Source organism: Pipistrellus hanaki (assembly GCF_964339955.1).
Source record: "Pipistrellus hanaki genome assembly, chromosome: 7".
NCBI classification, from domain to species: Eukaryota; Metazoa; Chordata; class Mammalia; order Chiroptera; family Vespertilionidae; genus Pipistrellus; species Pipistrellus hanaki.
Window position 1 is genome coordinate 35,920,435 of NC_140509.1, and position 60,948 is coordinate 35,981,382.

General features: G+C 37.1%; 1 protein-coding gene across 1 annotated transcript; it reads left to right on the plus strand.

Moving 5' to 3' along the window:
• The first annotated feature begins 19,417 nt into the window (after positions 1-19,417).
• TTK (TTK protein kinase) lies at positions 19,418-60,122 on the plus strand. The gene is made up of 22 exons (XM_084890415.1): positions 19,418-19,566; positions 20,693-20,839; positions 23,416-23,638; positions 24,488-24,594; positions 26,956-27,099; positions 28,028-28,142; positions 28,308-28,380; positions 28,475-28,569; positions 30,597-30,684; positions 32,981-33,101; positions 34,989-35,137; positions 38,814-38,947; positions 40,266-40,392; positions 42,219-42,308; positions 47,055-47,212; positions 47,349-47,500; positions 48,527-48,651; positions 50,015-50,095; positions 53,414-53,590; positions 54,242-54,326; positions 54,827-54,918; positions 58,902-60,122. The coding sequence occupies exons 2-22, from the start codon at positions 20,695-20,697 to the stop codon at positions 58,986-58,988; spliced, it is 2,568 nt and encodes an 855-aa protein (XP_084746541.1). The 5' UTR covers positions 19,418-19,566; positions 20,693-20,694; the 3' UTR covers positions 58,989-60,122.
• The last annotated feature ends 826 nt before the right edge of the window (positions 60,123-60,948 follow it).

Here is a 60,948-nt window from a genome sequence, read left to right on the forward strand (position 1 = left end):
GTATATAAATAATTGAAATATCATGTTCATTGATTCCATGTTCATTGATTAGAATATTAAATATTGTTAAGATGTTGATTATTCACAACCTGATCTACACATTCAATGCAATACCAATCAAAATCCCAGCAAGCTGTTTTGTAAATATTAACAAACCAAATTTAAAGTTTTTATGGAATTTAAAAGATAGTGTAGTATTGAGTAATGAATAGACACATAGAACAATGGGAAACATAGAGCTCTCTCTCTCTCTCTCTCTCTCTCTCTCTCTCTCTCTATATATATATATATATATATATATATATAATTTCTCTCCAATTATTTATATACCTTTGATATATATATATATATATATATATATATATATATATATATATAGAGAGAGAGAGAGAGAGAGAGAGAGAGAGAGAGAAAACAATGGGAAACATAGAGCTCATATGTAATGAATAGACACATAGAACAATGGGAAACATATATATATATATATATATATATATATATATATATAGAGAGAGAGAGAGAGAGAGAGAGAGAGAGAGAGAGAGTCAACTGATCTTTGAAGAGAAACAAAGGAAACTAGAAAAAGAAGAGCAGTGTGAGTCTAAAGCAAGCAGAAAAAAATAAAAATTAGAGCAGAAATCAGTGAAATTGAAAATAAGAAAACAACATCAAATCAAAACCAAAAGCTACAGCTTTGAAAACATTACTAAAATTGATAAATTTCTAACCTAGCCAACTAAGGAAAAAAAGAAAGAAGACAGAAAGTATTAGCATCAAAACTGAAAGAAATGATCATCATATTGGTTCCATGCATAATAAAAAGATAATATGAAAACTCTGAACAAGCCTATTTCTATAAATTTGATCACTTAGATGAAATGGACCAATTTCTTGCAAGACACAAACCTCCAAAATTCCTACAAGGAGAAATAGAAATCTGAATAGAACTGTATCTATTAAAGAAATTAAATCACTAATTTATAACCTTCCAAAAGAGAAAGCAACCAGTCTCAGATGGTTTCATTGGTAAATTCCATGAAACATTTAAGGAGGAAATTATATCAATTCTCTACAATCTCTTCCAGAAAATAGAATCAAAAGAAAACTTTCTAACTGATTTTATAAGACCACCATTACCACAGTACCCAAACCAGATAAAGACATTACAACAAAGGAAAACTACAGATCAAAATCTCTCATAAACATAGATATAAAAATTTTCAACAAAATATTACCAAATTGAATCTGACAGTGTATAAAAATAATCAGGAACCAAGATCAAGTGAGATTTATTATACAAGGCTGGTTCACTGTTCAAAAATCAGCCCAGCTGGTGTGGCTCAGTAGCTGAACATAGACCTATGAACCAGGAGGTCATGGTGTGATTCCAGTCAGGGCGCATGCCCAGGTTGTGGCCTCAATCCCCAGAAGCAGATGTGCAGAAGGCAGCCAATCAATGATTCTTTCTCATCATTGATGTTTCTATCTCTCTCTTTCTCTCCCTCCTTCCTGAAATAAAAACATATTTAAAAAAAAAAATCATTGTACTCCATCACATCAACAAGCTAAAGGAAAAAATCATATTGATTATATCAACTAATATAATTTGACAAACCCAACATCTGTACAATGAAAACTCTCAGAAGACAAGGAATAGAGGGAATTTCCTTAACTTGATAAAGAATTCCTACAAACAAACTATAGCTAACATCATAAAATTTGGTGATTGGTAATAAATGACTTTCCTACTATGTAACGTTGGAAAATGAATTAGGGTTAGGGTTGGGATTAGAGTCAGCATCTGGTTCCCAATAAATATAGTAGTGACGATAATATAAACCTTAACAAAAATATTGCTACAAATTAAAACAGAAGTATAATAGAGTGCAATGGAAATAAGAGGATCTCCTAATTTGGGCTGGGAATGTCAGTGGAAAAGATAATAGAGATAAGATATATGTCATGAATAAATATCAAATACTTTGTGTTCATTCAATAAACATTCATTGGGTTTCTACTAGTAGAAACCCAATGAATGTTTATTGAATGAACACAAAGTATTTGATATTTATTGAATGTTCAGCTACTGAGCCACACCAGCTGGGCTGATTTTTGAACAGTAGACATTACCCCCATTATTGTTTGAAAATCAAATCAAGAATGATTTTCCCATCACATAGCTACCATCTATAACTTCTATTTTTTTCTTTAAAATAATTGACATCAGTCAATTTTATATCTGGGGCCAACAGGCATTCTTTGGAGAAAATTTTTTTTTTTTTGTAAATTGGAAAGGATTGTCCTGGCCAGAGTGTATACAGAAGTAAATTTCAGGGGGTTGGCAGCAAATTGGATTTTTGTGATCATAAATTCTCCCTGGTTTTAAAGTCAAAGTAGAAAGTGAAAGAAAAATTATGTCCTTCTGACCTGCTGAGATAGTTTTACTGAGAAAGTAAATCAAGTCTGTAAGTAATAAGGTCTATCTGATAGGGCTAACTTAACTGATCAGCAATGTTTAATTGCCAGAGATGAATTTGATTTAGCAACATTTCTTATATTACTAGTAAGATTTAGACCCAGAATAATACAAAAGATTTCCAAATAAAAGATGACATGAATTAGTGTTGGGCACAAAATTGTGAGATAATTTGACTGTAAATTTCTGTTGGTATGTATGTGTGAATATTCTAGGATAAATAAGGATAAGATTGAAGAAAAGCGACATATTTTTATTAGATATTAACTAGCAGAATACTTATTTTACTGATCGGATTTTCCTTTGGCATTTTTTCTGCAACAGATCATAGATTTTAAGAACAACTAGGAAGACAGTATGTTATAATGAAAAGCATTCCAGACCAGGAATCAGGAAGCCTCAGTTCTGTTTTTATCTCTGGCCCTAAACTGTGTGGGCATGGGTAAGTCATTAGTGTCTTTATGGCTCTCTTTATCTGATAAATGAAGATAATTCATTCTCTATCTACTAAACATAATTGTTGTGTGGATCAAATGAGTCAATAGATATTAAAGTATATTTAAAGAATGGCATTTTTACCACTGAAATTGTTCAATACCAATACATTTATTCAAAGAGAGTAAGTTTTTCATTGGAAATTAAAATAATTTTTAAAGTTATTCTGATATATCTCTCATCATTAATAATTGAATTAAGTAACCATATGTAATATTCTAAATTTTACTTAGTATGTACAAAAAGGAAATAACCATTGCTAACTAATTCTTTCCATGGGGAAAAATTATAGCACTTTAGGTAGTCTATTGTTTATTCTCATGTTGAAAAAAGCCTCCTCTAACACCAAAATAAGTTAAAAGGATTGTACAGATTTAGCCACTACAAATGTAATTTAGATAACTTAGAATTTTTAATTGTTTTTATTATTCTTAAAAAGAATAATGAGCTATATTCTCTGGTCTTTTAGATATTGCCTTAACATTATACTAGGAAAAGAGAATATACATTTTTAAAAATATATTTTTATTTGTGCTTCAGATTTTAAGCCCAAGACTCTGACTTAAGAATTCCACTCTAAGAAATGTTTTTCTAGGCTGAGCACCTGTTTCCCACAAAAGAGCATAAGCAGTACATGTTAATTACTTTCCATTTACCATCACTACAGTCCCACCAGTACACACGTGATACCAGATACCTAAGCTGTGGTATTCTGAATGCTCTTAGTCATGCTCTAATTTCACTAAGTGCCTAAGATTTTCTAGGATAAACTCATTTTCACTCGAATTATTTGGCTATTTTGGAAGATGAAGTCTATAAACTCTGAAATGGTTTTCCTTTTGGGGGAATACTTGATCGGCATTATCAATTAGCCACAGAGACTGTGCTGACCCGGGCTGGCTCCAATGGGAGATCACAACAGGAGAGGAATTGCTTCACTTGCTTCGGGCACAACAGTTCAGTTCTGTGTCTCACACTGCAGACATTGCTGCTTAGCGTCTTCTTCTGGAGGGTCATGTCAACCTCAGAAGCCAAGGCTGTGACTGTCCCATTTACAGAAATTTCATCTCTAAGATCCCAACATCTGAAGATGATGTTTTTTGTTGTTGTTGTTTGTTTTAAATGTACATTTTATTGGTTTTTTACAGAGAGGAAGAGAGAGGGACAGAGAGTTAGAAACATCGATGAGAGAGAAGCATCGATCAGCTGCCTCCTGCACACCCCCTACTGGGGATGTGCCTGCAACTAAGGTACATACCCTTGACCGGAATCGAACCCAGGACCTTTCAGTCAACAGGCCGATGCTCTATCCACTGAGCCAAACTGGTTTTGGCTGAAGATGATGGTTTTCATGTGACTTTTTTCGAAGTCCACAGCTAAGACCTTTAATTCATTTCAGGGCTCTGTTAATTACTTTTAAGCTTCAACCTGCAGATCTTCTTTTATTTCTGCAGATGCTAAGGACAGGCAATTGCCAAAGGCCTGAGGCTGCTAGCCAAACTGGGCCTGGACAGAAGGCGCCGTGTCTTCCAGCCATGTGGCTGGCCTCAGAAAGCTATAAATTTTCTTTAAAATTTTTATCTGTCCCCTCATGACAAATACTTCTCCCTGTATCATATTTTCCAGTTAGTCGTTTTATAGCAGTAAGAGAAATATACAGTTCATGTAACAAGTGGGCAAAAGTTTCCATGGGGCTCTATGGCCAATTCAAACATCTCTGTTCTCATGAAGGCAGAGAGTCAGTGCCCTGCTTCAAGTGCTCATCCTTCACATCTACCATTAAGAGCTCGCTGATGATGTCCTTGCCAGTGCCTTTGAAAAAGACACTTTTCAACCAAGAAGTATATCCTAGGCCAGAACTTCTTCTTCATATATAATATATATATATATAATATATAATATATAATATATAATATATAATATATAATATATAATATATAATATATAATATATAATATATATGTATATTATTGATTTTTTTACAAAGAGGAAGAGAAAGGGATAGAGAGTTAGAAACTTTGATGAGAGAGAATCATCGATCAGCTGCCTCCTGCACATCCCCCATTGGGGATGTGCCCGCAACCAAGGTACATGCCCTTGACTGGAATTGAACCTGGGACCTTTCAGTCTGCAGGCCTATGCTCTATCTACAGAGCCAAACCAGTTTTGATGAGGCCAGAACTTCTTCAGCTTTAAGTGTACAGAAGTTCCTGGGGATTTTGTTAAATTGCAGATTCCAATTCCATCTGGCATGATACCTAAGATTTTGTATTTCTAACAAGCTTCTGGTAATGATGTTATTGGTGTGCAGACCACACTATGAGTAGTAGGGTCCTACACATCCCATTTCTGCCTCCACAAAGTGATTGCCAGTAATCACAACACAGGCCTGATTTACCCAACCTACCAATTGGCACTAAATTAAAATCATTCTAACTAATTTATTTTGTTCATTGGATCCCACATGTAAGTGAAATCATATAGTACTTGTCTTTCTCTGTCTGGCTTCTTTAACTTACCCTAATATTCTCCAAGTCTATATATACTGTAACAAAAGGTAAGATTTCCTTCTTTTTTACAGTTGAGTAGTATTCCATTGTGTTAATGGAAGCTTTGTTATCCAGTCATCTACTGATGGGCACTTGGGTTGCTTTCAAATCTTGACTATTGTAAATAGTGTTGCAATGAACATAGGGGTGCATATATTCTTTCAAATTAGCATTTTGGATTTCTTTGGCTATATTCCCAGAAGTCTGAGGAGAGGTAGAAGAAGATAAAGAGAAAATAAATGGTGATGGAAGGAAACTAGACTTGGGATGGTGAACACACAACATAGTATACAGATGATGTATTATAGAATTGTACACATGAAAACTGTCTAATTTTATTAACCAATGTCACCCAAATAAATTCAATAAATAAATTAATTAATTGATTTATTAAAAAATAAAAATAAATCATTCTGGCTAAAAGACTCTATTTAGGTTTTTTAAATAGTATTTTAATTGTAACATTAAATTGAACAGATTTTGTGCTTATCACTAATGAATATGTATATAATTCTATAACAGTCTGCGGTATGGCTGATCTTTTTTTCTGAATTAAATTGAGAATTTCATTTAAAAAATGGCAGATGGTGGAAAACATTAACATATTAACTCTCTTAAAAACTGTCTGGACCACTTAGCATGAAGCAAAAATTAGGCTTGTTATGCTAAAATATTAATTATGAGCCAGAGTTTGCAAGTTGATAGCTCTTGAGCACAATTAAGCCTATTGATGTATTTTGTGTGGTATATACAGTTGGAGTTTTGTTTTGTTTTAGAACATAGTATTTTAAAGTTAGGACTTCACCCATAAAACTTGTTTAAAAATATTAATCTCCCCCTCACTCTTGAGGACTCTCTGCACTTCCTAAACCTGAAAGTCTTGTGCTCTTACTCTCTTGTGCTCTTGGCTCCCCTGCATTCACCCACATGGCATATGGTCATATGGAAAACCACACAATAGACAAATGGACTGCAGCTAGCCTGATGCTGTGCCAGATGCTACTCCACCATGGAAGGGAAACTTTGGATGCTGGGTTTGTTTCTAGCTCTATTGAATCCCCAGCTATACATCTTCCAGGACAAGATAAAGGGAAATGGGACATCGGAAACAGAGATGTACATAATTATGTGCAAACACGAGTCACTCACTCTCCCATGGGAGTATCAGAAAATTCTTTATCTCGAGATATTGATATCATAAGGACCCCACCCCCAGCATTCAGTCTGGGAAAGGAATACCGCTAATTGGAAATAGAACCTACCTCCCTTCCATGCAAAGGATTATGCTCCAACCAACAGCCACACCAGCTAGGGCTAAAAATAATTTTAATAACATATTTTATTTAATCTAATAGATTAAAACATTATTCTAACTTGTAATTGAAAAACAATAATTCATAAAATCTTTTAAATTCTTTTTTTTTTTTTCATACTAAGTCTTTACAATTCAGTAGGTACCTATACTTATAGCCCTTCTCAACTGGAGTAGCTACAATTCATGTGCCCAATAACTACATGTAGCTAAGGCTACCATATTAGACAGTGAGTATTCCTTGGTTGCCATATAGACTGTTATAAATATCACATTAATTGATGAGGGCCCTCAGAAACACAAGTTGAAACACAAAGAGAAGCAAGAGAGTGGGTGCTCCACACTACTGGGGATGATACCCAGGTTGTTGGTTCCATCCCCAGTCAGGGTATATATAAAATGCAACCAATTAATGTTTTCCTCTGACATTAATGTTTCTCCTTCTCCCTCCCTCTCTCTCTAAAATCAATAAAAACATCTTTGGGTGAGGATTAAAAAATATTTTAACAATTTTTCAAGTATTTACTTTTATTTTTTTAATGTAGCAAAACTTTTCAGGCAAAAAAGTTAAAAGTTATGTATGTGGCTTGCACTATTTCTATTAGGCAGTGCTAATCTAGACATACTATATATAAAGAGTGATACTTATTCTTTATCTTAGCACAATTCAATGCTAAAATTGTGAATAGGTTTATTTTCATGAAAATGCCTAATATGATTTGGTTTTAAACATGAATTCAAAGCCAAAATGGGCATGGCTCAGTGGATGAGCATTGACCTAATAACCAGGAGGTCTCAGTAAAATTCCTGTTCAGGGCACATGCCCAGGTTGCAAGCTTGATCCCCACGAGGGCCATGCAGGAGGCAGCCAATCAATGTTTCTCTCTCTCTCCCTCTTCCTTCCTCTCTGAAATCAATAAAAATATATTTTTAATTTTATATGCATTAATTAGAATTTGTTTTATAGCTTAACTAGAGGCCCAGTGCACAAATTCCTACACCAGTGGGGTCCCTCAGGTTAGCCTGCAGGATTGGGCCCAAACCAGCTCTCTGATGTCCCCTGAGGGGTCCCAGATTGTAAGAGGGTTCAGGCTAGGCTGAGGTACTTCACTGGTACACAATCGGGGTCAAGGAGGGATACAGGAAGTTGGTCAGCCTGGGAGGGATTGTGGGAGTGCTCCAGGGCGTGTCTGGCCTGTCTCACTCAGACCCTAGCAGCAAGCTAACCTACCAGTTGGAACATCTTTCCCCTGGTGGTCAGTGCCCGTCATAGCAAGTGGTTGAGTGACCTTAGCATATCATTAACATATTATGCTTTGATTGGTTGAATGGATGACTGGATGACTAAAACTTAGCATATTGGGCTTTTATTATATAGGATTTTAATGTGTAATTTTGAATATTTTAGAAGAAAATACTTTTTGTTAAATTATATGTAAAATAATTTAAACTTTTATATTTATCTTAATTTTTATGAAAATATATTCAGATTTTGTACTCTTTGAATACAGTTATAATTAATTTTTAGTTCTTTAGCTCTTTACAGTAGAGCACAAACTGTGTAGAAATCTTAATTAAAGCAATATAATAAATGATCTTTTTCTAATAAAAGTAAGAAAAATAAATTCATGGAATGAATCAATTTATAAGAACATAAATTATATACTTTATTTTATTACTCGTCCAAACATTGTTGACATATCAACAAAAATGCCTAAAATATAGAGTAATAATTAAATTCACATGCCTTTATATTTGCCAACTCTCAGTAGCAAACACCCTTAACTTTGTTATGATGGAAAAAGAAGACATTCTATTTTACACCTTGTTAGCCTGACCTTTGAATATTTAGACCTGTGGTATGTGGGCCTCTATTTATACTCTTGCTCTGGAGCTAACAAATGTAAGAGGTGGATATTTTCTGACTATGAAGGGCACCCAGAGTAATCAAAAAGTTCCAATGAAGCAGAATTTTTTCCGTAGAACAGCGTTATTGGTGGAACTTTCATGGCTCCTGGGGATCCCTCCAAGCTGATAATATTTCTATGTCTTTCTCAAGGTCTATGTGACCCACTGGAGTCTCCAGCCTAAACCATCTGCACATTTACTCCTGAGCCTTCATGGAAAGGGATGGATCTAGGAATTGGGTAGGGAAGAGAATGAATCTGATAATGTTCTTACATACATGTCTTTCTATTTCTGCCCTCTTCAGAGTTAAATAGCCCGGCTGACAATTGCTAAGACAGGTTTAAGCAAACTCAAAGCTTTTGCAATATATGCAATGTAATAGCTGTGGTGCTAACTTGTGGTTGAAATTGGGTCAAAGGGTGGAGTAGGTGGAAGTGATGATTTCAAATGGTGCACTCAGCCATCTACCAACTAAACTCTGGTGGAGGACTAAGGATCTTGAAGAACCCAAAGGAAAGTTGTTTATTAAGATTGGTTCATATATTATTTTAACAGCACATAAAAAGGAATAGACACAAAAGCTATCAATCCAATATGGATAAATACTGCAAATTATACCTATTCATGAACAAGCTTTACTCAACCACAGAAATCAATGGCTATTTTTGGTGACAGAATCTATAAAATTATGAATGATCATCCTGTCAAAAATAAAAATCAACGGGGAAACAAAAGTCCAGAGTTCTGGTCTTAGTGTTGCTGTTTCTCAGACATATGACCCAATGCAAGTCACTAAACTAGTCTAATCTTTGCCTACAAAATGATGAGGAAAAGAAGGTTGTCACTTATTTCATAAATTGATATGAGGATCAAATGAGATCATTTAAGTGAAAGCACTTTAAAAATTGTAAAGTTACTGACAGATATAAAATGTTCTCATTTTTTTACTCTTGCTATTCTCTCAGGAAATTAGAGCTGATTGCTATTATTACTATTAATATGTTGATATTTGATGTGATTATATAATAAGATATACAGGTATGGACAAAAGTAGGGTTATAGTTGTAATAGAATAAACACAATAATAATAATTCAGCAATAATTCTGTTTTGGGCACTCACAACTATAAACCTATGTTTGCCCATCCCCATATTTCTTTTCCAATGACTATAATTCAGAATTTGAAGTCATCAACTAATAATATTAAAGTACTATATCAGAGAAACTTCACTAATTAATTTCACTCACTAATATGAATGCTATATTTACCCCTTGAATTCCCATTTCTCTTTCACTCTCCTTTCATTGAAAAAATAATCTGGTGACTTATTTCTTATAGGACACCTATTGTTGTCAAATTAATATTGCCATTTTACCAATGTCTGCTTTTCTTCCATCTGTCTCTCCTTCCTGCACTTATCTACAGAGTTTATAAGGATGGAGCGTCTTAGTTTTTTCTTGTTGACTGTTTTTAGAGGAAAGAGATCTTGCAGCTCTTGTTCATCCCTAAGGCATCTATGGGTTCCATTCTGACAGGACTAGTCTGGCTGCTGGACACTCCCTGTGCAACATGCTCTATCAGATGAAGCAGGGAGTGAATCTCTGACAAGTGTCTCAGTCACTACCCTGGATGTCCATGGTGCAAGTGGAACTCTAACCAGACCTGTGTGCACAGGTGGTTGTGCAAGAGGCTGTGGGAGAGTGACTTTATGCCCAGATGAACACCTCACCCACATCTATGTGCCCTGAGTGAGTGAAACTTTAAGAAGCTTTAACATAAAGAATGATATGAAAATGTTAGGACTTTGTTCCTATCACTAAAAGATGTGCATTTAATATTATATGAAGGAAATTTCAGAACCTAAAATGTTATACTAAAATATTGTTTTAAATTTTTTTCTTAAACTGAAGAAAGGTCTTGACGACTCTATATATTCACATAACAAGTTAATTCAGACCCCTCATGGGAGACATCATTAAAAGATAATTTCAGATAAGATAGGTAGGTGAGTAGATAGATGATAGATAGATAGAGATTTGAACCATTCCATATTTTATGTTTAATCTGCAAAAATTACTTCAGAATTTTAGAAAACTGCTTATTATGTTTATTATCACAGCTCTGTCACCAAGTTAACTGGTTTGTGTTTTAATTGTTATAAATGTTTACCACAAATAAATGTTGAAGGCTTTTAAAAAAAATTATGTACTTTAAGGAGGTGGCTAGATCCTCAGTTTAGTATTTCCTTGCCTCAGAAACAAAAAACAGCAAGACCCCTAAAGGAGCTAGCTTCTTTCTGGGGGCACTCAGAAGATTGCAGTTTCAGCACCAATGCTACCAGCCTTTCTGATGGTTCCAGGAGCCTGTCTGTGGACCAAAGCAGGAGATTCCCTGGAAATACCCTGGCAATTCGGCGGTAACTAGTGTGAGTAAATGATTGATGACTGAGCCCTCCAAAGTCTTAGTGATACACAAGACACAAGGTATAGCCTTGAGTAGGTAGAATCCCAATTATTACTGAATTTCCCACACTAAGAATGGAGCATGAGTTGGGTTTCAAGTGATTTATATTATATAATAAAAGTCTAATATGCAAGTCGACCAAATGGCAGACCGATTTGTCGCTATGATGTGCACTGACCACCAGGGAGGAGGGCAGGCCCTCAACGCACGAGCTGCCCCCAGCCTGCAGGCCCTGACCCTCAGCAGGAGCCAGCGAAAGGGCAGTGCCAGGCCAGCCAAGAGGGGTGCCCGCGGTGGCCCTCCAGTTACCTCACCAGTCTCCCGACAGATTAACCCTGATCCCTGGCCAGGCCTAGGGACCCCACCCATGTGCAAATTGCATGTACCAGGCCCCTAGTAGATTATAAGCAAATATGATGGTTCCTTTAATTTGTGAACTAAGCTTCTACTATTCCTTACAAACTAAACAAGAAATTAGATAGAATTAATGATTGATTCTTGTTTTTAGCAAGAGTTGTTGCTGTGCTGATGATCTTAGAATAGTTAGGCTCACAGATGTATATAATAGAAACCTTCGCTTTTTTCCTTGTCTTTTCATTGGGAAAATAGAGTAAGAAACTATAAAAACTAAACTTTATTTAGAAAAGGCACTACAATTCCATTATCCAAAATAGTAACTATTTTAATGCTATTTTTAAAGTTCCAGTCTGTGTAGCTATATATTAACAAGTAATGCCTTGGCCAGTGTTGCTCATTTGGCTGAGCATGATCCCATGTTGCTGGATTCCTGGTCAGGGCTCAAACCTGGGTCACAGGCTTAATTTCCTGTAGGGATTGTGCAGGAGGCAGCCAATCAATGATTCACTCTTCCTCTCCTCCCTCTCCCTCCTTCTCTCCCTAAAATCAATAAAAACCTATTTTTAAAAACATGTAACCTGTGTCCCCAGTTTGAGGAGTATTATGGAAGAATTTCAGCAGAAATATTGAAAGCCCAAATTCCTTCCTGCCCTTGGCAGAATGTCCCTCATGGTGACTGGCTCCTGTGTTCCCTGGGTGGCCTTCCCATTGTCTGTGCTTCCACCTTACATCCTCTGTTACTACTGGCTGCCTTTCTTGCTAGGGGTGTGGAGTGCCTCTGTGTGATTTAGAGGTTTGTCACAGCTGAGTTCATTTGAAGATTTTTTGTTGTACATCAGGATAGCAAAGTTTCAGCTTGAATCTGGGTTGCAATTCCTGCAGGTTCAGACCTGTCTAAGTATGACTGGGAATTTGTGAAGCCAGCCTAATTTCCTAGGGCCTGAAGAACCTTGGGAAGGTACACTAGCTTTGTTTCCTGCTTGGGTTACCGGGCAATTGAGGTAAATTATGAGATACTCTGACAGAAGTCAAGCTGAAAGAGGGCTATAAAATCCCCTGAGAGAGAATTCATTTTAAGGGTGGAAGGAGGAAGATGCAATGAGCTCCCCAGTAACAAACCCTTAGTCATTAGAGAAGGAAAGAGGTTCTGGGTATAGCATTGTTCCCAGCCCAGTCCATACATCATTATCTACGTCCCAGGCCACGTGAGGCTATGAACAAAAACCGAAAGAGCATTCACTGCACACTCCATAGAACATTAAGGCACATACTGCATTGCTTTTGACTTCTCAGATTGGAAGCTATAAAGCAGAGAGAGGTAAACCCAATTTGCCACAGACCACCAAAGTTTACAACTGTGAACTTTTAAGAACCATGCAGAGTGTGGTAAAGTTGATTGTGCTTAGCAAAGGGTTTGTGGGAGAATGAGATGCTCGCAGAAACAGTGTCTGGGAAAGCAGTGGGGATCCTTGGAGGAGAAATGTGGTATCCATTGAGGCTAGACTTGTTTTTGATCACAAGAAACCCCCAGTAATTCTCAGAAAATTCGAAAGGGGAAACTCAGGCTAAGATCAGCATTATGCAGATAGAGAAACCTTAGTAGTCTTTAGGTGACTGAATGTACCTATAGGCTGATGAGGTCTTGGGAAAGCTTGCATACAGCTAGCATTTTCCTGGGCCCCAGAACTAGGTATAAGTTTATGTACCCACAGATTGGGGGGGGGGGTGCTGCTCCCCATGGTTCATTTTCTGCAGTTTCAGTTACCTGCAGTCAACCAAGGCCCCAAAATATTAAATTTTTCCAATCATCAACCATTGACAAGCTCAACCATGGACACCATCTGGTCCTGACATTCAACCATTGACATCATCATGATTTAACAATCCAGGGTCACCCCAAGGAAATGATCCTCTTTATAATATACCATCAGGGCAATAGTAGCCTAAATCTAAGTCACAGTGCCTATGTCATCTCCTCACCTCTCATTTCATAGGCATTTTAACATCTTAAATCATCACAACAAGAAGAAAGATGAGTACATTACAATAAGAAATGTTCAGAGAGACCACATTCACATAACTTTTTATTACAATATTAGTGGTGTGATGCACGAAATTCTTGCATGGGTGGTGGGGGATGTTTCTCAGCTGGGCCTGCACTCTCACCAAACTGGGACCCCTCAGTTGGACATCCCTCTCACAATCTGGGACCACTGGCTCCTAACTGCTCAATTGCCTGCCTGCCTGATCTGCCCTGACCATTCTGCCTGCTGACCTTATCAACCCCAATTGCCCCCTGCTTCCAGCCTAATCACCGTTAACTGTTATATTTTGTTATTGTTAATCTCTTAATGTGCCTAATTTGTAAATTAAACTTTATCATAGGTGTGTATGTATAGACAAAAATGTTATGTATATATAGAATACAATATTATCCATGGATTCAGACAACCAATGGGAACTATCTAGCCTGTTTTCATAGATTTTGTGTTCTATTCATTGCTATGTTATGTGTCAAAACTTCGCTTGATCATCAGAAAGAAACAGTGCCCATTTTCACAACTCTCTCAGAACCTATGATTTAGAATCTGGGACTGGACTTTAGATCTAGATTTCCAGCAGATGCACTTAACTTCTGACAAGTTTTCAATCTGGATCCATGTCTGAGGATACATTAAAAAAATATACTAAATCAGAGATGGAAGATCACTTACCTAGATGATCAAAAACTCTTTAAGTCTGTTTTCATTGACTTCTTCCAAGTTAGGTCTTCCTTGTTCTGTATTTATTAGTGTTAGTATGGCATATCTTTTTACATTCTTTTACTTTTATCTTATTTGTCTTCAAACTGAAAGTGGGTTTATTGCAGGCAGCAGATAGTTGATACTTGGGATATTTTGTCCTAGCTAATAAAAGGGTAATATGCAAATTAACCATCACTCTGTCACAAAGATGGTGGTGCCCATTGCCACAAGATAGCAGCACCCAGTCCTCTCAGCCCCACTGGAGTTCCCCAGTCCCTGGGGGGTGGCCACTGAGAGCGGGCAGTGTGAGTGGATGACGACGACGAGGCAAGTGTTCCACACCCGGCCGTGGATGGGTCTCTGGGCCACGGAGAGCCTCTGGGCAGCTGGTGCGAAGCAGTCAGGCCCCGCAGAGAGCTACTGGTGCATGGATTCATGCACAGGACTACTAAATCTAAAAATCTCTATCCTTTTAGTAGGTGTTTTTTGATCTTGTACAATTTGTGTGATTATTTATATAGTTGGATTCAAATATAACATTTTCTATTTTTTCTGCTTTTCTCATCTGTTCTTTTTTCCTTGTTTGTGATTTTCTGCTTCATTTTGGAGTTATTGAACATTTTAATTTTTCCTATTTTCAATGAATAGCTATAACTTTTGTTTATGTTTGCTTTTTTGTTTTTGGACTTTAGTGGCTGCTTTACAGTTTCTAGCTACATCATCCAAGATATAAAATTGAGCCACATATATAATTTGTATCTTTTCATATATATACATACATATGTATATACACACACACACACACACACACACACACACACACATACACACACACATATATATATATTTATTGATTTCAGAGAGGGAGGAAGGAGACAGATAGAAAAATCAATGATGAAAGAGTATTGATTTCAGAGAGGGAGGAAGGAGACAGATAGAAAAATCAATGATGAAAGAGAATCATTGATCAGCTGCAACTCGCACATGTGCCCTTGACTGGAATTGAACTGGGACCGGTTCAGTCCATTGAGCCAAACCAGCTAGGGCATAACTTTTCTTATAGTCACATTAAAAAAAGAAGTTAAAAGGATCAGGTGAAATTAATTTTGGTATAATTTTTATTTAATCCAATATACATGAATTATTACTTTAACCTGTAACAATATTAAAATATTAAAAATTCTGTTATTTTTCACACTGTCTTTGAAATCTGATATGTATTTGACACCTACAGCACATTTCCTTTTATACTAGTAATATTTACAATGCTCAAGATCTACTTACAGCTAGGAGCTATAATAACAGACAGGGTGTGTGTGTGTGTGGGGGGCGTGTTAAAATAATGTATTTTCAACTTAACACAAGTAATATACCACTTTCCATACAGTTGAAAAACCTTAAACAATAAACGTGCAATTCTCTCCTCCAGGCTTCAGTGCCATTATTGTTATACTAGAGGCCCAATGCACAAAATTTGTTTAAGAGTGAGCCTTCGCAGCCATGGTGGCTGCTTCAACCCCTCCCTCACAGCTGCGGTGGCTGCCTCCATGCGGCTGCAGCCCTGGCTTCGTCCAGAAGGTTGTCCAGAAGGACGTCCTGACAGTCATTCTGCTGTTGGGCATTCAGTCATTTTGCATATTACACATTTATTATTATAGACTAGAGGTCCAGTGCATGAAATCGTGTGGGTGGGGTCCCTAAGGCCTAGCCTTCTGCGATCAGGGCCATCTTCTGCCCACTTGCCAGTCCCCAGGTTGAATGCCACCTCCGCCACCGGGCTGTCAGGTCATCGGGATCACCAGCTCATCCCTGGCTGCTCCGGGGCTCAGGCCTGTGGGAAAGCGGGCGCTGCCGACTTCACCTCCATGCACATGTACTGGGCTGGCCACTGATGGAACCTGCTGCCTGCTCCAGGTCACTCACGTGAGTGCTGCCACTGCTGCCGCTGGGGCTTGAGGCGCTGATGGAAGCTGTGGGGCATGCCCATGACCTAACTGCCCTGACGTGAGAGGCCCCAAGCAGGCAGTGCATTCTATCAGCAGTCAGCCTCATGCACATGCATGGAGGTGAAGTTGCCGGCACCTGCTTTTCCACAGGCCTGAGCTCGAGCAGCCAGGGATGAGCTGGTGATCCCAACAGCCTCATAGCCAGCCTGGTCCTCCTGCCACCCACCCTGATTCCCCCGTTCACCATCACTGATCCATCGGAGCCTTTGGGCCAGGGGCAGGGACCAAGAGGTCAGCTGTTCACTCACCAGTCCCCAGTCCCACCCTATCCCGCCCCACTCCTAGGCCAGGGGTGGTGGGGAGGGACCGAGAGGTGCTCAATGCACCTCATGGCGACCAATCGTTTGGTCATCACAGACACTGGCTTTTTTATATATATAGATGCTTTACTCCTGTATATGTTATAAATCTGACAATACACTGTTACTACTGTTTTTACTTTACATAGTTACTATTTTAATGACATTTTTTTAAATAAAAAAAATGTCTTGTCTATGTTCCATTTTCAGTGTCCTGTACTCTTTACGTAGGTTTAGCATTTTTCTGCCTGAAGAACTTGCCTTAATGTTTCTTGTAGTGCAAGTCTATTAGTAATTTTTTCAGTTTTTGTTTTTTTTTGTATGTCTGAAAACATTCTTATTTTTCCTTCAAAATGAAAGATATTTTCATAGGGCCTTTAAGTCTAGGTTGATAAATTTTTTTCTTTCAGTATATAAAGCTATTTCTGCAAAGTCTCTGGACTTACATTATTATTGTTATTCTTATCATGGTTCCTTTTTATGTAATTTGTCTTTTTTCTCTGAGTTTTTTTTTTTTTTTTTTAAGATTTTTCTTTTTATTACCAGTTTTGAGTAATTTAATTATGCACCTAGGTATAACTTTTATAAAGTTTCTTGTGTTTGGGATTATTTGTATTTCTTCAATCTGTTGCCTATAGTTTTCACCAAAATAGGCCTCTTTTTTTTTTCTTTTTTCTACAAATATATTTTTCAGGTCTCCTTTCTTTCCTTTAAAAACTCTAATTACATACATTAATCAACTTTAAGTTTTCCTATTGCTCATAGATGTTTTGTTTATTTAAAAAATATGGCCCTGACTGGTTTGGCTCAGTGGATAGAGTGTTGGTCAAGGGCATATATCTTGGTTGCGGGCACATCCCCAGTAGGAGGTGTGCAGGAGGGAGCTGATCGATGTTTCTCTCCCCTTGATGTTTCTTATTCTCTATCCCTCTCCCTTCCTCTCTGTAAAAAATCAATAAAATATATTTTTTTTAAAAAGGAAAAAAAATGTATATACACTTGAGTGGCCAGATTATTATGATATCTAAATGCATAATAATCTGGCAACTCAGCGTATATCCTATATAATAAAAGGCTAATATGCAAATTGTCCCCTTGACCAGGAGTTCGTCCAGCAGGCAGGCAGGCTGGACAACTACCCATGTCCCCTCTTCCTCGCCAGGCTGGAGGGACCCCATCCATGCACGAATTCATGCACAGGACCTCTAAAAGTAATAATAATAATAATAATAATAATAATAATAATAATAAAAAAATGCACACCCACACACACAAACACACTGAGTGGCGAGATTATCATGTGTTCAGAGGTCATAATAATCTGGCCATTCAGTGTATTTTTATTGATTTTAGAGAGGAAGGGAGAGGGAGAAATAGAAACATCAATAATGAAAGAGAATCATTGATTTACTGTGTCCTGCATGTTCCCCGGGGATCAAGCCAGCAAGGAAGCATGTGCCCTGTCCAGGAATCTAATCCTGACCTCCTGGTTCATAGGTCGAAACTCAACCACTGAGAAACACTGGCCAGGCTTGTTTACCTTTTGTGTGTCTTTTTACTTTGTGTTTCTTTTTGCACAGTTTTTATTGCTGTTTTCAAGTTTTTGATCTTTTATTCTCCATTGTCTAATCTGCTGTTAATCTTATCCAGTTTTTTCATCGCAGGCATTGCCCTTTTTATCTCTACTTGTTAATTTTGGATCTTCTCATATACCCCACATCTAAGAGTTACAGGAAAATTTAAAGTTGATTAATGTATGTAATTGGAATTTTCAAAGGAAAAAAAAAAAAGACCTAAAGAATATATTTGTAGAAAAAAAGAATTGGTGGAACAGTAAATGCATTCCTACTAAAGACAGTGTTTTATGCAATGGTGCAAAGGTGGTGATTAACCAACCATTTTGCTCTGCTCAGGTAAAAATACATAGCCAGCAGGTATGTAAACATTCATTAAGTAAAGAAGGGCTTTCTTGGTGGCTTAACCAGAGCTGGGGAAGGCGAGGGTTCTAAGCACAGCTTCGGAGTTATCGAGGGACAGATGCAGGTAGTTTGCAAAACAGACACACCTGTCCTACCAGAGCGCATGCCATGATGCTGGTACCACAGACTTCTGGTTGCCTTAGATCGCAAAGTCACTTAGCACAGAGCCCCGCTCAGGGATACTTTATACTCGAAAAGTGACCTTTCTCTGATGATTCCTGAGCCCTTAAGTGAGACAGGCTCGGAGGATGAGGGACTAATGAGCAATCGTGAAGGGCGAGTTCTGCGCACAGTTCTGACCAAGGACAGGCCTTGGCTTGGAGGCAAGCACGGAGCCACTTATGGGCAGTGGAAGGTCACAAGCGGGGGCTCTGGCACGAGGCACTGAGATTCCTGAGCTGCAGCAGGACTGAAGGAAGCGCGGTGAGCCATCCTTCCTAGCCGCATCCTCCCGAAGAAGCCCGCAGTGAGGGGCGTGGAGGACGAAGGAATGGGGCGGCGGCCAGGGAGGAGGACTTACTCTCCGGGCACCTTTTAGGTCCACAGGCTGGGAGCAGGGTCCCCGCCCCTGTTTTCCTTTTCCCGGGTCACTCCGCCCAGGAGTGGCTCCCGCTGGGACAAGAACGTGTGGCTGGCTAAACTGGGAGGCGCAGGAAAGCCGGTCCCACCTGGAGCCTGCGGACTAGCAGCACCGGAGGCGTCCCCGCCAGGACCCTCCCCGCCCCGGACGCAAGTAGAGGAAGGGGCGGTGCCTCCGCACACAAACCAATCACGACAGACGCTTAAACGTGGCCACGTGACCACCGCCGACCAATAGGCGGCCGTGGCCTGGGCAGCGGGGAAATTCAAAAGTGTTTTTTTCGGAGAGGGCTTCGGATTCCTTCTCTTCTCCCGTGGGCCACGGCTTTCGGGCGGCGAGTTCGGCCTCGCGAATGCATCGGGGGACGGCGGCGGCGGCCAGGGAATAGGGCGGGCCGGTAAGTGCCGGGGGCGAGGCGGAGGCGGAGGCGGCCCCGCGGGGGAGGCCTCGTAGGGCGCGGCTAGAGGAGCTGGAGAGGGACCGGAGGCCTTGCTGCCCCTGCGGGTCCGGAGGATCCCGGAAGCCGGAGGTGGGTGTGGACCACGCTGGGATGAGGGCCTGGCGGGGCGCTGGGGGAGAGTGTGGACACCCGAGATCGTCTCCCCCAAAGACACTTCCTCTCTCGTCGTGTTGTGTGTGAGAACAGGGAGAGGCGATGCGGGCTGCGTTCTAACAGTTACCTTTCGAACCTGACTTCTGGAGGTGATATCTACTAGGTGCTCAGTGAAATCGCCCCTTTTCCCTGTGAAACGCGAGGTCACGGGCGGCATTGATATCCATGACCCTGGGCTAGTGGGTGGATGTGTGAGAATGACAAAGTATGAGATCGACGGGAAGGCAGCAGGTACTTTGTTGACCAAACATCACCACCAATGCAGATGAGCAAGTGCTCAGTATTGTATGAATGCAGTAGGTGCTTGGTATTAGAGTAGTTAAATGAGCAAATCAGGGTTCTGCCAGCAGTGCACAAGAACAAGCCTGCCCATATCCCATTTGTCAATAGAGGGCTGTGATGTTAGAGCCCTTGCAGTGTACAGGGTTTGCTCACAGAAAGCAAGTGACGTACAGAATGCTTATTCACGTTTCCAAAAGGATTCTTCGCATGTCGTCTATATGTCGCTACCAGAATCCAAACAGTCCATCCATCACATTTTCTTAAATGACAGAACCTGCAAATGGCCCAGATAAAATAATTCTGGGGGGAAAAACTGAAAGGAAGGCATTTAGTATATAGAAGGAAAAAAATGTAACTTTTGTAAGGAGGGGCAGCAATTTCTGTTTGTGCAGTGGAGGTTCTGTTAGGAAGAAAACAGTAACTAGCCTATTGGTAACCTTGCTGACAAATGTCAAATATATGCGTTTTTATGCACATAGCTTCACAAATACTACCTCCCTTGGTGTTAACATTGTGTTCACATAGTAATACTTTAGTCTTTTAGGTTCTAAAAGGCTGGTTGCAGTGTTTTCTTCTCTTTGATTCTAGTTAACATAGGAATTATGACCAGTTCAATATTTTTCCTTAGAAATGGAGGCCGAGGATTTAAGTGGCAAAGAATTGACAATTGATTCAATAATCAACAAAGTGAGAGATTTTAAAAATAAATTTAAAAATGAAGACCTTACTGATGAGCTAAGCTTGAATAAAATCTCTTCCTCTTCCGATACCACAGGTGAGTACCCTTTAAGGTAAAGGAATAAAAAGTTAACTACTGTGTGTTCACAAAATGTACTTTTCTCAGTAATTGATACTTACCAAATAGAGTACTGTACACACACTGTATATTTTAATTCTTTTGTCTGGAAATAGTCCCAGAATATTAAAAAGAAAACAAAACTTATCCTTTATTACAGTGTACTTAGAGGTAGTTTTCTTAACTCTCCAATTATTGTCAGCTGTTATTTCTGCTATTAGTTGATATACTTGCTATTAATTGATGTACTATTCTTGTTTTCACTCTTTTTTTGCTGAAAACAAAACATCTCACCGATCTTATGAAAATTATGTATAATTTAAAATCAAACACCCAGTTTTTGATGTGGAGAGTCTTTCTATTACTCCCTTGACCTTTCCCCCCCCCCTTTTTCCTGGCTTCCCTGCTATCTCTCCCATGTGCTAGGTCAGCTCTTACTCCAGTACCTTTTCTCTTATCCTCTGCCATAAATGAACACAACTCCCCAGATATCTGCTTATTCTTAATTTCTTTAGATCTTTGTTCAAATGTCAACTCACCCATTAAAATAGTAACCTGCAGGGGTGGGAATCTGTCCTCTTTCTCTCATTCCTGTTGTTGTCTTGTTTCCTAGCACTAATCTCCTTATATATGACTTACTAGTGTGTTTACTGTGTATCTCCACTAGAGTGTGAGTTCCCTGAGGACATGGTTTTTATCTGTTTTGTTATATTTACACAGCTTAGAATGGTGCCTGACACATAGTAGGCACTTAAATATTTACTGAATGATGAATGAGTGAAAGTGCCCAGATTTTAGTAACCAACTTGTATGAAAAGTATTAGCTCAGAAGCCTAATTTACTACATTCAGATTGTTGAGGTCGTTTAAAAACTGACCTTTAGATAAGTTTGTGGTATCTATTCCAAATGTTATATGGATGAAGGATTGAAAATAAATGGAAGAATCTGTAATCTCTTCATGATAGCAGATCATATTTACTTGAAACAACCTCAAAACCAATTGTTTTGATGGTAAGCAAATTCTTAGTAGAATACCACCATATTTTATTATGTGTATTTAAAAAGAGCTATCAAAGCTTGTACACCAAGTTAGATGAGTCCTTATTTAAAACCCTCAGCTTACTCAAACTTGTAACTACTTAACCTATATTGGTAATTGGGATGTACAACATTAGATTAAAGATTGAGGATGACTCAAAGATGCTTAAAATCATGGTTTCTAGATGAGAAGAACTTATTAAAGCACTATGCTGTATGTAATGTTTTTTGGCAGCAAATAAATGCTAGCACAATAAATACAATGCTTCAAGAGTTGAATGGAGGTAGAATAGGATACTCAGAGGCATGAGGACTACATCTGCAAAGACACTTTTTTAGATATTTTTGCAAACTGATTTGTAGGAAAGCAATGGGAATCAAAACTGGAAAATGAAGTTAAGAGCAGACTAGATTAAATTAAAAATAAAGCAAAATTATGAATGTGCTATAGAAAGCAGAAAGTAATTTTGTTAGCAAAAGTAAAGATTTAACCCTTGTCAAAGGTAACTGAAACCGATGGAAGGAAAGATAGTTTCCTAGAATTTAATCATATTCACTGGTGATTGAAGTATCGTAAACGGGAGACTGACATTTAATCCAAATTGTCTTTTTATATTTTTATAATTTATTGTTGAAAGTATTACATATGCCCCCCTATTTTTCCCCATTGTCCCCCTCCAGCCAGCCCCCTTTTCCCCCTTCAGGCCTTCAACACCCTATTGTCTGTGTCCATGGGTTATGCATATGTGCATATAAGGCCTTTGGTTGAGACCTCCCACTTCTCACCTTTCCTCTGAGATTACGTACTCTGTTCATGCTTTTGTGTCTCTGGAGAAAATGTTGGATTAAAAAAGGTTACAATAGAAATGGGTTAATTAACAGTGGTCGGCAAACTCATTAGTCAACAGAGCCAAATATCAACAGTACAACGATTGAAATTTATTTTGAGAGCCAAATTTTTTAAACTTAAACTTCTTCTAATGCCACTACTTCAAAATAGACTCGCCCAGGCCATGGTATTTTGTGGAAGAGACACACTCAAGGGGCCAAAGAGCCGCATGTGGCTCGCAAGCCACAGTTTGCTGACCTCAGGGTTACTATGTTTCTAAGTTTTTAATGAACTTTCTAAGCAATTTGGTACAGGTGGTAGTGGGACAGCCTTAGGTTATCTTTGAGTAGTTAGGATTTTAAAGTAGGATTATGCTATTATAGCATAAAATTTTCTTAGATTACATGTGTTTTTTTTAAAGGCTACTTATAAATAATATTTATTTCCATTTTTTCCCTTCAAAATTCACAACTTTTTAGAGTACAGTATAACCTTATTAAAGATATCCATGCAGTAAATTAGTTGCTGATATTGACACAAATTGTTAAAGTTTTAAAAAGAATTTTAAGGAGTTTATGTACATTGATATTGAGAGTATAAATATAATTTGAAGGAAAAGTGCAATTTGGCATTTGTTTTTATGTCTTTCTTACTTTTGTTATGGCATATTTTGTTTCTGTTATTCAGATAATTCAGGAACTGTTAACCAAATTATGATGATGGCGAATAACCCAGAGGACTGGTTGAATTTGTTGCTCAAACTAGAGAAAAACAGTTGCCCCCTAAATGATGTCCTTTTAAACAAACTGATTGGCCGTTACAGTCAAGCGATTGAAGCACTGCCTCCAGACAAATATGGCCAAAATGAGAGTTTTGCTCGAATTCAAGTGAGATTTGCTGAATTGAAAGCGTAAGTATTAATATTTTAACTACATTTAACTAACTACGTCACACAGCTATATTACAAAAAAAGTAAAATGAAAGCATAGTCAGGATTACTTGTAAGAAAATTAATATTTTTGACTAGATTTTTTTTTTGCTTATAATTAGCAAGTGAATAATGTAAACTCTCTCTACTATGTACCTATCTCAACAAGCTTCCTATTCTTTTTTTTTTTTTTAATATATTTTATTGATTTTTTACAGAGAGGAAGGGAGAGAGATAGAGAGCTAGAAACGTCGATGAGAGAGAAACATCGACCAGCCGCCTCTTGCACACCCCCCACTGGAGATGTGCTTGCAACCAACGTACATGCCCTTGACCGGAATCGAACCTGGGACCTTTCAGTCCACAGGCCGACGCTCTACCGCTGAGCCAAACCAGTTTCGGCAACAAGCTTCCTATTCTTAACTGCCTGAAAAGATTTTTAAAAATAACCTACTCGTATTTATTTATTTATTTATTTATTTAAAATATATTTTATTGATTTTTTTTTACAGAGAGGAAGGGAGAGGTATAGAGAGCTAGAAATGATGGATGAGAGAAATATCGACCAGCTGCTTCCTGCACACCCCCCACCGGGGATGTGCCCACAACCAATGTACATGCCCTTGACTGGAATCAAACCTGGGACCCCTCAGTCCGCAGACCGACACTCTATCCACTGAGCCAAACTGGTTTCGGCTAACCTACTTGTATTTAATTTTACACACAGGAAAAATAATACTCGAGGGCTTTTGGAAAATAGAATGAAGAATCATCAAACTTAGGTAGCTGTGTCCTTTTTCTTAGAATCTCACTCTGAAATCTCTATTGCAGTATTCAAGAGCCAGATGACGCACGTGACTACTTTCAGATGGCCAGAGCAAACTGCAAGAGATTTGCGTTTGTGCACGTATCTTTTGCACAGTATGAACTCTCACAAGGTAATTTGAAATATCCAGTCCAAATTTTAAGTAAAAGATAACTTCCTTTGTAACTCATCCTAATATTACATCATATATATGAAGAAGGAATTTGAAAGGTATGAAAGTTGATCAGATGAGATTATGGGGGAAGAATCTCACCAAAATGGAAATGCGGAGAATATTTGTTATACTAGCTCTTCTGCTTGTAAGGAGCATCATCTTTGTGTTTATTTAGATTCAGGAAACGTCTGAAGGAAAGTGGCTTCTTCACTGAGTACTTGTGGGAAGAAGGATAGAAGATACTGAAGCTAGAGCTTGGATAAGCTTTTCTTATGTTATGGTTTCATAGCGCTGACATATACCTCAACTATAAATGTGGCGTTAACTGGTAGTTCCCCTTTAGGAAAAAGAAATTGTAAACAGCTGTAGAAGCTTTTATTTTTTTTTGCTCACCTGCTTCTTGAAATAAATAGGACCAGGCCAGTCTCTTCCTCAGACATTTTTAGCCTAGCCATTCACTCTTCTCTCTTTCTCATTTTCTGGGGCCTCGGGATCTACCCTCAGTCTATCCTTTTGGCCACATGTTCCTATTTTCCCTCAGCTTTGTTTCTGCTCCATCCCTGATTCCATTTATCGCCAGATACACACATTATCACTATTGGTTTGGTTCAGCCAGAATCCCCATAATAGTGCCCAAAGCAGAGCTCAGTAACTGGAGAGTATTCTCTAGGGTTGAGGTTGGAGAAAAGCATTGTGCAAACTCCATGCTTTTTAAAGAAAGTTTGGTCAGGCCTTTAAAACCTGTATCTTTCCTTCATGCTACCTAAACAATTTTTGAGATATTATGGCCTGTCAATAGCAAGTATAAATTTTACATCTTCAGAACACATCCTATATAATAAAAGGCTAATATGCACATTGACCGAACGGTAGCACGACTGGTGGCTATGACATGCACTGACCACCAGGAAGCAGACACTCGATGCAGGAGCTGCCCCATGGAGGTCAGTGTGCTCCCGCATGGGGAGCACCACTCAGCGAGAAGCTGGGCTCAGCCAGAAGTTGGGCTCAAGGCTGGTGAGCATAATGGCGGTGGTGGGAGCCTCTCCCGCCTTCGCAGCAGCACTAAGGACCCCTCGGAGCAACGTTCAACTGCTGGCTTAGGCCTGCTCCGGGCCTCTAGTAAATATTGAAAATCTCAGATTCTGATCTGTAAAAAAGAAATACACTTTACCTCTACCACTGCAATATAGTAATAACCTCAAGGTCAAAATTGTGATTATTTTGAACAGGCTTGATGAATTAAGAAATATGCAACATCTCTGAAGTCTTATGTGTAGTTTGGTGTGTATGTGTGTGTTCATAGGAGTGGAGGAGATTTTATAGTTTTTATCAGATTATCATAGGGGTCTGTAAGCTCTCTGTTTACCAGTTATCTAAGCCTTTTTTGTTTCCTATCCTAAAATGTTTAATACATGAAATTCTGACGCCACTATCAATAAATGTAGACTGAACCACTATGAAATCTTACTAATAATAGACAAACATGTAAACTGCCATACCTCACAGCGGATCAGTGAGTATGCAAATTAACCCAACAAAGATGGCGGTTAATTTGCATGCGTACCTGGATCCCAGGAACATCCTCGGCACCCAGGACACTCTGAGCCGGCCATCGGAGGGGCAGGGGCCTAGCAGGCGGTCAGAAGGGTGGGACACCCCCTGCCCAAGCAGAGGCTTTAGGTTTGGGCAGGAGCTGAGCCTGTGATCAGAGGGAAGGTGGGGGGGAAATATCAATGGAAACATATCCTCAGGTGAGAATAAAAAGAAAAATAAAGAAAGATGTGTCATATCCTATGAAAGACACATCTTGAAAATGCCTAAGGAAAGTTGCCATTTTTTCATGGTGAAGGGACTGGAGTCCGTGTTGATAAAAATACCTTGGCGGCTGCAGTGACTGGCAGTGGCTGCAGCAGCGGAGTGATGGGGCTGGTGCCTTCCCCTGATCAGCCCTGTCGCCTCCCACAAAGAGACTATTATAATCTCCAGGGCTTAGTTTTCCCTTTGCCTAAGTTCCCTGAGGGTCCTGAGGTTCTTCACTTTATAACTGTTTTGTTATATTTCTTTTACTTTTAAAAATAAACTGTGGTGATACACTAAAACATAATTGCACCAGTCACATATTATACAAGTTAACCATTTGAAGTAAAGTGTTGATCAGGAGTGGGGTTGCTTATTTGCTTATGAAATAAAGCTCAAGAGACTTGAAATGAGTGTTTTTGGCTAAAGCTTTTTAATTGTTTTCAAGGTCCTGACAAATAAGAATCTGGAGAGTGAAGATGGCTGCACTAAAATAACAGTCATTTTTTACTTTCTTAGGAAATATAAAAAAAAGTAAACAACTTCTTCATAAAGCTGTAGAATGTGGGGCAGTACCACTACAAATGCTGGAAATTGCCATTCAGAATTTAAACCTTGGAAAAAAGCAGCTGCTTCCAGAGGAGGAAAAGAAGAGTTTATCAGGTAAATGTATTAATATGTGCTGAAACTTTTCTGCGGTTGATTACCTGTGAAAAAGGATTAAGGTTAGTATTTTATAGCGCTTGATTCGGCAGTACATGTACTAAAATTAGAATGATACACAGAAGATTAGCATGGCCCCTGCGCAAGGATGACACCCAAATTCATGAAGCATTCCATATTTTAAAAAAATAATTTAAAAAAAGGTTAGTATTTTATAGAAAAACTAGTGGCCTGCACGAGTAGTAGGGTGTTTCTCAGCTCAGCCTGCATCCTCTCCAATCTGGGACATCCCTCTCGCAATCCAGGACCACTGACTCCTAACTGCTCACCTGCCTGTTTGCCTGATTGCCCCTAACCACTCTGCCTGCCATCCTGCTCACCCTGAACTACCCCCCCCCCCCCCCGCCAGCCTGATCGCCCCCAACTGCCCTCCCCTTATGGCCTGATCTACCCTAACTGCCTCTGCCTCAGCCCTGACACCATGGCTTTGTCCGGAAGGTCTCCCCGTCTAATTAGCATATTACCCTTTTATTAGTATAGATATTGATGTAGAATGGTCACAATATAAGTTTGAATTTCAGACTTAAAGGAGATAAGGCATTTAGAAGTAATGAAGTCTTTACTATTATGTAGATATTTTGTTGTTGATCACACTTTCACTGGTAACACATTAAAAACTACTCAATCTAAGCAGGAGAATCACTTTTTGTGTTTGGAAATAGAGCTTGTGTCTTTACCCTGGGGAAACAATTATGTGATTATGAAACAGTTATTAAATATAGTTAGACAATTATCTTTGAGAACATCTTCATATCTGCATATCTTAGGGACAGATCTATGAATTGATTTTAAATATTCTTGTGAGATTACATTTTTGTGTATTCTATATGTCTTTACAAATTTAATCACAATTTCAAACATTTTACAGCATTACCAGTATTAAGTGCACAAGAATCATTTCTCAGTTCACTTGGACCTTTACAGAATAGAGACATCAGTTGTGATTCCAGAGGACAGACTACAAAGGCCAGGTTTTTGTACGGGTGAGGAAACTGAACCAATATTTTAAATGCTCATCATACATTTATATTATTTATATGTTTACATACATATTTTCATGTAAACGTGATAACCGTGTTAGTAGTTATTGAAGATACATATTTAATGTTATTGTTTTTACAAAATGGGGGTATTTTCTTTCTGTTTAGAGAGAACGTACCCCCTCAAGATGCAGACATAGGTCATCGAAATCCCTTAAAACAAACAAACAAAGCTAAACGGGTAAGTTAGTTTTAATTTACTGTGATTAAGCTGGTAGTGGTAAGGTCTTTGTTTATTTCCTAGTTGGTTACTTAATGTTTCGAAACATTTTTAGTCATGTCCTTTTGGAAGAATCCCAGTTAACCTCCTAAATAGCCCAGATTGTCATGAGGAGACTGATGACTCAGTTGGACCAAGATTTACAAAAAGGTATGTTTGGGTTTTAATTTTTTGCTTTGTTTTCAAAATTGATGGCAAAATGATCTTAAAGTCTTTTACTGCATAATAGCTATTATGATTAAAATTGTATTAGTATTAAAGGTTACCAAATCTAAATGTCAGGGACAAAGAAATGAGTGAATATGACTATTTTGCCTTTTCATTTATTGAAATTACTCATTAGCCCTGGTAGATATGCTCAGTGGTTAGAGCATGGGCCCACACACCAAAGGGTCGTGGATTTAATTCCCAGTCAAGGGCACATAACTGGGTTACAGGTTCGATCCAAGGCCTCAGTCAGGATGCATGCGGGAGGCAACCAATCAATGTGTCTTTCACATTGATGTTTCTCTCTCTCCTTGCTTCCCTTACTCTCTATAAAAATCAATGGAGAAAATATTCTCAGGTCAGAATATTTTAACAGCAACAAAGGGATAATTTAAAAAAATAAAAATATTCATTAAAGGGACTATTAAAATATAGCAAAAATAAAGGAAAAAACATTAAGACACCTGAAGCTTAAAAGACTATGCAAACATTCCCAAACTCCTGTTGTTTGAACATTTTTCACTTAAATCAGTAGCCTTTCTGGTAAAGGTTTCTTCCTAGTGTGTATTTAGAAGGGGTGAAGGAAGTCTGGAAATAATTTCTTTTCCAGCCGTCATTGGGAAGGAAGATGAATTCATTCATTTCTTCAGAAGCTGGGGGATCAAGAATTGGAGCAGAGTAGGTAGAGATAAAATGTTGTTTATTACATCCAATGCATTATCCTTCTTCTTTCAGCTAGGGTGTTTATTCCCTTGAAAGAAATGGGAATCTGGTTTCTAGCTTAGCTAAGGGGCTTCTGGCCTATTCCTAACTCTAATCGCTATATAACATCATTTCTATTTGAAAAGTCTCTTTCGATTCCAGAGAATCACTTGGCAAGTAAACTTTAGAAACACAACTGATGGTTTTCAATTTGTGTCTTCTAAAACTTCTATTATACTTAGGGTTCAACACATATTGATATTAAAAGAACATTTTGGTTGTCAGATTGTTAGGCTCCAAAATGTCAGCTTAAGTTCCAGAATGTATTAACTTGTTATCTTCATTTTAAATATCTAGCTGAAGAATAGTTTCTCACACTCCCAGGAAAACAAAAACAAACCAGTTATCTTCCTGATTGTTATGATAGACTGTATGATAGGCCCTATGGAAACCCATAGAGTGTTTATAGTCTAGTTTCTATCCTTAAGCTATTTGCCATCTGAAGTGAAGTTCTACCTATTGCTGTTCCTTTCACCTTTCCCACAGTCACATGATAATTTCAGTTGTTACTTATTACATAATGAAGTGTGTAATTACCTGCCAATCTCTATCACATTTTTAAAAATATATTTTTTATTTATTTCAGAGAGGGAGAGAGACTGAGAAATAGCAATGATGAGAGAGAACACTGATCAGCTGCTTGCTTCATGCCCCCTTCTGGTGATCAAGCCTGCAACCTGGGCATGTGCCCCAAAGGAATCGAACTGTGACCTCCTGGTTCATATGTCAGCATTCAACCACTGAGCCACACTGGCCAGGCCATTTATCACTTTTAAAATATATATTTTGATTGGTGTTTAGAGAGAGAGGAAGGGAGAGAGGAATAAACCATCAATGTGAGAGCAGAACATTGATCAGCTACCTCCTGCCCATTCTCCACCAGGGAATCCAGCCCACAACTCAGGGATATGCCCTGACCGGGAATCAAACAGGCAGAACAGGCAACCTTTGGTGTATGGGACGATGCTCAACCACTGAGCAACACAGGCCAGGGCCAATCTCTTAGCAATTTTGTCATTGTTCAGCACTTAACTTAGTCACATTTGTGCTAGAATCTTGCTATTTTTAAAAATATCTTTCCAAGATATTTTATCCCTTTAAAAAAATGTATAGTTAAAAAGCCAACTTTAAAATGGGAAAAATAATAATATATTGAAAACATTGACTTCAAATTAAATGTTAAAATTATTTTGTTTTGTGGGCAATAGACAGACCACTAAAACAGAATGCCGAGAGGTGATAATGCCTGGATCTAAATCGAGTGAGAATGATTCCTGTGAATTAAGAAGTTTAAAGGTAATTCCATTTTTGAATTTTTATATGGAGCCAGGGTTCACGGAGCTTTTTCTGTGGAAGGCAACTGACAGTTTATACGATACCTTTAACAGTGTTCCTGAAGCTGCTGGAGATGTAGGATGCTAAGGGGAAGTGGTATAGAAGTCCTATACCCAGTCTTTCTCCCAGACTGAGGTGGAGATCAACTATTTTCTGGGATAAATGAAGTAACACTTCTTATGCATGTGCTTTAGCAGACTCAGTGGCCTAGGCTTGGGAAAGCATTACCCCCAGCTTTTAGTTTCTGTGTGTTTAATCATATGATCTCTCAGGACATCTTAAACAAAAAGGAGAGAATAAATTGTGATGGGAAAGGTCTGATGTGCTGATATGGCAGAGCAACGTTGTGGACTTTAGTAACCGAAGTTTTAGTCTCTAGTGCACTGATTTTAGGGGTTATACTATCCTTATTGTACTTGAGTTAGGCCCCTGGCACCACAAAACAGGCCTTTTCAATTGTATACTCTTTATAATTCTTCTCTTTCATGGTGTTTGCTTTAAAATAATAATTTTAACTAATCACAACTATCTTAGAGAAGAATGCAGTTTAGTTAAAATTTTACTTTCTGGATTTAGAATAACTGTCTCATACTTACACACTCCTTAATTTTGACGAATGCTGTTATTTTTGGTGATAAAATATGACCATAGTAAAAAAAAATAGTGAGTTACATTTTATGTTAGCTTCAAACTTTCTAACCTCACTCTTTAAGTAAACATATTTTAGCAATTGATTACGATGCTTATTAAAAGCAAATTGGCCAAAAACCCACTGCATGGAAGAACATATTTGCCAATGTTATCTCCAATAAGGGTTTAATCTTTAAAATTTATAGGGAACTTATCCAACTTAACAAAAGAAAGATACGCCATCCAATGAAAAAATGGGCAAAAGACCTAAATAGACACTTCTAGAAAGAAGACATACAGAATGGCAAGAGATGAATAAAAACATGCTCAAAGTCACTAATCATCCGAGAGATGCAAATCAAAACAACAATGAGGTACCATCTCACACCTGTCAGAATGTCTACCATCAACAAACTACAAGTGCTGGAGAGGATGTGGAGAAAAAGGAAACTCCATGCACTGCTGGTGGGATTGCAGACTAGTGCAGCCACTGTGGAAAACAGTTTGGTGTTTCCTCAAAACTTAAAAATGGAACTTCCATTTGACCCAGTAATCCCACTTCTAGGAATATATCCCAAGAAAACAGAAACACCAATCATAAAGGATATATGCACCCCTATGTTCACAGCACCACAATTTACAATAGGTAAGATTTGGAAATCCTAAATGTCCATCAGCAGATGAGTAAATTAGAAAACTGTGGTATATTGTCCTGATCGGTTTGGCTCAGTGGATAGAGTGTCGGCCTGCTGACTGAAAGGTCCCAGGTTTGATTCTGGTCAAAGGCATATACCTTGGTTGCAGGCACATCCCCAGTGGGAGGTGTGCAGGAGGCAACTGATAGATGTTTCTTTCTCATCGATATTTCTAACTCTCTATCCCTCTCCCTTCCTCTCTGTAAAAAATCAATAAAATATATTAAAAAAGAAAACTGTTGTAAATTTACACAATGGAATACTACGCTGCTGTAAAAAAAAAAAAAAAAGAATTCTTATCATGTGCAACAGCATGGATGAAACTAGAGAGCATTATGCTAAGTGAAATAAGCCAGTCAATGAAAGAAAAATACTACATAATCTCACTCATTTGTGGAAAATAAAGAGCATTTAAACTGATGAACAAAATTAGAGAGGCAAAGAAGCATCAAACAGACTGTCAAATTACAGTGCGAATGCTGGGGAGGGTTGGGGGAAGGTAAGAGATCAATTGAAGGACTTGTATGCATGCACATAAGCATAACCAATGGGTGCAAGACACGAGGGGGTGGCGGGCGGGGGTAAGAGCATATGGCATGTGCCGGGGATTAGGGGAGGCTGAGAGAAGGTCAATGGGGAAAAAGGAGACATATGTACTACTATTTGTAGTACTTTAAATAATAAAATAAAAAATTTTAAAAAAAGGAAAACAAATTGGCCAAATTTTTTATTATGGTCATTCCTATTGCTATAGCCAGTAATTCAGGAAGTTAATCTTTGCTAGGAATATGTGAGTCGACATGTGATTATAATAGATTATTTCCCTAGCAATATTTCCATATAGATAAGACTTTAGTATATTGAACACTAAGACAAATTAGTACTACTACTGCTTATAACACTTTTATTATTTATATCTTATTTCCATATAGTCTATTCAAAATATCCATTCCAAGGAACCTCTGGTGTCAAATGAGAAGAGTTCTGAACTTATTACTGATTCTGTAACCATGAAGAATAAAACTGAATCAAGTTCTCTAGGGAAATTAGAAGGTAAGAGTGATAAAATAGATTTCCTTAATTAAGTAAAGCTATACTTTGGCCCTGGCCAGTATAGCTCAGTTGTTTGGGCATCATCCTGTGCAGTGAAGGGTTGCTGGTTTGATTCCCAGTCTAGGCACATGCCAGAATTGCGGGCTTGATCCTTGGAGGGAAGCATGCAGGATGCAGCCGATTGATATTTTCATTTCCCATTAATGTTTCTTTCCCTCTCCCTCTAAAGATCAATTAAAAGGAAAACACAAACACACACACACACACTAAAAAGTAAAATAAAATTTAAAAAGAAAGCAAAACTACTTAGTTGTTTGTGGATGCTAACCAGCCACCTAATCCTATATAATAAAGATGTAATATGCAAATGGTCATAACCACCAACCGCATAATGATCGGATCACGGATCAGCAGGAGGATGGGGCAGTGAGCTACAAGTGGGCAGCAGAAAGCTACAGGAGGGGCAGGGCAGCAAGCTTGAGGTGGGGTTGAGGGTAAGGGAGACGGGGGAGCTATAGGAGGGTGGGACAGCAGGTGGAGAGCTACTGGAAGGTGGCAGCAAGCTACCGGCACACAGATTCATGTGCAGGGCTACTAGTCATATAAGACCTTGTATTTCAGTTGAATTATAAAGAGTGTATAAAAAGTATTGAATTTTTTGCTGTAGTGCACTTAACACCTTCAGTATAATGAATAGAAGGCATGACAGGTGGCATTGTCTTATTCCATATTTTATTTATTTTTTTAAATATATTTTTATTGATTTCAGAGAGAAAGGGAAAGAGAGTGAGATAGAAACATCAATGATGAGAGAAAGTCATTGATTGGCTGCATCCTATATGACCCCTACTGCAGATTGAGCCCATAACCTGGGCATGTGCCCTCACCGGGAATTGAACCAGTCACCTTCTTCTGGTTCATACATCGATACTCAAACACAGCCATGAGCCATGCTGGCCGGGCATGAGTGCTGATTTTTTTTTAAAAAATATATATTTTATTGATTTTTTACAGAAAGTAAGGGAGAGGGTCAGAGAGCTAGAAATGTCGATGAGAGAGAAACATTGACCAGCTGCCTCCTGCACACCCCCTACCAGGGATGTGCCTGCAACCACGGTACATGCCCGTGACCGGAATCGAACCCGGGACCTTTCAGTCCGCAGACCGATGCTCCATCAGCTGAGCCAAACTGGTTTTGGCGTGGGTGCTGATTTTTTTATTAAACTCTTCTGTGTTTATTGAGTTGGTCATATTTTTTCTTCTCTTTTCTGTTATGACAAATTAATTTACAAATGTTAAGCAAACTTTGGATTTTGGAACATATACAACTTGGTCATAATTTGCTATCCTTTTGTATATCAATTGCAAATATTTTGTTTAGAATTTTTGCATCTATTATGATAGGAATGAAATATTGATATTCATAGAATAGAAAATATCTTGTTAAGCCTCTTGTTTAGAAACCCTATAAGTAAATTGTAGGCTAGTTTTAAGTAAAATTTTTGTTAAAAAGTAAAGATCTGTGAAAAGTGGTGAGTTAGCTTCTTTTTATTTGTAAGACTTTATGGCATAAATATGTTTTTATAATTTTTTTACTTATTTATTTACTTGCTTTCTGGTAAAACGACCAGAAGAATTTAAATTTAAAATGGTGCCTGATGGTAAAACCCTAATTAACTAGTTAATAGGATAGCCATGTTGCAAGTTTATAAAATTGACTTGTTAAAAAGCAAGTTGTCAACAACTAGCCTAAAGTTATTAGTTTCTCTCTTTGTTTTTAAGAGCAAAATGCTAATATTAGTTTGTAGCATGTTCTAGTGTTTATACTTAATTTTGTCATTGTAAAATATTATTGCATTTTAATGATAATAACAAAAACCATTTCAGAACCTAAAGAAGATCAAGAACCAAAGGTTCCAGAAAATAACCAAAAACAGTGGCAATCTAAGAAAAAGTCACAATATGTAAACCAGAATCCTGATGCATCTTTAAATCAATGGCAGATTCCAGAAATAACCCCAAAAGTTGATACAGAGGTAACTTTCTTTCCCCTTGTGTAGCATGGCCGTTGTTGAAAATGTGATGACCATGTTAAATGTTTTCTTATTTTATTAACTCTTGTGTACCACATTTAGTAGAATAGTTTACTTAAAGGATGTTTTTATTATTCACAAAGTAATTAGTAAGTCTTAGGTTCAGTAAAAGTATATGTCAAGATGAACTCTTCTATTTCGGTAGTGTTTCTAGATTGCTAGGAGGCTGGTGTAGGATTAGCAAACTAGTCTATGAGTCAAAGCTGTTTCTCAGCCTGTGTGTATAAATAATGTTTTATTGGCATATTGCCACACCTACTCATTTACTTCCTATTTATGGCTACTTTGAAACTATAACAGCAGAGTTGAATAGTTTACCACAAAGACCATCTGGTCAATAAAGCCTAAAATGTTTATGGTCTTGTCCTTTACAGAAAACAATATGTTGCTCTTTGCACTTGTGCAATGCAAAAGCACCTGACAGTTTACTGTTGTCATCCTCATGGATGGAATAGAAAATAGAGACTAGACAATGTATATGAATTTATAACAGTAGCTAGGGGCCATTTCAGAAGGAATGATGTGGTAGACTGCTTGAGAGCCATACCTATTTTAGTCCATGGTCACACTCACATTTCTTAGTTACAGTCTAACTCAGTGGTTCTCAAATATTTCAGTCTTAGGACTCCTCACAACCCCCCCAACCCCCCATTTACTCTCATAAATATTGAGATACCGAGAGAGCTTTTGTTTACATTGGTTATATTTAGCTGTATTTACTATATTAGAATGTAAACCAAGAATTTTAAAAATATTAATATATTAAAAATAACAATATACCCATTACATGTGAATATAAATACTCATTTATGAAAAAGAAGTTTTGTTTTGCTTTATTGCAGTATAAATGACATATAACATTATATTAGTCTTAGGTGTACAATATAACATTCAATATCTATCTATATAATAGAGGAATATGCAAATTAGCCAGGACACTGTAACATCATGACCGAACAGCAGGAACCTGAGGCTGCATGACGCCTGGCCAGGCTGCGTCCTCCACCCCACAGGGCTTGACAGGGGGACCTCAGACCCTGCCCCTCACCTGGCGTGGCTTGACAGGTGACCTCAGGTTACAGACCCCTCCCCTGCACCAGGTTGGGGATCTGAGGCTGCACCCCTCGCATGGAGGGGCTTGATGGAGGTGGGGTCTCCCAGGTTTGGGTCTCACCTAATGGGGGTGGGGCCAGCCAGGTCTGGGCCTCCTGCATTTTCGAAGGGTGTGCAGGTGGTGGGCAGGACTTGACTCTAGGCCCCTCGGCACACCCCAGACTCTGACAGGAGGGAGATTTTCATAGACATTTTACTAATTTTCTTTTATCTCTGACACTTCTATTATAGAGAAAGGGCAAATAGCAATATTAAAATATTTCCTCTAATTCTTTTTTAATGTGCACAAATTTCGTGCACTGGGCCACTAGTTCAATAATAAATAATGAAGTTCTGAAAAACGCTATAACATGGATGAACCTTGAAAATAGGCTACGTGAAAGAAGCCTTATATTATGTGATCCCACTTATAAGAAATGTTCAGAATCTGCAAATCTATAGAGATAGAAAATAGGTTAGTAGATTGGACATTAAGACTGGGAGGTGTGGAGAATGGTGCGAATGCTAATGGATACAGAGTTTCATCTTAGGACACTAAAAATGGTATGTAAATAATAGTGGTAGTGATTGCACACTCTTGTGAATATATTAAAAACTACTGAACTGCCCCAGCCAGGTGGCTCAGTTGATTAAGCATCATCCCTATACCAAAATGGTTGCAGGTTTGTTTACAAACCTAGGGCACATACCTAGGTTACAGGTTCAATCCCTGGTCAGGATGCATGTAGGAGGCAACCAATTGATGTTTCTCTCTTTCTCCCTTCCTCTCTCTCTAAAATCAATAAATATGTCTTCTGTGAAGATTTAGAAAAACACACAAAAAACCCCCCACTGAACCACATAGGAAAAAAAGAAAATAGGCAATTTACCTGAGAGCTACAAAGTTCTTGTTGTTATGTCCACGTCATTCCTTCTCTTGTCTTGCCGTTTTGAGGCTCTGCCTTCTGGAATACCATCCTGTTCCTGGCTAATTGCTAATTAATAATTACAACATCCTGGGGATTCCCCATCATTTCTTAAACATATTGGGCTGTGGATCACTTTTATTTACTTTAAACCAACAACTGTCCTCTTTTTGTTTGTTTGTTTCTTTCTATAGTTTATATATCACTAGTCCACAACTAGCTTTCAAATTCATAACTTCTTCCTCCTTCATGACCACAGTCTTAATTTTAATTAACTATACTTATACTATATCCTTAGTTCTGATCTCCAAAATCTCATATGCAAACATCCCACTCTATGACTATAATATTTATATTCTCCTGTCCAGTACCATTAGTTTCTCACTACCACCCTGACCACTAATTCAAATATATATTTTAGAAAATCTTAAATGAAATGGAAAATTTATCCAGGAAAAGAGATACAGTGGCCATGCTAGCTATTTTCAAACTTAAAGGACAGAAAGTAGAAGAGATTTATGCATTGTGGCTCTCAAGACAATAATGTGAACCAATAATGTGACTTAATCTAAACATCTGTGAAGTCTTCCTAATATATATAACTCTGTCCCCAAATTGAAGTGAACCTCTTTATGCAGTAGTGAGTACACAGTTAATAGTGTTCAAACAAAATGTGATTCTCTCTTTGGTTAAGATGCTGTTGAACAGGGGTTGGCAAACTTCTCTAAAAGGTTAGTAGGCTTTGTAGACCAGAATGGTCACTGTTATAATTACTCAAGTCTTCCTCTACAGCATGAAAACAACCTTAGACAATATGTAAACAAATGGGCATACCTGTGTTCCAATAAAACTTTATTTGCAAAAACAGGCAGCAGGCCAGATTCCGCCTACAGGTTGTAATTTGCCCATTTCTGCTGTAGAGCAGTGTTTCCCAAAGTGTGGTACGCGTACCCCCAAGGGTACGGGAAGAGTTTGGTGGGGGTACGCGTTGCACCGGAGTTTGGTGGGGATATGCACTGCACCATGCTTAGCTGCGCCTAATTCTACGTTCTCATGAGTATGAGGGGTACTCAGCGTTACGAAAATTGTAGAAGGGGTACACATATGTCAAAAGTTTGGGAAACACTGCTGTAGAGGATGGTCATTTACCATTGCTTTGGGATTTATAGGAAATAAATACATGTCTCTTATGAGGGAGAAGGTAAGTGTTTGCTATTTCAGATTTTGATAAATAATAATTATTTGGCCATTTTGCCCCGAGACATAAAGTGGGGAGTGTGATTTTATTGATTAGAGAAAGAGTAGTTTTTAGGAGAATGGCAGGGTACTTATTTAGATTATAAAATTTCAATACTGGTTACAATACACCTGATGGTAGAGAATATTAGATACTGTTTTGTTAAACAATACTGTGTATCTTCCGTTGACTTGTAATATCTTTGAGCAAAATATAACAGACTTTAGAATTTAAAGTGGAAAACACGGTATTCAGAAGTTATTGAAAATCTGTAATACATATGTCTACCTATTTTAACATGCTTTTTATATGATTTTATTTTATTTTAGAAGTTTTTTTTTCTTTCTTTCTTTTTGTTTAACAGAAACAAACCACTTTTGAGCAACCTGCCTCTTTAGTTTCAAAGCAGTCACCACCAATAGCAGTACCAAAATGGACTGACCGAAAATCTGTTTGTAAGACACCCAGTAGCAGGGCCCTGGAGGATTATATGAACTGGTAATTACTTTTGACTCTTAACTTGGTATAGTAGAAATAACATGGGCTTTGGGGTCAGATAGATCTGGAGTTGCTTTCTTACTTCAAGACTTTTAAAATTCATATTATTTTTCTCAGCATCATTTTTCCCCCCACCTGTAGAAGGGGAGGTGAAGGTAGCTATAATATATTTTTAAGGATTGTTGTGAAGGTCTCTGTCATATTGTAATCTGTACCTGCAACCTATAACTACTCTAAGTATGCAAAACTTGATAATCATGCATTGCCACATGGATACCTCTTTAATTGAGAGAGATATTTAAAGGCCACATTCTTAGAGTGGATAAAGGGTGGATATACTTTATAGCAAAGGAGGTGTTAGTTGGAATGTAATAGTTTCTGAGAGGGGTTGCTTTTACAGGTCACATGGTTCTGGGAGTGTCCAAAGGTACAAGACTTGAGTGGATAGGAATGAAAGATGAATAAAGAAATTGGATGGTCAGTGCTAATAGGAAACTTGGGGATATTACAAAAGCAAGTTAATGGCATTCAAAGAAAGGAAGTAAAGGGATGTGACACATAATATTCTGAAATTAGTGGCTATACTAGTATTTTTAATGTCTTATTACAGGATAACTTGATGATATCTTTTGCATTTCATGTGCATATCATCTTTGATGTTAATTAGAACTGGCCTTTAGAGTACTTACAACCTAGTCTCCTACCTATTTAATACAATTCTGCTATATATTACCTCATTTTATTATACTAAGTATATTTTAAAGAATGATTGCTAACTATGATAGTGATGTAGTTATTTCTTGTGAAATTAGATTATTTAGTTGTCAACAAATATTTGTAGACCTCTTTGCGCCAAACACCATTCTAGGTACTGAGGATGCAATAGTGAATAAGACAAGCAAAGCGCAAATGCCAACTGAATGGCTTTCAGCTCAAAGGTCAAACTTCTCTGATGTAATTGGCTTTCAGTTGTTTATGGCAGGCTATTATAGAACATTAATGTTAAAAAGCACTCATAAACTCTGTGATCAGCCATAGGCTGACCTATACCTTGGCTAAATTCTTATAGAATAAACCCAACTCCATATTTTAAATGCCATCTTACTTATTTTGCAATTCAGAAAGAATTCCTCCAAAATAAAATTTCTTCTAATGGGTCTAGGATAAATAATTCAGATTTATTATGAAAACTGACTTTGAATCTCTTTGATGTAATACATTTACGTTTACATTCACCTTTAAAATCACACACAAAAACTGAGTCTAAATCTTGTTTTTAAAATTTTAATGTTTTACATGTAAAAACTACCTTTCTTAGTTTTAGGACTCCAGTTGTAAAGAACGACTTTCCACCTGCTGGTCAGTGGTCAACACCCTATGGCCCACCTGCCTATTTCCAACAGCACCAGCAACAAATACCCGTTACTCCTCTTCAGAATTTACAGGTTTGATAAGCTTTATCTATGATGGTATATGTTAAGGTAGGATCCAATTCAAAGATTTTTTTTTTTTTACAGCATCGAGTAGTTAGGGAAAGTCTTAAGGGCTTGTCAAACATGACCAAGTGAAGGGGCTGGAGGCTTCCAAAAGAGGTCAGTTTCAGGAGGAAACTGAAAAGAGGCCAGAATATGGCTGGAGTTCAGGAAGGAACAGGGGTGGTAGGTGAACCTTAGGGTCTTGTTGGGCCCTTGAAGTTTTACCCCATGAGGGACAGGAAGCTATTGGAACTGGTTGGAGCAGGAAAGTGAACTTATTTGCATTTTGAAACAACTACTTTGGTGACAGTGAGGAGGAAAAGCTAAGGGGAATGTGGAATGTCCTGTGTAAGAAACTGAACTTCCCATTAGTATTGAATTAGAAATAAGTCAGAATTACTTTATTCTACAAAACAATGATAACAAAATTAAAATGTCAGCTGTTAGAGGAAAATGAATTGAACTGCTTTCTTCCCTCTCAGAAATGTTCTGTTTACATATGAGAGGAAGCTCCAGGAGAAAAGGGGTTTGGGGCATAGTGAAGTATCTTTATAAAATCACAACTTAATGAAAGATGATAGATATATATTTCAAAGCCTTAATACTTTCTTACCGAAAACATAAATAACTCACCAGTGTCTTTCTATACTAGAGGATAAAGAAATTAGAATCCTTATCCTATATAATAAAAGTCTAATATGCAAATTGACCAAACAATGGAACAGCTGGTTGCTATGACGTGCACTGACCACCAGGGGGAAGGTGCTCAATGCAGGAGCTGTACCCTAGTGGTCATTGTGTTCCCACAGGGGGAATGCTGCTCAGCCAGAAGCCCTGAACTGGGCTTATGGCTAGCAAGCACAGTGGGGAATGGGCCTAAGCTGTCAGTTGGATATCCCCCAGGGATCCCAGACTGCGAGAGGGTGCAGGCCAGGATGAAGGACACGTCCATCCATATCCACCCCCCGTGCATGAATTTCATGCACCGGGCCTCTAGTATTTTATATTAATGTAGAAGGAGATTATACGAAAGAGATGCTGCCATTTGTGATCTAAAGCAGGATTTATCAAGTTGAGATTTATTTAGACCATGATTCAACTTGGTTAATCAGCTAATCAGGTGCTCTTTGTCTTCAGCTTCCTAGTCAGCTTAGAATAACTCCTCTCATACCACTCCATCTGTTCAAAGCATTTATAGGCCCCTGAGAATTCTGGCGTAAGGGAAGGGAAGAAAGGCCAATTGCAGAGTAGATCAGTTGAAAGTTTGCTGAGGAAGGTGCTGAAGTTAAAATTAAATAACTTGAACATTTTTCAGCAAAAACGGGCCATTGCTGACATTTGCATTTGTCAGATTGACTCAAAAGCTCACCTTAGCACACTGCTTCTTTACAATGTAATGCAAAAATGGGAAAATTTGTGCATCTATATATATACTATGTACATAAGTAAAGAGGTTTGTGTAAGAAAAAAAGAATAGAATAGGTAAGAAAGATGAAAAGTGTTAGCTTATGAGTTTATGTGTTGAACATTAAGTGGTTCTCCACTCCCTATTACCCCCTTTAAATCTTCTACTTAAGAAGTAAAGGAAAGTAAAGTGGTAGACCTTGGAAGTTTACATATTAATTTAGTAAATTTATTTCTTTGACTAAAGTATATAAATTTTCTCTTTAAAATAATCGATACTAATATCTAAGAGTTAAGATCATTTCAAAATTGGAAGCATTTCACAAATTAAATGTAAGCTAGTTTCTCAGGCATATTCTTGAATCTTCACATCTTTATATATTTTAATTTAGATTTCAGCATCTTCAACAAGCGATTATATTTCAGTTAAAGGAAAAATTTATTCCATTTTGAAGCAGATAGGATGTGGAGGTTCAAGTAAGGTAAGTATCTACCCCCCGAATTTGAAAACATTTAATTGCAAAGATATATGTATCTTAAAATATTTAAGAAATGAATAAAGATATTTTAAATTTTCCTTTCTTTGACTTTTTATGTTTTGTTTTTTTAAAAATATATTTTATTGATTTTTTACAGAGAGGGAGAGAGATAGAGAGTTAGAAACGTCTATGAGAGAGAAACATCGACCAGCCGCCTCTTGCGCACCCCCTACTGGGGATGTGCCCCCAACCAATGTACATGCCCTGGACCGGAATAGAACCTGGGACCTTTCAGTCCGCAGACCGACGCTCTACCACTGAGCCAAACCAGTTTTGGCTGACTTTATGTTTTTAATGTCTCTGTTTCTTCATTTCTGGGGGCCCATATTACCCTGAGCCAAAAAATTCTTCTCATCCCTGGCTTCTATTTCCTCCTCCCAACAAATGGTGTGTCTCTTTAGACCCATCGCTTAATTTCAATAGCCTGCTCTTCCCTCCAGTTTTCTTCTCTAAATAACAGTAACATTGACTTAGGGGTGGCAAACAACAGCTACGATTTATCTTGAAAGAATGTTTTTAGAAGTCAGTCAATACCCAGATATAAATGACTAATATGCGTAGGATGGTCCAGCAAGGTTTTTGACCAATAGATCTTGCTTTGTTTTGAGTTTTTCATTTTAGAAACAGAGTTTAGTTAACTAATTAATTTCTGGAATTGATCATTTCCTAAATTTATCTTAGTTATGAATTTATATGATCTTAATTATCTGGATGGAGGGTATCTCAAAAGAGTTGTCTTTAACTTAATTTCTCTCATTCTGTTCTCTTAAATTCACATAAGTCAGATTTTTACTGTTAGTAATCCACCAAAATAATTAGCAAAATTACCAATGAGCTAAAAAAAATGAAAGAAAAAAGAAAAACAAAACAAAACAAAAATTACCAATGAGCTCCATATTTATGCCAAATCTAAATCTTACCTCTGATTTGGGGTTATTTGGAATAGTTTTTTTTTTTCTTTTTTCTTTTCTCATTGAAACTTTTTTATTCTTTCACGTGGCATCTTAGTTTTCATCCACTCCAACTGGCTGGTTCTTCCTCTCCAACTGGCTGTTCCTTTTTCTGTCTTCCTCATACCCCTGATCTCAGTGATGCAATGCCCCAGGGTTCTCATTCAGTCTCATGGTTTTAAATACTGGGTATATGCTGACAATTCCAAAATTTATATTTCCAACTCAGATTTCTCCCTTAAATTCTAGACTTATATATATTCAGTGATTGCTCAGCACCTCTTCGTGGGATATTTGAACCTTAATGTCGCAAAGATAACTCTTGCTTCAGTCTTTCTATTTCAGTAAATGGCAACTCCACTCTTCCAAGTGCTAGACCAAAAATGCGGAGTCATCATTGGCTCTACTTACTCTCAAGCTCATCCAGCCAATCAGCAGATCTTGTTGGTTCTATCTCAAAGCATTTCCATAATCTGTTTCTCACGACCTGCACTATTATCCCTTTGGTCTAAGCAACTTTCTTCTTTTCACCTGGATTATTATAGTGGCCTCTAACTAGTCTCACTGATTCAGCCCATGCTCTTCTGGTATATTTTAACAAAAGTAAATTTTCCTCCAGATATCTCACGTCTTTGCTCAAGTGTCTCCTCAGGCCTTCCTTGTCCACATCCGTTAAAATAGCAATTCCCACTTTCAGTCGCTGGTGAGCTCCAATCCTCTTTCCTGCTTTGTTTTCCTCTGTAGCTCATCTTCTAGCATGTTCTGTGATTTACTTGTTTTTTTATTTGTGTGTCCTCACTTGAATGTGGCTTCCATCAACATAGGGATGTTTGATTTATGCAGTGCCTAGAACATAACAGGACGGAAGTATTTGTTGAGTGAATGAACCGTCCCTTCTCAGCCGTTTTGCTATTGTAGGTTGTTAAAGATGATATATGAAGCAAAGCCTGGGTTTAACTTAAATTTTTCTGTAATTTTCGCCGAAGCCGGTTTGGCTCAGTGGTAGAGCGTCGGTCTGCAGACTGAAAGGTCCCAGGTTCTATTCTGGTCAAGGGCATGTACAATAGTTGCGGGCACATCCCCAGTAGGGGGTGTGCAAGAGGCAGCTGGCCAATGTTTCTCTCTCATCGACGTTTCTAGCTCTCTATCTCTCTCCCTTCCTCTCTGTAAAAAATCAATAAAATATATTTTTAAAAATTTCTGTAATTTTCTAAAATGATTAATAATAGCCGAGACCGGTTTGGCTCAATGGATAGAGCGTCGGCTTGGGGACTGAAGGGACCCGGGTTCGATTCCGGTCAAGGGCATGTACCTTGGTTGCGGGCATATCCCCGGTAGGGGGTGTGCAAGAGGCAGCTGATCGATGACTCTCTCTCATCGATGTTTCTAGCTCTCTATCTTTCTCCCTTTCTCTCTGTACAAAATCAATAAAATATATTTTTAAAAAAAATAAAAATAAAATGATTAATAATAATTAGATATGCTTAAGACTGTCTGTGTACATTACCATAAATAGCAATTGTTCAGAAACATTTGTTTCTCTTCAATATGCATTGTCTTTGTTCTTTTCCTTGCCTCAAATTTCAGGCATGGGAGTTAAGGAATAATGGATTTTTATCAATATACTAATATTTGAATGACCTGATTTAGTTGCTTTAATAGCAATTTTTTGGTTAATATTTATTACTTATTAAGCTATATTTTAAGAGTGTCAAAGTGAAGTATATATTTAGTGGTATGTTTTTAGAAGATGTAGAAGAATCTTAACAGTGTTTTAAAGTTTTTCCTTGGAATTTAATGAAGATGTAAGTTTTGGTAAGTCAAGGACCAGGTGATAAGCCATGACTAGCCAATATTTTCTTTGTGCAATTAAATATTGCACTTAAATATTTACTTACATAAAGCTGGCAAAATCAACATGCCTCAGGAAAAAAAGACACGCTTTATGCAGCTAATACTGTTTTTGCTATTTTTATTCTAGAGTTTAGAGAGTGACCAACTTATTAAGAGCATTTAGAAAAATTATGGAACTAATAAGAATGGTCAAGACACTGACCTTTCTAGTTCTTTCATTAACTTTCCTTAAAACTGACAAGTTATACTCAGACACTATGAAATGGAAATAAGGGCTATCTAATCCAGCTCATCTGTTATGGCAAGTGTTTTGCCAGTGCAGGGCCAATAGAGGGAGTAATGGCACATAGTATGTGCAAAAATGTTTTAGAAGTTTTCATTTGCTCAAAATTTTTGAGATCTTACTATACATTTTTAATATCCTGCAAAAAATTTTTTCTGATTACCTGATAACTTTAATGTTTTAAAATGTCCATTTTATTCTGTCCCAATTATCTTTAATGGTGGTAGCTAACATTTGCTAAATTCCAAACACATCATCTCAGTCATCCTTCGAACCCTGTGTAGTAGGAACTACTAAAAACATATTCATTGTGTTACAACAGAATAGTAGATGCCCAGCTGGCGTGGCTCAGTGGATGAGCATTGACCCTTGAACCAGGAGATCATGATTCGATTCCCAGTCAGGGCACATACCCGGGTTGTGGGCTCAATCCTCAACAGTGGGGCATGCAAGAGGTAGTCCATCAATGATTCTCAAAATCAATAAAAATATTTTTAAAAACCTCAAAGAAAACCCAGAATAGTAGATAACTCGATTTTCTGAGATTTGTAAGGCTGTTTACTTTATACAAAATGGCTTTATCCTATTTTAAAATTCCTTTTATCTTTTTTCTTGCTATTTTCTGTTGCCTCTGGCCCTATCACTATTTATGCCCCTCTCCCTCTAATTTGCTGTGTGTGCAAGTAAACCAGTAATACCTTGCAAATAACTAACTTGTACCGGATAGCCACTTCCTTGCCAGTGTCTACTGGAAAATCAAGGTTAAATGACAAGGTTAAGTGATGTTTATTTCATTGTGTCAAAGGGGGCAAATGAATATATTTTTCCTTGCTTACACTGGCACTTTGTGTTTGAGTTATTGAGTTTTTTTGAGTTATTGAGACATTCCTGTTGCATGTCTGCTGTAGATTAGACCCATGGGTAGTGTTTGTACTTTTTGAAATGTATTACCTGCCTTATCAATATTGCCTAGAAATTTACTGTCATAGCTGGAGCATCTAGACCTCAGAAATCCTCACAACATGTTTGTTTCTGTAAACTTGACTTTGAAAATTAGACCTAATCTACTTTTAACAACTGAATATACTGATAGCTAACAATTAGTTCCATAAGTAGCAGTTGCTCAATAATATTAGTTTCTTTTTCTCTATGTATTTCCTTTGTTCTCATATTTTTAGATATTCTCTACCTCATGAATGAAATTGTCAACTCCAGGCATAATGGAAAAAACAACATATGTGAAATGACTTGACTCTTTGTTATAATCCTTAGTCTTCCTAAACATTTCTGAATATCTTCTTTCTTAGGTTGTTTCTCTAGTTTAAGGCATTCAACAGAGTGTTAGGACAAATGAAATTTAAATTACTTTTCTTATATGTTGTTCTAGAAACTTTTTAGGGTTTATGCCTTTGAGTTACTGAATGCCTGTTGTTATAAGTAGTTGAGAATGGACTATTACTCTCCTAACATGTTTTTTTCCCCCTTCTATATTCAGAATAAGGCCAAATACTTAATTATTCATATCAGTATTCCTTAACCTGTATAATAAGTTTAGGATTGTGCTAGTAGATTCTAAACTTTCTCCTTTGTTCTATTATTTAGGTATTTCAGGTGTTGAGTGAAAAGAAACAGATACATGCTATAAAGTATGTTAACTTAGAAGAAGCAGATCATCAAACAGTTGAAAGTTACCGGAATGAAATCGCTTATTTGAATAAATTACAACAACACAGTGATAAGATCATTCGACTTTATGATTAGTAAGAATATTTTTTATTTAAAAAGAAAACTTTTTTTTTTTGCTATACTTCTTGAGATCAGTATCTAGTAAATCTTAATAGTATAACCTAAGCATTTATTGTTTTGTTGTTTTTATTTGCTTGTTTTTAATGACAGTGAAATCACGGATCAGTACATCTACATGGTAATGGAGTGTGGAAATATTGATCTTAATAGTTGGCTTAAAAAGAAAAAATGCATTGATCCATGGGAACGCAAGAGTTACTGGAAAAATATGTTGGAAGCAGTTAACACAATTCATCAACATGGTATTGTAAATTCTCTTATTATGTAAAGTTAAAATATCCAATAATAATGTCTTCTTAGAGACATACTCCTTTAATTTTAAATTATTGTTATTGGCAGCTTTAGACTAGATAAACTAAAGATTTTGGAAGTTTATTTAACAATGAAGAAACAAAACCATTTCTCTAAAACACTGTCAACCAAATAATATATGGCATGAACTCAAGTCCCACATCCATAATGCATTAATAAATACTAAATGTATCTTTATCAGTATCAACATAGTCATAACCCTAGGTCTCCAAATACTTGGATTATAGCAGATCTGAGATTTTTGGGTTCAGGCATCCTAAAAATCTGAGATGTTTCTTTCACTTATTCTAGTCATTTTGTGTTGTGTGTCTTGTGTGGAAGTTAGTTTGTTGTTGTTTTGATTTTTAACCCTTAGCCTTTCCTTCTGGTTAGTTTTCACTTGGACTTGGTTCTTGTTAGGGCTTCTCTGCTTTTACTGAATCCTTTAAAGAACTATAACAGCTGTTAACCCAGATAATTATAATTTGTCTCTTCATGTCTTGCTTTCTGTAATTTAAAGATTGCGCACCAGTGATCAAGGTGAAACTGTAGGGATGGGGGCATCAGTAGCATTAGAGTCTCACAGCATAATTTACAATGCTTCCCAGTGGGTGGTGAATTACAGTGGTTACGCATAAACTCTGAAGCCAGACTACATGGGTTCAACTCATGGCACTGTCACTTAGACCCTGTGACATCAAACAAATCATTTAAACTCTTTTGCCTTAGTTTCCTCACCTAAAAATAGGGTTAATAATAATACTTACCTCAGCATGGATGTATTAAATGTTTCCATACAAGCAATAAACTAATAATAAAGCCTGGCACATAGCTTTGTGTTGGTAAAATACATTAAAAAATGAATATTTATTTTGATTTAATAAGTAAAGGAATCAACAGATCCAGTAAATTTGAATTTTTTTTATACTTATTATGTTTTACATTGTCTAATATTACAAAGGATTTTTATTTTGAAGGCATTGTTCACAGTGATCTGAAACCTGCTAACTTTCTGATAGTTGATGGAATGCTAAAGCTAATTGATTTTGGGATTGCAAACCAAATGCAACCAGATACAACAAGTATTGTTAAAGACTCTCAGGTAAGACTTAATAAATGGTTGGTTATCACCCAGTAGAGTCCAATTCCTTTTCACTTGTGAAGTATTTGCTAACGGGGATTTTATTTTTACCTACCTCATTCTTCAAGGGATTTGAAGCCTTTTTATAAGAATAGATACTATTACTATAAAAACAAATCAAAGCCATGACTAATACAATTTTATATAGAAAGTCAAAATCTGATAGAAGTATATCCATCAATTTTGGGTGATTTTTCTACAGTCAAAATAGAGAGGCAGTAATACCTGTCTTGGAAATCATCTTGGTCATCATCTAAAATTCACCTGGAACTTGCTCTCAGAATTTCCTGGTAGCAATCAAAAAAGCAGTTACATGTTTTATATTGTCCATGAATAAGATAATTTTATTCCAGTAAAGTTTTTCTTATCACTTACATTTGAAAAAGAAGAGAATTCTTAAGGGGGCCTTTATTTTGGAAATACCACAATAAATGTTCTCAAATGCACTTTTATAATAGGGTATGCAGTAGTAAACTTTAAAAGATTGTCATAAAAACTAAAGCGATGATACCGAAGAATAACTAAAAACAATCCTGCTTGGAGCCAAGATGCTGTGCTCTATGTACTGTACAGATTTCTGATGTGGATCTGCTTTAATTCTAGAAGTAAAACTAGACTTTTGTAGTCCAGTAGGAAGAGTAGATGAGCAGCATTCCCTTCAAACATTTTATGGAACAATTCACTTCTCTTTAAATTAAAAATATGACTGAACACTTAGTTGTAAATTGTTTTGAAGATATCTTTTATGCCAATGCCCTAAAAATACAGTATTCCATGTTTGAAAGCAGAATCGTTTATTTTAGAATAAAATAAATGCTGTGTAAGGTTGGCATAATCCAACTGTGAAAAATCTTGCATGATTTAGATACCCATCCAAGCTGGGTTTGGACATGGGCCCAGGGAGTACTTGGAGAAGAGCTACATTGTTAGTGGTTGGTTCATTTTAAAAACTACACAAAAAACACACCATAAAACAAACATTCTCAGTCTATTTCAGCACAGAAATGTGTGATTGATCAATTCTCTCTAAGTGTTTGGCCATTAATATAATTTTAGCCTGGACAGTATTATGGTAGTTGCCCAACTTAATCATAGAAAAAGCTCAGCATTCTGAAAGGAGTCAGTTTGATGATTATGAACCCCATTTATTTTGCTGGCGTTGTGAAGAAATTTATGTCTTATTATTGTTGGTTGTTTAAGCTTTTCATATATTACTGATATCAAATTACCTAAGTTTCCAAGAATTTGGCATTTATGTTTTTAAAAATTGAAAACAGAATGTAGTATTATCATTGATTTGTGTTTTCTATGATTTGGCAAATAGGTTGGTACAGTTAATTATATGCCCCCAGAAGCCATCAAAGATATGTCTTCCTCAAGAGAGAATGGGAAATCCAAATCAAAGGTACTATAAACGTCTGTCAATTGTCTGACATTAATAGGTAATGGTCTGTTCTCTGAATAAACGTAACAGATAACTAAAAATTATTTCTTTAAGTTCTAAAACGTTTTAGGCCATTGCAGAGATCTTGACTTCTTAAGTAGATTGTTATGGAATTTAATTTCACCCTTCCTTTTTGATTTGAGATTGTTTTTTTTTAAAAAAAATATATATTTTATTGATTTTTCACAGAGAGGAAGAGAGAGGGATAGAGAGTTAGAAACATCGATGAGAGAGAATCATCCATCAGCTGCCTCCTGCACACCCCCTACCGGGGATGTGCCCGCAACCAAGGTACATGCCCTTGCCCGGAATCGAACCTGGGACCCCTCAGTCCGCAGGCCGACGCTCTATCCACTGAGCCAAACCGGTCCCGGCGTGATTGTTCTTTAATATTGTGCTTTTAATATGGTGATGCCACATTTACTTTTCCATATGCCTACAAGAAATGCACCTTGGGTATTTTTAAGTTTTAAAATTAAAGAAAAAAATAAAGACTAAATTAGCACTGGTTTGGACACCTTAACCTTTGAAATCTTTTTGTTTCCTCTTTGATGCTTATATTTTATTTCTTAACCAATTATTCATTTGTGAATTCTACATTTTCAAATACTACTCTAGTATATAATTTTTCCTGGCCTGCCACTGGCTACTTTCCCACTTACCTTATTTGACCACCTCAGTGAGCTTTGTGCTAGCTCATTAGCGCCCTTTGTTGGGCCCATTTGGCCTGCCACAATGCCTCTGCTGCCAAACTAATCTGTTCTCTGTGACAGTGTAACCAACTGGATGGAAGCACAAATTGTTGTCCAGGGACTGTGTTCAAGTCATAGATCTGCCTCTGCAACTGTCTTTGCAACTCAATTTGCCTAGTTTCTTCATCTGTAACTTAGGCTTACAAACAGTACCTGTTTTAAAAATAATTGAGAATTAAATGAGAAAGAATATAAAACACTTAGTACATTATCCACTTCAAAATTATTTTTTTTCTAGCTTCTGGATTTAAATAATTGCTTATTTAATCTTTTTTTTTTTTTAAATAAATATATTTTATTGATTTTGTACAGAGAGGAAGGGAGAGAGATATAGTTAGAAACATTGATGAGAGAGAGTCATCAATCAGCTGCCTCTTGCACACCCCCTACTGGGGATATGCCCGCAACCAAGGTACATGCCCTTGACCGGAATCGAACCCGGGACCTTTCAGTCCCCAAGCCGACGCTCTATCCATTGAGCCAAACCAGTTTCGGCAATTTAATCTTAATATTCTTGCTTATAATTAAAATATTAAAACTGAATTTCAATGTGTTTTACTTTTCTTCTATTTATAGGTTTTACTCTGGTGTTTCTTATATTTCTTAATTCCTAAAATTTGTAATTTTAGTTTCAAAATTATTTTATTCTTTTTTTACTTTAGAATAAAATTTATTTTGAATTAAATTCAAAATTCAGAATTTTTCAGTTGTCAACCCAGGGCTTTAATATACACTGATAGGCCAGATTATTATGATCTCTGAACACATAATAATCTGGCCACTCTGTGGTGTGTGTGTGTGTGTGTATGTATTATTATGTGTTCAGAGATCAAAATAATCTGGCCTATCAGTGTATGTTATCAAATCTCAGTTCAGGTGAATCACTTGCTATTTTCTAATGGCCTTAGTGATTCTGTAAAGAAGATAAATTTTTATCCGAACATATGAGTGTATTCCTGCTATTGAAGAGCTCAAAACTCCTCCCATCTAACTCTGCCTCACATTGCTTTCCAGTGAATATCTGTTGGCTATATGGAGGCTTCTGTTTTGAGATCTCAAGTATATTGATTATTTGCTTCAGCTATGCAGGACTTGTGGCTGTTGGTGGTTTGTCTCCATTCACTTAAATTCTGGCATTCTTAGGTATAGTTTTTCACCTGGCTTTGTTATAGTTTCTATTTATATGGTTTTGCTGTTACTCTGTCCACCTAATCTGGTGATTTGGAGAGACTGAAAAACTATGCTGACACTGCCATTTCCCCCATTATCTGATATCCTTTTAAATCTATGATTAAATTAGAAATTGACTTAATTTCCAGGTAGTTAGAGGAAAAGGAGGTTATTTTTTAATTAATACTCAGTTTTCTGAATGTTTATTCAAATAATGTGGTCTGTTTTATCTGTCATCTTCTGAAAGGTATATTAAAATCTCTACCTCTCCCCAGAATAATTTTATAGTTTCTGCTTAAAATGTGGTTTCACTGCACAGAAGTTCATAACTATCCTATCTTCTTAGTTTATTTTGCCTTTTATGACTATAGGAAGTGTTTCATGTGTTAGACACTTTGCCATGTTCTCTTGTTCTTCTAATATTAATATTGCTGTTGCTTTCTTCTATTTTTGTTTTTCACCTGTTTTGCATTTGGTTATATATGTCAATTTTTTGCCATTTTTTCCTTTCATCTTTCTGTATCATTTGGTTTAGATTAACCTTTTGTGGACAGTATTTGGTTATATTTTGTTTTACTGTATATTTGAGTATATATCTTTAAGAGAGGAATTTATTCATTCACATTTATTAGACCCATTGCTATGTTATTTATATTTTTATTAAATATTATAATGTCACATTATTTCTAATGAGATATTTAATACAAAGAATATTTAATAAGTAATACTTATACTTATTCATATCTCATAGTTATGCCCAACAGGGTACTTTTATTACTTCTATATTAGAAGTGAGAGGAAACAGAGATGCATAGAATTACCAGCTAGTGATTCAAGCCCAGCTTAGTGTGGCCCTATAGTTTGTCTTGAGTTTAAGATAGCTCAACTTAAATAACCTTTTAAAAACCTATACATATTATAAGTTTATATAAAAATGTATTAGAAATAATTTATTACAACTCAATAACTAAGTAAATTTAAATTTTACAATTACATTTTTTAGTTTTATATTTTCATTAATTGACAAGATTATAGTATTTTGTTTTAGTTGAAATATTTTAATTATAAGTTTGTTGAAAGATTTAAAGTGAGGTTCATCTGGTAAAATTACCAATTATAATTAAAACTAGAAAAACCTGTTTTGTCATAAAAACAAAATATAGTACTTAAACTTTAATTTAGGTTTAGTTATGATTTTGAGTATTAGAATATATATGTATGAGTATATTATACTCAATTTGTACTGTCATCTAACATTTAATTATTTATTATCCTGTCAGCAACATTACATTTGATTTTATATTAAAATAATGGCAACTTATTTCTGTTGTTTTATTTTGTTTGTTTCTTTATTTAGATAAGCCCCAAAAGTGATGTTTGGTCTTTGGGATGCATTTTGTATTATATGACTTATGGGAAAACACCATTTCAGCATATAATTAACCAGATTTCTAAATTGCATGCCATAATTGACCCTAATTATGAAATCGAATTTCCTGATATTCCAGAGAAAGATCTTCAAGATGTGTTAAAGGTAACATTAATAGTATATGGATATAGAAGAACAATATATTATATATAGTTAATCTTAAACAACCTGGAGATTAGGAGTGCCCATCCCCCCTAGTCTAAAATTGCATATAAGTTTTGACTTTCCAAAAACATAACAAGTAATAGCTTACTGTTGACCAGTAGCCTTAATGATAACATAAAGAGTTGGTTAACATGTTTTGTATGTTATATGTATTATCTGCTGTATTCTTACAATAATGTTAGCTAGAGAAAAGAAAATGTTATTAAGAAAATCAAGGAATAAAATGCATTTATAGTTTTTATTGAAAAAGTGGACCATACAGTTGAAACCCATGCTGTTCAATGGTCAACTGGACTTAATTGTTAGCTAAAATTATTGGAATTATTAAGTGACTTAGCTATAACTGGTCCATTGAAAGAAATTGCTGACTGATTTTGCTTTTTAAGTCATGTTATATTCACTTTGAGGATGTTAGTTTTAAAATGAATACTTGAGGATTTTGCAAAATATGATGTGAAATAATCTCACTTCTGAGTAGGCTATCTAGAAAGCAACCTCTGCGATATGATTCAACCTGAAAAACATACTTTATCAATATTATGTAAGAGAACTTGCTTTGTTTAAAAAAGTAATAATAATCTATTTTTATAGTGCTGTTTAATAAGGGACCCTAAGAAGAGGATATCCATTGCTGAGCTTCTGGCGCATCCATATGTTCATATTCAAACTCACCCAGGTACTTCTTTAAAAATCAATATATTACCTGATTCTTTTTTTTAATTCTCTTTCTAATCCTTACTCAAGGATATGTTTTTGTTGATTTTAGACGGAGGAAGGGAGAAGGAGAGGGAGAGAAAAAAACATCAATATGATAGAGAAACATCAATCAGTTACCTCCTCATGCCCCAAATGGGGTTTGAACCCATAGGCTGGGTATGTGCCCTGACCAGAAATCAAACCCCCAACCTTTCTGTGTACTGAATGATATTCCAACCAACTGAGCCAGACTGCCCAGGGCAAGAAAGCTTCTTTTTTTAAGCTAAATACTAAAATAAATGAAATCTCCTTTCTTTACTTGCTGGCATATATTTTTACTTATCCTAGGTAAAGGGGCTATGATCAGTGATAAATTATAAGAATGCCAGTTATTATACTATTTAACAAAATGTGTGTTTATATATGAAGTTATATTTTTCTTATTGGTACCAATGTATTATCAATTATATGTTTTTACAGGTAGCCATAAGAAAACCTCTGAAGAAATGAAACATGTTCTGGGCCAACTTGTTGGTCTGAATTCTCCTAATTCCATTTTGAAAGCTGCTAAAGTAAATATTTCTATTTTCTATCTACATTAATTGTTGTATATAGTTTAGTGTGTTAAATACTTAAGTGGACAATTCAAATAAAAATTAGTCTAATCATCAGATCAACTGTGAAATATTATAGTATCCTATCTAATAAGGAGGGAATATGCTAATTGACTGCCATGCCCTCAAAGATGGCGGTGCCGAATCCCTGCAGCCCCACCCAGGCAGCAGGTGCATGGCACAGCTGGGCCCGCCCCCGAGCAGGTCCAGCTGCTCTGCACGCCTGCCTCCACCATACCATAGCCACCCAGTGCCAGCCCAAGGCACAGGCAATCCTCTGATGGCGGCTGCCCAGCATCCCAGTGACACCAGAGACTCAGGTAACCAGGGCCAGCCAAGGCTCACACTGCTGGCAGTGGCAGCAGCAGAGGTGTGATGGGGGCATTGCCTTCCCCTGATCTCTGGGTCACCTCCCACCCCTGAGGTTTCCTGGACTGTGAGAATGAGGTGGGCTGGGCTGAGGGACCCCCCTTCAGTGCATGTATTTTCACGCACTGGGACTCTAGTTATATATATTTAGACACTTAATATGTGCTTTTGACATGTATAGATTTATTTGGTTTACATTCTTATTGTGTAGATAGCATAACTGAAAGTGAATTGTCATAAAGAACATTCAAATGATTGCTGTCCAATCTTAACTAGAATAAATTTAATGAGGGATTTGTCTTAAACCAACACAATTCTTAACAGCTTTTTAATTCATTTCTTCTACCCAATATTTTTCTTAAATAATCTCAGAATAATCACATTATCTGTCACATAATGACTTATATGAAGATGTATGTAGCAGTCAGTACATTTCTCAAAAAAAATGTCTCAACCCTTTCAATTTCCCAAGGCCTGTATACCATCATTTTTTTTTTTATCTCACTGCCATCAAACACCTGATCATTTCTAGAACCTTATGTGTGCTTACTGACCAACTTGTTTAGTTACCAAGCAATTACTAATTACATATTTCAATTATGACATCATTATTCAATTATGGGAGCTTTTTGCTCTTGGCTATGGTAAAGCCAATCAAAGATGTTCAGAAGTTGGACACATTACTGGAGGAATTAATTATTTACTCACTACCTTGCATTTGTAAGATATAAGGTAAGTTTTTTCTTAAATTTTCTCAAGTGCTGATGACTTAATCAGTGGCTTTAGGAATTAAAATTAGACAAAGTTTGTTTTGTAATTTTGCTCTATATTTCATATCTCCATATTAAATTTCTACCAATGTGTTGTTTATTTTATTTATTTTTTATAATAAATCTTTATTGTTCATATTATTACAAATGTTCCTCTTTTCCCCCCCCTCCATTGCGCCCCTCCACCAGGTTCCCACCCCACCCGCTGCCCTTTCCCCATCCCTCATTGTCCTCATCCATAGGTGCACAGTTTATGTTCAGTCTCTTTCCACACCCCCGTCTCCCCTTTTCCCCGAGAATCGTCAGTTCATTCCCCTTCCATACCTCTGATTCTATTATATTCAACAGTTAATATTGTTCATCAGATTTTTTTTTTTAAATTTCCTTGGTTTTTAGATTCACTTGTTGATAGTATTTGTTGTTCATAGTTTTTATCTTTATTTACTTTCTCTTCCAAAAGAACCCCCTTCAGCAATTCATATAATTCTGGTTTGGTAGTGATGAACTCCTTTAGCTTTTTTTTATTGGTGAAGCTCTTTATCTGGCTTTCGATTTTGAGTGATAGCTTTGCTGGGTAGATTATCTTTGGCTGTAGGTTCTTACTATTCATCACCTTGAATATTTCTTGCCATTCCCGTCTGGCCTGCATGGTTTCTGTTGAGAAATCAGCTGACAGTCGTATAGGTGCTCCTTTATAGGTAACTACCTGCTTTGTCTGGCTGCTTTTAATATTCTCTCTTTGTCTTTTGCTCTTGGAATTTTAATTATGATTTGTCTTGGTGTGGTCTTCTTTGGATTCCTTTTGTTTGGAGTTCTGTGTGCTTCCTGGACTTGTAAGTCTAATTCTTTCACCAGGTGGGGGAAGTTTTCTGTCACTATTTCTTTCAGTATATTTTTGATATCTTGCTCTCTCTCTCATCTTCTGGGACCCCCCTAATTCTGATGTTGGTTCGCTTGAAGTTGTCCCAGAGGTTTCTTACATTATCTTCAACTTTCTGGATTCTCTTGCCTTCTTGCTTCTGCGGAGGAGTGTCTTCTGGCTCTTTATGTTCCAAATCTTTGACTTGATTCTTGCAATCTTCCATTCTGTTTTTAGGGCTCTGTATAATATTGTTTTATTTCAGACAATGTATTCTTTATTTCTTATTGATTTCTTATTATTTCTAGTTGATCCCTTTTCATATCCTCATAGGACTTATCGATCTTTTCTAGGAAATTCTTGAAAAACCTTATAAGCGTGGTTTCAAACTCTAAAATCCAGTCACTTTTTGTCCTCCATTTCTTTTGTTTGTGATCTATTTCCTTGTCTTGGCATTTTCGCAGCTTCCCTGAGTTGGTAGCCTTAAAAGTCTCTGTGTTCTGCTTGGATGGGGGCCGAGTTTCAGGGTGGAGCATACAGCCTTGGCTTCAGTCAGCCACGCCCTATGCGGCTCCTGAGTCTCAGTGTTTCTCAGGGTCCTTCGGTACTCGCTGCAAGCACCTCTGAGAGTGAGGTGCCCTCGAGTTTCGCCTGCTACCAAACAGTCTAGGCTCTCCCCCAATGAGCCCGGAACTGGGGTTCAGTTCAGCCGGAAGTGGGATTGGAAGTGGGGTTCAGAGCAGTCCGGAGCTTTTGTCTCCTTCCCGCCAGGGCAATCCCGCGGTACAGCCAACCGCCCCTTCTGTGCACGCAATGTGCGCGCCTCCAGGGGCTCTGCCTTTCGCCGCTCCCCTGGGATTCCACCTCACAGCCCAGGCTCCCTCTGTATGAGCCTGGGTCCCCAAGGTCTGGCCTAGAACTGGGGTTCAGTGCTGTTGGGTCTGGGGTTCAGCACAGTCCGAAGCTTTTATCTCCTTCCCTCTAGGGAACGCCAGTCAGGCACTCAGCCTCCCCCTCCTCTCCTCTTCATATATTAGATGTTGGCGCGCACAGCATGTCTCCGTACCTTAGGCTTTTACAGCTCCTCTGATTTTCCTTCTGGTTTTCTCTTTCCTTCTTGTTGTAGAATTTCCAGTCAGTCGACTTTCCTGTAGCTCTGGGCAATGTCCATTTTATATTTTAGTTGTATTTTATTGAAATCGTTGTGTTTAGGTGTTTACCTGTGGTTAGGTGTTTACCTGTGCAGCTGTTATGCCCAGACTTCGTGATCCCCAAGGACCACCAGGGAGCCAAGTCCGATGCAAAAACAAAAGAGCCTCTTCCATGCTAGCATGGGCTCTGTCCCACTCACGCCGACAGCATGGCGGAAGAGGGCGAATTTCGCCAAGTCCTGGGGTTTTACTCCGGTGGTGATGTCACTGCTTTGGCTGAACCTGATTGGGCTAGTGTCCAGTTAATGGAGGATAACTCCGCCCTGCCCCACAGTGGAGTCAGGAGTTTTATCCTCGCCCCGCCCTGCCCTCTCCCAGCCATCTTGAATCCTCCTCTACCAATGTGTTGTTTAAAGTCTTCCAGAAATGAAATTGAAGTGGATTAGTTACCTTTATCAAAAAGGTTATGTGTTCCTTGATGGTAAAGATACCATCTTCATATATTAGATGTTGGCTTAGCCTTAAACCCTTTTTAAAAATAATAGATTTTAATATAGCTAATTATAATAAGATAATTTATATGATCTTTTTATGTCTTCTGTTCATTAGTTTAACTATCATTGGAAAGTATATTTCCTGTTGGGTATATTTTACAGTATATGAATTTATCTAAAACTATCTTTATTTGAGAAAAAGTAAGAAATTTATTATATTAAAAATATTTAGTTATCTATTAATCTGATAATATGTTGACTTTTAAGTTATAAAACAGATTTGTGTTTTTAATTTCAGACTTGGTATGAGCACTATAGTAGTGACCAAAGTCATGATTCCTCTTCATCATCCAAGACTTTTGGAAAAAAGGGGGAAAAGAAGTGACCTGCAGCTACTCAGAAACTGTCAAATATCACCCGTACAATACACTGGACTGTCATATTTTTGATTCTGTATAAATTTGCTCTTGAAGACAACTTCACTCAGTTATTGGTAGAAAAATTCAGTGGATTTTCAAAAGAAAACTGAAGATAATAACCACTAAAGGCACTATATATTTAATTATAGAATTGTTTTCTCTGTTATGCTTTTCTATAAATCTAACCTATTTGATATCATTTCACACTTGGAACAATGGTTGGACAACTGAAATATATTCTGAAGAACTATGTAAATAAAGCTTTGTAGTATAAAATGACACTAAAATGTTAAAATTGTCAAATTATTTTCTTCAAACAAATATATTGGTCTGGCACAAAATTCTTAATAAAAATTGGATTACGGGAGTAGAATTTAGTAAATTCTGTTGGATTTTGTACATAAATAGTTATGTCATCTGCATACAAGAGTTTTATTTCTTTTTTCCCAGACTCCAGCCATAGTAACAAGCAAGCCTAAAAGATATCTAAAACTATAAACAACCAAATTCTATTTCTCACTAATGTCTGTGAGGAGAGAGAAGTACATTGGCTGCCCTCACTCTTGAATCCAGGCTACCTGGTACCCCACTATCTGGTTGTCCTGGCAGACAGAAAGGGGAAGAATGATAAATTATACTGTCACTTAAAATTACTGTTTGTGCGGAACACTCTTTACTTCTCACAATTCATTGGTTAGATAAGGTACATGGTTTTTAATATAATATTCTTGTGTCTAGAAGAGCTCAAAATATAAGGTGAACAGCACTAATTAAAATTTGTAAGAAGATACAGCTTTCTTAACATTGCTTCAATCAAGGGTTCTAATCCTATAGTTCAGGTCCACTAGGACTACTGAGGAGAGAGAATATAAGTACATATACATTTTTTTTTCTCGCTGTGCCATTTTAGTGGTTTTTGATGCTACTTTCCTAAAATAGTTAAAACCTTGGGATGCTCGTTATTCTCCCTTCCTGTTTCTTTTCTTCCTTTTGGTCAACTTTTCTACTTTTACCTCTACAAAGAACCTGTATTGTATTGAAGAGGAAACTGTATTAGTGATTACATTAATTAGTTGCTTAATAAAGTAATACATAATGTTTTTTGTGTTACAATGTTTGTAGAGGCAAATATACATTAATACACACATATATATATATATATACCAGTGTATGGAATTATTTTGCATGCTATGTTATTAGAAATATGTTAAATTAGCACATTTGACAGAATTAGGTCAGAAAGGTCCCAGTAGGCACAGGTGAGGTGAGGAGGAGGAGATGGTAGATGGTTATTTACATTCTCACTGCAAGAATGAAGTGAGACAGGAACACAGTTGGCATTCAATTATGTGGAACAAAGGATCCAGTTCAAACTCTGTTAGAGTCTCCACTTAGTCTAAGGATATAATATCCTTTAAAAAAAAAAAAAAAGTATATGGATAATAATTGTTCAAGGAGCAATGGTGGACTAGATGGCTCCACCCTGGAGAAGAATCTCAGAAGCACTTTGCTCCTCTGCTCAATGCCTTCCAGCTGAGTCCCATCTGATGGAGAGTAAATGCTCAAGCCCCTGCCGGATGGGCCTTTCCTGCTGAATGCTGCTGTCCCTTGAACATGTTAGTCACACTTCTGCCTTATGGCCTTGGGCTTACCATTCCTGCTTCTAAATCCGTTTTCCAAATTCTGCAGTCATTAGGCTTGTTTCCTCATCTTGTGTTTGTTCAAATGGCATTTTCTTAATGAGGCCTTCATTAGCATATTTAAAATCTTATCCCCACTGCTCCCTGTCCTCCATATTCTTTGGTTTATTTTGATAGGATTTACCCTTATAACAGTCTCTATACTACCAGTTGCCAGAATGGAAACCTTTTTATGGATTTTGTTCACTATTCTCAGTGCCTAATGTCTAGTTTATAGTTAGCACTT

What these genes read in the sequence shown, in the direction of transcription:
- TTK (XM_084890415.1), top strand. Translation starts at nt 20,695, where the DNA reads ATGGAGGCCGAGGATTTAAGTGGCAAAGAATTGACAATTGATTCAATA. An exon ending in TTCCTCTTCCGATACCACAG is followed by an intron (nt 20,840 to 23,415) that starts GTGAGTACCCTT and finishes TCTGTTATTCAG; the next exon opens with ATAATTCAGGAACTGTTAAC. An exon ending in GGACCAAGATTTACAAAAAG is followed by an intron (nt 28,570 to 30,596) that starts GTATGTTTGGGT and finishes TGTGGGCAATAG; the next exon opens with ACAGACCACTAAAACAGAAT.